The 60,948-nt window shown below is 39.9% G+C and overlaps 1 protein-coding gene across 2 annotated transcripts; it reads left to right on the forward strand.

The window, feature by feature from the left end:
* The first annotated feature begins 7,194 nt into the window (after positions 1 to 7,194).
* LOC124163214 (glutamyl aminopeptidase-like) lies at positions 7,195 to 55,023 on the forward strand. Of its 2 annotated transcripts, none has more exons than XM_046539958.1 (18): positions 7,195 to 8,602; positions 10,764 to 10,949; positions 11,797 to 11,979; positions 15,636 to 15,718; positions 16,188 to 16,424; positions 22,228 to 22,418; positions 23,953 to 24,133; positions 25,314 to 25,539; positions 26,602 to 26,756; positions 29,506 to 29,790; positions 33,996 to 34,154; positions 35,059 to 35,368; positions 38,441 to 38,708; positions 40,415 to 40,636; positions 41,111 to 41,253; positions 42,604 to 42,733; positions 45,248 to 45,593; positions 49,054 to 55,023. In XM_046539958.1, the coding sequence occupies exons 1-18, from the start codon at positions 8,503 to 8,505 to the stop codon at positions 49,219 to 49,221; spliced, it is 3,573 nt and encodes a 1,190-aa protein (XP_046395914.1). In that variant the 5' UTR covers positions 7,195 to 8,502; the 3' UTR covers positions 49,222 to 55,023. The 2 variants fall into 2 exon arrangements, with proteins under 2 accessions (XP_046395914.1, XP_046395915.1); XM_046539959.1 differs by lacking the exon at positions 7,195 to 8,602 and adding an exon at positions 8,661 to 9,798.
* The last annotated feature ends 5,925 nt before the right edge of the window (positions 55,024 to 60,948 follow it).

The following is a 60,948-nucleotide window of genomic DNA, read 5'->3' on the forward strand; positions in this document are numbered from 1 at the left end:
TAAAAAGACCAGAATTTTTCCGTTTTCGGTCTCCCGCGTTGCCTAGTCTTCGAGCAATTTGCGAAAAAAATGGACGCCCTTAATCCTTTCGTAAACACGTTGATGGCTTCATGAACGTTTCACCACGTCTTTGCAACTATTTTTTCATGCACATGTGTCTAGTGTGGTTCTTTGTCGTTCACACTCTATTTAGCAATTCCTCCCTTCAGTGAAATGTTCTTCCTGATCCAGAAATTAAACCAAAACTCTAATCACGTCACCAACTCATGAAAAGTGGGCGACGACATTTCCGATATTTTTATTTTAAACTGATGAGAAAATGAATCAATTAAGAAGATTAAATTTTCGTTTTGATTCATCCTTCCCGTCCATTTTATCAAATTTCTTTACTGAATTGCGATTTTGTGTCTGAGTGCACGACCCTATTTTTATACCCAGAAAAACATGCAAACCTGTATCGATATTACAATTGTGATTTTCGGAACGGATTGGTATCTCCCGTAAGTTTTCTTGATTATCGAAATTTTGACGCAAACAGAAAAATTGTCATCTGTCTATTTCAGGTCAGATATACCATAGATAACAATTTTGGAGTCAGGAGAGATCAACCATGTGAAATATTTGGAAAAAGATTTATTACAATGATAATACGCATGCGTGTTGCCGTAGCGGAATCTGATATAAAGTTTGAATGAAGTAATACGCCAGGAAAATTAACCCGTCGAGATGGATTGATGTGTCATCTTAAGATGGAATATGAAGCCGCCGAGGGAGCGATGCTCTGTTTTTTTTCTTCGGCGAGAGGGCTTGCACGTAAACATCCGTACGCGCAAGAGAGTGCTTGTGCACACATCGCATTAATCGATGAGACACAAGGGATGGGACCGTGGCGCTGGCCTTTTTATCTCCTCCCTTACGCCGTCCTTATTCCCTTCCCGGCAGTGGGAGGGGGGTAAACTCACTCCGCTATGCCTCTTTATCGCTGGAGAGAGAGAGAGGAAGGTCGTTGTCCCAAACGACAGAGTGAGATACGAAGAAGAGGAGATGAGAGGCTCACAGCATCCCTCCGTAAGCTCTCCTCACAAAGAGCCAGCATCGCATCGTCGCCTGGAGCGAGTCTACACTCTTCCCGCCTTTTCGAGCGACGCACATCCACGACCATGGAAACGTAAATATTTAAAATGGGCTCATTGATTCGCCAATTTTTATTTATTGTAGGTGGTGTCAGAGTTTGAACAGAAGAGGCCGATTTTTTCTATTTCTCCATCCATCACCTATTTATCGAGCTATTCGCGTTGAAAAACCGGCCCATAACCCTTTCACAGTTAAGTTGATGACGCCACGAACTCATATCGAGCGGGTTGCCCGCTCCTCAGGTACTCCTCGGCCTCGCACATTGGACTCTCTTGAATCCTTTTTGTTTACAATACTTTTTACACTGCCTCCATGAAAGGTTCTCGCTGAACGGGTATGCAACAAAACTGTAATGACGTCTCCAACTCATGAAAAGCGATCGACAATTATCTTTCTTTTAATTTAAACTAACGAGAGGACGGATAAATAGGGATTTTTCTTTCGTCGATACTTATATTTAACTTTAAGCTATCGAATTACTTTAATAATTTGAGATTTGGAGAGTGAGTTAAAGACCCCAATTGGGTTACATGTTTTAAAATATAGGAATAACCGATGAAATGCCGTACACAACGCTCTAAAATATAAGATACAGTTGGATACAGGCATAGTTGAACATTTCCGTTCTCCTTAAATCCCTGTCCGACGAAACAGGATCGATCAGCATTGCCGCAAGAGGTGATGTCAACATTTAAACAGATAAAAAGCGCGCGGTATCTCTTCCGAAGCCATCATCACAAAGAACCCGGCTTCACATCGTCGCCTGGAGCGAGTTTATACTCTTCCCGCCTTATCGAGAGATACCAGCGCCCCTATACGCACATATTCGGCCACTGAATCAGAAAATATTTATAATTTAGAGTATATATAAAATTATGCGTACTAGGTTCCCAAAAAAAATGTTGAACCGGATGAATGGTCTACAACGGAGAATATTACACGACATTGTGGTGAAATTTTCGTCCGATTTTCTATAATAATGGCAACCCTGCATAAAATAGCAAGAGTATTCCACAGGGCCGCGAAAGATGATGCTAGCATATAAACCATGTGACTTTTCAGTTTTTCCAATGCTATAATATATAACGTTGAGGAGGTTAGTCTTAGACATTGAGACCCTTAGAGATGTCTTTATTTCAAAATCTGACACTGTCTTCATTCATCATCATCACTGGTCAACAATCCTAGGATTGGTTTGACGCAGCTCTCCACTCAGTTCTCCTATCAGCTAATCTTTTCACACCTACGTATTTCTTCTCTTTCACATCTCTCTTTACTTGTTCCATATATTTTGTTCGGGATCTTCCTTTTCCATTTCCATTCCATTCCTGTCTTCATTGTGGGGTTTTAATTTAATTGAGTTAAAATATCGATACAAAATAAATAGGCTAATCAATACTAGCAAAAAAACTTTTGATATCCACAAAATCAACCAATCAGAGACTCCTGAAAGGTCGGTTGTTGGGTCTATAATAATGTCAATCCTGCATGAAACAGCAGGAGTGTTCAATAAGGGCGCGAAAGATGATGCAAGCATTTAAACGACGTGACTTTTCAGTTTTTCCAATGCTCTGATATATAAATTTGAGGATGTCAGTCTTAGACATTGAGACCCTTAGAGACATCTTTCTTTCAAAATCTGACACTGTTTCTTCTTAGTGAGGCCTTAATTTAATTGATTTAAAATATCGACACAAAATAAATAGGCTTATCACTACTAGCAAAAAAAAAAACGTTTGATATCCACAAAATCAACCAATCGGAGACTCCTGAAAGGTCGGTTGTTGGGGCAGTTCGCGTGGACTCTTAGATTCACAATGTTTGTCTCATGCATAGAAGCCTCGTATCGCTTTTTTTGAAGCATCAGACTGCGATTTTCTGGAGACGACGGAAAAAGGGGAAGGAAAGGAGAGAGAGAACTCACACAATCCCTTTACAAAACCCTTTTCACAAAGAACTAGCTTCACATCACCACCGGGGGCGATTCCACTCTTCTCCTGCCTTTTCCAGTGTTGCCAGTGACTCTACACGAAAGCGTACATTCCAACAAATGGTAGTATCTCAGATTCTCATCAGTACAGCTTGTTAATGAATTGACAGTATAAGGACTAGACTCGCCTTTCTGAAGGGTAACCTTTACTAACTTAATCATATTGCCTATAATTTTTATTCTGTCGCTCTAATTTTATCTAACTTTTATTTGTTTTTCAAGGTATGCATACCGTTAAAATATAATTGGATTTTTTTCAATTAGAAATGGAGTTATACCACCTGTCTACCTTGAAATACCAACACCCGTCCAAAAGTGGGGTTTAGCGTTTCTATTTCATTTGTAAACGGTAACTTGTGTTTACGCCTGGCCCTTTTGATGTTTTAGTCAGCGCATTTGTGCATTTAGCATTCTTTATTACATTTTCAATGGAAATAATTTAATTCATTTTTATATTTTTTATTGCTCATTTATATTTTTTCTTTGAATTTACATGCTAAAATAATTTTATTTAATTTAAAACTGCCTCTAATTCATGGTTAAATTTTACAATGAGGTTATTTTTTAAAACTGATTGCTAAATTGGAAATAGATACTTTAGGCAATCGCCTAGGAAGGATTTCTTGTTTCTGAGCAGTGGCGTAACTATGGAGGGGGGATGAGGGGGATGAATCCCCCCCAAAGCCTCAGAGAAATAAAAAATATTTAAAGTTATTGTCTAGTTTTCACTTATAATAACTTCACCTGCTTAAAGTCAATTTTTTTAGTGCAAAATGATGTTAAATGTATTTCCTGGCATGTCATTAAAAAAAATTCCGAACCCCCCCAAGGGAGTCGCCAGAACAGGCATTCTCATCCCCTCCCCCCACCCAAAGCATATTCCTAGTTACGTCACTGTTTCTGAGTGATTGTAGTTTCATGCATTGAAAAATTTACCTAAGTAAATAATCAAGGGCAAATTTTGTATTTCGTACCCTTCTATGTCTGACAATGAGGTCTATAAAATATCTTGCATTAAAAAATATTGTATCGTGAGCAATAAAATATATGCGTCAAAGGAGGGCAGGTTATATTAAAGCGATTCCAGAGTGGAAATTCAATGAGAATATGAATATATTCGAAGGCGGGAACATCCATGTCCTAATTAAAATTGGAAAAAATGAAACTGGTTTTTCGACTATTAGCTTGATGTTACATATGGGGAAGAGATTATTGATCTCTGCGTGGATGATGGCCTAGCCAATAGAAAAACCGGTTTCATTAATCTTTCTTTCCTACTTGAATTCGCACATGGATTTTCCTGTAATTGGGCATAATGCTTAAGCAATTTAGCAGTTCAACTTTATTATAATAAAGCGGATGAAACTTCAATGACCAAAATGGAATGATATATGAAGGAGGCAACCGACGCGACAGTTGAGGCCATTTGCTCCGTGAGGGAAGAGTAGGGAGTCAAGGGTGGAAAGAAACCGGCGCACAGTGGGCTAATGCCGACGCCGCGGCGTCGGCATTAGCCTTCTCTTAACGAATGGCGCCAAAGGCATCCGGTTTTACGTCCCATCCGACGGACGCAGTGCTGAATTTGAAGTGCTAGCCACTAAGCGCTCAAGCAGGTATCGGTTAATCACTGAAAAATCTCTGCCGCCGTCTGGATTTGAAGCCCAGTTCTCTTGGTGGGAAGCCAACACTCTATCAGCCATACAAATCCGATCCCTTCGAATGCTACAGCGAAATGTCTACACTTCCATAAATTTATAAAATTATGTATTAACGTATTTTTTTACATTTTATGTTTCTAAAAATTTTTATTTAGGAACACACGTTTTAAGTTTGAGCTTTTATTTCAGTTATTTAGAATTATTTTCAAATGGAACTTCTCACTCCGATCCAATCCTTGAGGTATATTACAACCATTCTTCGATCATTATTTTTTGATAGAATATTAATTTAAATTTCAAAGGCATACATGTGAGAGGTGCTCCCCACAGCTAAAAAGCATTTTCCCAGTCATGAAAGACAATTTACAGGAATCAAATTTTCGATCAATCCAATGTCATGAGAGATATTCCGTAACGTCATTAAGTCAGCTCGTACTGGCGGTATTTTTGGCATCATTTTCACATCCATGTGATGAAATTATAAAATCAAATTGAAACCTTCAATCTTCCCGTTTCACACACACAAGACTTTTTTAAGCTTGAAAAAAAACTTCAGAGGATTGATTGTTACCTTCACAGCCCAGAAAATTAAGAGTTACAGTTCTATCTATTCACAAGGGCCACTTTGATTCCATATATCACTTCAATCAATACTGCTTTAGGCGCTCTTTTTATAACATAAGGTTGCAGAGCCGATTTCGATTTTAGTAATCAGCTTTTGAAAAATGAATAACTATTACCCAGTTGGAGTTATAACTATGCCAATATTTTCCGAAGACCTATCGTACGAAAGATATGCAATTTACACTCCTCCTAAATATTATTAGGAGCTTATTCACACGACATGAAGTCGAGAAATTCTATTTGAAGAATTCAGATTTTAATAAATTCTAATCTGCGCATTACATATTTTTTTAAAGCTGGCGAAACTTCGTAAGTATCAAAAATCATTGTTGGGAGGTTAAAGTTATGTCGCAGTCTTTAGCTATGTTCTAGCACCGCAATTAAAACCATTCGCTCCCTAAAGCAATTCAGATATTAATTGAAGATCTGTGAACATTTTTTGCCTTTTCGTTTTGAATCAGTGGGTCGAATTAGGGGACTATACGTTTTTGACAGTCAACTTGCCAAATAATTTATAGTTTTACAATCCTAATATCTCCCCATCTCTTCTCATCTCAAGCAATTTTCTTGTAGTTCCTCAAAGTCCTTCCTCCTTACGTCCTTAATTTCCCCGGTCAGTGGCGTAACTATGGGGGGGGGGGGGGGAGTTAGGGGATAAACCCCCCCCCCCAAATCCTCAAGAGAAATTTAAAAAAAATATTTAAAACCATCGTTTATTTTTGACATATAATAACTGCATAAGCTTAAAGTTAAATATTTGGTGCCAAAATAATTGAAGGTGTATTTCCAGGCATATTATTTTTCAAAACATTTCCCGGACCCACCGTTGCCTGGGGGGAGGGGGTTAGCCATTCCATCCCCCCCCCCCCCCAAAACGTATTATGTACTTACTACGCCACAATTCCTGGTTATCTTCTTAGTGTCCTTTGCCTGCTCCAAGTACTTATCTCTTGGCATTCCTTGGACGAATTTCCCTTCAATTTTTCCGTCCATTACAATGCTGACATAATGACTGTGTCTTCTTCTAACGTAACCAATCCACTGCGTCCTTCTCTGGCATATGGCGCTCCCACAGTCTCCTTTCTTCTCCTATTCTTCCGTACTCCTCCCCGTGTCCCACCCTACTCTTCCATTTGATCTTCAGCACCCGCTTCCAGCACCAGGTCTCGAAGACTTGTAATTTTCTGATCACCTCTACCTTTGGTCCATGTTTTTGATCCGACCAATTTTTTTTCCGAAAACCTTTTGCAAGAGCTGCTCTCTTGACAGCCGGAATTACTCTCCTAAACAATATCAAGAACCATTCATGGAATCATCAATCCGAAAATTTAATTTAAAGAGGAATTTCATTCTCCTGCCTGCGTGTTATCGGTATCTTCTTCGGCTGACTCCTTTACCGCCCTCAAAGCGTATACATAAGCGTCGCGCACCTTTAATATACATTGCACATATATATGTAAATATATAGTATGCGTGCAAGAATCGAGTAAAAGGGGTTTGGAGATGGAGGAGGGGTAGAGTCGAGAGGAGATAGTTTGGGTGTTGGCCGCCAGATGGTGGGTCAGCGTCGCGGCGCGTCCGCGTACCATACACAAGGAACGTTCGCACTCGTTCCTAGGGGAAAATTTGGTGAGGGAAGGGAGGGGTAAGGGAGGATTGTTAGGGGTCGGAGGGGAAGGTATAGGGGAGGAAACATAGGGGTCCTTTAGGCGGAAGAGGAGGAGAGGGGAATAAGGGTAGGGGTACTTGTATGTGTGTAAGGGTTTTTTCGTTTTTCTCTCCTCCGCTCCGATATCAGTCGCTCGGGATCAACTGTTGCACCCGCCAGGGCCGGCACACCGCGGGCAGAAAACAGGGTTGTTCGTCGAAGGCGCTTCTCAGGGTTGGCTCCCTACATCACCACAGTCTGTAGAAGGTTTTTTGAACGTGCGATGATGTGGCCAGCGTCCAACGGGTCTGGCGCCGAAGAGGCTGCCTGCCAGACGCAGAGGCCCAGCCGGGGGAGCCGCGAGTACCCTGCTGAAGACACCAGGCAGAGGCCGCGACCAATCTCCCACCTCTAGTTGCCTCGAGGATTATCAGGGCGAGGATAAAAGTGGGGACACGTACTGAAGGAGTCATGGACGTGGGCAGTCCCTGACAAAAAGGGATAGTTTTGATATTCACACTCCGAACCGCGACGTCCTCTACAATGTGATCACTCACGATCCTCTCTTAGCTACTCTGTGATCCCTTCTCCAAACGGGAAGACCTCGCCTCCATTTGGTGGGAAAGAAAAAGGGTTGAAGGAGAGGACAATGTTGGGGCTAGTGTCGGCGGAACGAGAAAAGCGGTGCGTGGTGCTCGAACTTGAAATGCGCTCCAGTGCACTTTGAATATAGCTTTTCTTACTGTATGTGTCTCGACACATATGTTTATCTTGAAATGAGGCACTTCTGGTTGTTGTCACCAGTTAGAATATGATCCGGGAATGCGTATCTTGAGCCCTTGTTACCCCCTGTGTATTGCCTGAGTTTCAAAGTTTGTTATTTTTATGGCTGTCACTTGTATATTTACAAATATAGTGTAGAGTAAGTAGATGTAGTAAATTTAGTGTAAAGGTAGTTTTGAATTAGTGAACTGCCTACCATGTTGCAAGAAATAATCGATGAAGCAATTTCGGGCATGCTTAGAGAAAAGTCCCGGACTTTTTAGGATGTAGACTGTTTACATTGTACCTGGTTACTGGCCTTATCACCATGGAGATGGGTTTGTACCAATAAACGTGAGCCATTCCGATTGGCCATTCCTGCGACCTCGTCTTTAGCCGCTGAGTTACTGTTTGCTTCGCAATGATGGCTAGCTTCAATTTGCACCCATGCCTTCCACTAAAACCCCAAGCTTTCGTGAAGATGAAGCGGTGTCATGAATCACTTCGCACTACATAATTTAAGCACGAGAGAATTAAATTACGTTATAGCGTGTACAGTTGAAGCCTAGTGTTTCATACAAAATATCTACCTTCGGAACGAGTGGATACTGTGCAGCAATCACAATCCAAGAAGAGAGTCCAACGGCTGCCTTCGCCGGAAATCTTCTGGCCGCCGCGTCCCGACCATGCCACAAGGACCACGACACGGGCAGGGTGCTGGTGATGCCATACGCTTGGAGCCGCTCGGAAAGTACGCACAGAATGGAATGTCTACAGCTGGGGCAGGTACGTCCAGCAATTAACCCCCTCCCCCTTCCACCCATTAATCTTGTGACGCTGTTATACGAACGAACCAGTGATGTCAAAAGCCTTCGAAGTGTTCGTCGGTGCGCCGACTATTGTGTTTGCGGAGAAGACTCAATGAATGGATTTTAATTAACAATGGTGAATTATTTTTTCATGGTGGTTTAAAGGTTTTATTGCTAGTTGTTACCTCGGGATGGAAGATAACTGGTCTCATCAAACTGTAAAATTAGTTTCAGTGATACAATCATGAATATTCATGGATTAAATACTCGAAAAACTGGTGTGAAGTGACATCCGTACTTTCCTTCTGGTTTAGAGTGATAGGATACAATGATATAGTTGTGCCTTCCATGAAAGAGTCCCACTGCGTAGTAATGTACGAATGAAGATTGTTGTCTTACTCTTCATTTTTTGGCATGACTCGTTGATATGGACTCTTTTCAGTAGTTCCCATCTCAATTCTGGGAGGAAAATAATTTTTTTTCACAATACCACCTCTCGGATGACGATATCCTACCCTCAAATGCAATGTCTTGTTTAGTGTCAGTTAAATGATGTTTCTCATACCGCGCATATATTCGCGGGTACGCTAATCGCTCCTGTGTTGTTTTCCTCCACAATATACCGGCTGTTGGCGTTGTAATCGCGTATACAAAAATTGTTTCGTCTGTCAAAACGGCTGTGCATTACGAATTAAGGCTCACTTAAACCAGTGTACTATCGTTATTTTTGTAACAATACGGTCCATACTAGTTCTAAGAGATTTATTAAAAAGTTGGCACAACCTTCAAAGTATGTGAATACCATTGCGTCCTCTGATCCTGTGTCCTAAACGAAATTCGTCCGTACCAATATCGAAGTACCTTTTCGTTGATTTAGCTCGCATTTTCCTGTTTATCGTCCAAGTACAAACCCTTGCAGATTCGGTGACTATCATAACAATTGCTCTTTGTATTTATAAACCATTTAAGTCAGTCTAGCGTTAGTGCTGCGGGTCGTCGACTCTGCGTTGAGTTGACGATAGGCGGGAGATAGTGTGGCGTACGAACGTTGTGTGAGAGACCCCCTGGTCAAGGTGTCCGTTGTGTCCAGCGCACACGACGTCGAGGCCGTTGTCTACCGGCGGCGTGAAGTGATGAGTGACCAGGAAGTGGACGATGTTGCCTTCTTGACAGGTACCCCAAACTAGTGCATTGGCGCGTCCCCATCTATCCTTTTTTGCCTCTTCAATTATCGATGGATACTTATTTGTCTTATGTTTCTTTTGAATATTTGCTCATTCTACATTCACCTGCCCTATGTAGTCTAGTAAAATCGAGGGAGTTAACCCTTGCTGAATCATTCTGAATGCAATTTTATTATTTGTTTTGCATTATTGCCCTTGTACGTATTATTTTGCATAACTAGTTGTATTGTTTTTTAATTTATTTAGTTATTTTTATTATAATGATTTTTTATGTGTACCTGTTTTATAGTGTTGATGTGACATTGTAATTTCAGACAGAGAGGTCACGATGCTGTTTCTGCGAATCATGTTCGTGTTTGCTTTCATAAACATCTTTTTTCCGAGGAAGCATGACAGGGGGTCTCCATATAGTTGTGTATGTTATTTTTTATTATTATTATTTAGGGGCAACTGTAAGCTACTATTTACCTAAATATAAATTACACACCTTTCTATAATGTAAGTGCATGTGTAAGTACTTAATGCCTTGATAAAATGTCGCATCATGCATGAGATAAGTTTATATTTGGCTATGAGACTGATGCCTAGAGGATGGAATATGGTAGATGTATTTATTTTGAGACCTTTCATGGTAACATGGCCCTGGAGCACACAATTAAATTTACAGCAGTGGCATACTTGAGCTTTAAGCTAATAAAAATGAGGTGTAGTGATTTGTCCAGATAGCCTTAAGCTTTTGTTATCATTGTAAGGTTTGCATCTTTTTATTTTAATTTGCCATTTTATGAGCAGAGATTACATATTAAGCCAAGAAATTGGGTTATTATTGGCGATGTATTGCCTATAAATAAAATAAAGCATTGTACTAGTCTTTTGTATCACATGTTCCATTTTTTTGGCACTAATTGTGTTTGTGGCTAATGTTTTCTCATGTGTTATTAATATAAAATAAAGGCGAGAGTCAGTCTGGTGGGCTCCACAACAAGAGAGGACTGTACAGCCATGGCGACGGGAACAGTGTTGGCATTGTTGGCAGCGTTGCCGTCTGCTCGCAGAAGAGGGCCCTTGCCATTGCCACTGTCGTGTTTGCGTCACTCTTCACCATCTCACTCATCATTGCTTACGCAGGGCCCCAGAATGGTGAGTTTTTGTATTGAAAACAGTCAAGGGATATGATGAAGTACAATTCCACTGTAATTTGTTTACTATGAGAGGATGCAGTTATATAATTTCAGGAGGAAGTCATGGATATAATTTGAAATTACGGACTGCATGAGATGATGTATTGTACAGCATAATATGAGCACCTATTACATGTAATCATATATCCTTACACCAAGGTGCTTCCTGCTGACATTTGCTCACCTCAAGATAATTTCAAACATTTACTTCCCTTCTAGCATGAAAGAAGGCATCTGTCATGATTGATGCTGGTGATTGAGATGTTGCGTATTAAGAATAATTCAGACTTATCAAAATCTAAATTTGGTGCTAAAATTAAGCCATCCAAAACATATCTTATTGTAATTAAATGAAATAGTATCTAATTGAAATGACATATGGAAGATCATTTCCTCGCAAGGTAGAGTTTAGACTAAGACATGCGTCAGAGAGATGAAAACGTGATGTAAGGTATAAAACCTCTCTATCAAAGGAGTAATTTATTGAATGAATCATATGGTCCTCTTTACATGTGATTTTGGTTTATTAGCGAGAACTTATATGCACTAAAGTTTTTTGCATCATGTTTTTATAGCAGTGCCTCACCTTATAGCGTACCAGCAGGGTTGAGACAGGCTTTCAGGCCAGTTGTTCCAGTATCAATTTTTTTTGTATTGGTTGGTGACCTTAGGAATCGGTGAAAACGAGAACTGAACTAACCTATCCTTAGTTTTAACCAATTTATTTTACCATTGGAAACTTCATGTTTGATAATCTTTGTGCCATCATGCTAGTTTTCATTAACTCATGAAATCATTTCTTCCAGAGTGCCCATGCATTGCAAACGAGGGCAATGGGTCGTTGCAGGGCGCTGGACCCTCGACGACCACCCCGACAACACCTACGGGTGAGCCTTGCCCATGGTCCAATCTTAGGCTGCCTCACACTCTCCATCCCATCCGATACAACATCACCATCCACCCGAACCTCACGACGCTGCACGTCAAGGGTAAGTACCATCCCCTCTTATAAAGATCTTATCCTCTCATCCTTCTCCCTGGTTTTTGGTGGAAAAGGTACCTTTGGACTGGAAAATTGGGAATGTTACTCTGATATTCTATAAGGGAAACAGACATGACCCAGGAAATTATCAACCAATACAATATGCATAGATTATTCGCATGATAGGCCAGATCCTCAAAAAGATCATTGTCACCAATATACTGGCTTTCCTGGACATTTAAAGCGTCCTTGATTGTAGCCAATACAGTTCCAAAATAGTAGATCTAACAAAACAGAGCTCATGCTCTTCCTTACCAATGTTCTCTTAACAGATGAAGAAAAAAATGAGTGATACCTTATTTCTTGATTGCTAGAATGAATTTGACATGGTACTTCACAAAAAACTGCTATGGAAATTTCTCTCATGCAGGTAAAATGAAAAGGAAAGGATATTGTGCATGGAATTTTTGGAGTGATTGTAAGCATAATATAGTTTTTGACGGAATTTGCTTTGGGGTAGTTGAAGTGACTTCTGGTGTCCCACAAGGAAGCGTAATTGGCGTCCTCTTGGTCATTACAGTAAACTCTCAATTTTACTGAAGCAAATTGTCCTTGTTTCAGGTTATCTGTGCATGAGTTTTGCCTTTCTTTGATGTTTTCAGCGATCTTTATTTTTAAAAATCTGAGAGAATAACATTAGGATTGTTGCATTTAAATGCAAAGGGACCGTGGTGTGATCATAGGTTCCGGAAAGTGGTTGGCGTCAATGCTTCAAAACCACTGATAACATTGGACATTACACTGTCAGGAGAGCACCACCCCAAGGAGTTGCATCTTGCACAAGTTGCCTGGGAGGCAACGGCTGTAGGATGCGTATCTGTGATCACCGAGTGCAATCATACACCACGATGCTCGGAATCCGGTGAAGGCAACTGGCACATTCCTTGTCAGCAAGTAAATAAGATAACTCCATTTTGCTAAGGGTGCTCTAATGGAAATAATTTTTTTGGTTGACGAAATACATTTATTTCACCATTGGCAGTGCACACACCTGCAAGGCTAAAGTCAAGTATAAAATTTACAAACAATTGCATACATACATGAATATTGAAATTACCGGGATAAGATTCTTGGGAATTCCCAAGATAATCATTTAACTATGATATGTGCTACATTAAAACAGAGTCCAGAGGGTTAATAAATACTAACATAAGCATGGAAAAAAATAGGCAATTCTAGTTGTCATCTAGGAAATTACCTTACAATGCATCCTCCTGATATTCATTATCACTGTAGTAGCTTTTTTCAGCTAGGAGAAGTTTTAGTTTCTTTGTAAATACGGAGAGTGAGTTGCTATTTTTTATTTCTTCGGGAACTTTATTGTAGAGGATCAAGGCAGAGTGGTTGGGATCTTTAAGACAGGAGAGCTGGAATACTGGTTTGAGTGGATGTTATTTCTTGAACGGGTGAGGTGATCATGGTAGGTAGAATTGGGAAGAAAATGGGAAGGGTTTGCTTTAACAAAGCAGGCATATGTAAGGATATACAAAGAAGGGAGGGTGAGGATTTTAGATTGAGCAAAGAAGATTTTACCTGGAGTGCGAATAGGGACATGGTACATAGCTTTAATAGCTTATGAGCCCGGTGTAGCCTTGCAAGGAAAATGCATTAATGGTAGTGAGTTTGGTCTGATTTTATTTTGATAAAAATCACGAAAAACCTCGAAGGAGTGTGAAACTCATGCACGGATGATCTGCAGCACAAATAAACCACAACCGGATAATTGGGAGTCTGCTGCAGTTTTGGAATTACCAGAGACTCTGAGGTTACATTCTAGGCTTTGTTACTGCCTTAACTATTCAGAATACAGGCGGTCCACGACTTTCGCACACAATGCATTCCCGAAAACTTGTACGAAAGTCGAACCATTAACTTCCATGCTAATTAGGGGTTACGTTCCAAAAGAGCGAAATATACGTCCCAAAACATTTTTTTTTCACTGATTTTATTTAAATTCACTAAATTTTAATAATATGTTAATAAAATTCCTCAAATCATCTAATTTCTTTCGAAAATAAGCAGAAAATGTAAATAAAAATTAAAAAAAAACAAGTTGGCTCCGTTGGCTATCGAGTGAAACTTCCTCTTGGCGTTTAAGTTGACATTCCACTTATTACGTCCACTATAAATAAAAAGACATATCAAGAAGTATAACAAAATGTAATTGTTGTACCAGCACTCTGGATACCTTTTCATTTTTACTCCAAAATTCGGCAGGTGACATTCGTGATCGCGTATATTTCGCATGTTATTCAAAAAAGACAAAAGACAAATGGAATTTGGGTGATATTTCGTGCAATATGGTTGCTGAAGGTGTACATGAATTAAACGGCAATCAAACGAAAAAACACATAAAAAGAACATCTTACTAGTTTTATTGAAAGCTATTTGATGATGTCTAGTCAACTTTTTATGAAAAATCTCTCCAATGAAAGCTTTCTTCTTCTCTTGATGAAGGAGCCTATCGCAGGCAGTCTCTCTCTCAAATAAATCACCTAGATTAGAGTCAACTACCAATAATTCCCTTCATTGTATACATTGGTATTGTTCGCATATACTGCCATTTGAAACAATTGAATGTTGGGATGCGCAGTAAAAATCGCGGTAATTTTAAAAATATACAGACCAACGTCCGAAAGTCTGAATTTAGCGTACGGAAGTCAAGTGAAAGGTGTCAATTTTGAGCGTACAAAAGTGCAAATTGTACGAAATTTGAGGACCGCCTGTAGATATCTTTAGGAGTGACACAGAGAACATCATCTTAGAAGCATACTACCTGTAGGTCCAACAGAAAAGATATTTTGAGATCTTTGCTGAATGGATGGATGTAGGAATTCTTTTTTTCCCCCCCAAGCTATAGTGGGGTTTAATAAGTGCTAGGTGGGACTCGGTAGTCAAATATCTCTCACATCTGCATATTCATTTCATTTCCTGTTCTTTGTCTATGGCTGATATACACACACCTTTCAAAGCTGCTTGCAGGGTGGTACCTATGTGCAGGGATGCCGACTTACAAAAAATATTTGGGGGGCCCAAGCCGGGGATCTTGCCCTGGGAAGTTTTATAAGTTGTGAGTTTTAAGTTTTTAAGCATTTTAGAAGAATCATATGATCAACATTAGAACCCTGATAACCTCGATGTCTGGACACTCCGGGGAAAATTGACAAGCCTGACACATCTTTTCCTCACACCCGTAATGAATTTTTGAGGGGGCTTGGGCCCCCTCAAGCCCCATGGAGTTGGTGCCACTGCCTATGTAGACTGTGGGGAGGGGGGAGTTTCTGGGTTACTACCCCTCTTTACCTCCCCCCCTGTGAGCCCAGGATACCACCCCACTAGGACCTTAAGTGTTTTCCATACACCCTGGAAGTGCCCCGAAATATCCAGTAAACCCCCCTCCCCATGCCCATTTCAAAATCCTGGCTATGCCATTGTATGTAGATGTGGGTGATTGTTGTCACTGTAATAGCTCACCCTTGAAAGCTTTCACTTAGTGCTTTTGCCCAATGTTTAGTTTGGATAAGTGAGTGTTAACCAAAGATGATAGCAAAATACTGTATTATGATGATCTTAACTAGAAATTTCCACATTTTGTGTTTCCAGGCCAAGTGACGATAGAGTTTGCAGTGGATGAGGATACAAATTTTATAGTCTTCCATGCCAAGAATTTGACAATAACTGACAAGGTAAGAATACTCTTCCACTTGAATGGTGAATCAGTATGAAATACTAGGCTCTTCTTTGTATCTGTATCATTTTCCTTGCCAGTGAATACCTAGAGGATTTTTAAAAGGTGGTAATTTAACTGGTGGTATACCTGACTGGCATTCAGGAGATCTGGATTTGAATCCCACTTAAGATAAATGATCTTTTCATGGCAAAGAGTACAGAGTTCTTGGTGTATGCAGAACTATCTTTTAGTAGTAATGAAATTTTTCTATCGCTAGAGCTCCGTGATTCATGCCATTAAAAATTTCGTGACTTGATGTATTGGTTGCATTTTTTACTCAATTTTTAGTATTCATGGCTTTATTCATGAAAGAAAAACTGCTAATTATAATGAGATTTCAAAAATTTGTGATAATCTAGGAATACTAGCCACCGCCTCTGTGGTAAAATCCTGTCCCATCAGTTAATGTCCATTATATATTTCAGTCGATGCTGGATGGCCATGGGCGCCAGATGAACATCACCCGCTTCCTGGAGTGCCCGTCACTGCAGCAGGTATACGTGGAGGTGGAGGAGGCAGAGGGCGCCCACCTGACGCCCGACACTCCCGAGGATCAGCAGGGGAGCGGAGGGGATGGTAGCGGAGGGAAGAGCACCACGAATGGTGCTGAGGGCACCACCAAGAAGAAAGCCAACTCAAAAAAGCGCAAGAAAGGATCCAAGGTCAGTGTTCGGCTAGCACCAGGAGAAGGATCCAACTTGTATACCTTAGGGCAGTTTGTATGAAAAATTAGCAAAACATTAAATTGATCACTGGATGCCATCAATCATTCATCTGAAGAACTAACCAACTCCTGTCGCACACACTGTATTGAAATTTATCTGCGTGGTTTCTTAGGTGCCTCAGTGTTTTCCTTAGCTGTCTCAATGTCTTGTAGAAAATTCTTCACATCATACCTAATTATACCTATACCAGCATTCATTTACCTTTGTATTTCATTTTGAATATAGAGGGTGGAGAAAATTTTGTCTCAAAATATTTAAACCTGGATTGCTGATACCAGTAGGAACCAAAATCACCAATGATGTTTATGTCAAAAATGCATCATTTTTAAACTATATATTTATATATATATTCAATGTTTTGCAGAAATGCGATGCAACGTAGCACATAATATGAATGTTTAAAAACACAGTCACTAAAAATAGACACAAAATAAAAACAGGAAACACTCACACGAAAAATAAAACTGAGAGACTTTCGCGGTTGTAGCCGCTTCATCAGTCAAGGAGAGAATGAGGGGGAAAGGAGTGTTTTGGAAAAAGAAGTGTGTTGGCAAAAGGGGAAAAGGTGATGGGAAGAGGGGAGGGGTGTATTGGGGCGGGGCTAACTTAACAAGATACATTCAGACCAGGGTGTATATTGGCTTGTAGACGCCAGATGCACGCCAATTCGAGGGTGTGGAGATTGAGAGGCGAGTCAGTGGGTGGCAGGGAGGCAATGATGGAAACTTTGAAACATAGATTAAACATGGAATCATGCGATAAACAATGTGTGGGGACCGGGAGAGATGCATGTGGGGATGACGGACAGCAGGAGGCGCGGTGATTATTTATTCTAAGGTTGAGGGGGGTGGTGCATTGGCCTATATAAAAAGCGGGGCAGAAGTTGCATTGAAGGAGGTATATGATGTTGGTGGAGGTACAGGTGGTGGAAGGAGATATCGGGAGGAATTTAAGTTTGGAGAGGAAAGAGGCTGGGGGTGGAGAGAAAATTTTGCAGGTTTTACATCTAGGACGGTTGCACGGCGAGGGTGGGGTAGTGGGGACTGAATTCAATTTTTGAAGGGGGCGGGTGGATTTGAAGATGGTGCTGAGGTTAGGTGGTCTCTTATACGTGATCCGTGGAAGAGAGGGGAAAATTTGTGAGGTGGATTTGTGGTTGGAGAGAATGGGGTACAAGTCCTTCAGGATGTCCTGTAAGGCATGAGCACCGGGGAAGTAAGTGGTGAGAAGAGATGGAGAGCAATTCTTTTCGGCACGGGGTTTATTGGACCTGTAGGGTTTTTTTCTAATTTTGTTGATTAACAGTTTATCGGGATACCCGCGGCGTAGAAGAGAAGTGTGTAGATTGGAAAGGAACTTCTCAAGGTCTTCGGGGTTGTTGCAGATTTTGTGACCACGGACGGAGAGAGAGAAAGGGATTGAACGTTTGGTATGTGGTGGGTGGCAACTGTCATAGTGGAGGTATTGCTGTCTGTTGGTGGCTTTAATGTGGACAGATGTCTTGAATTTGTTATTTTCGGAAAGAAGAATGTCCACATCTAGGAAAGTGATGTTGGTGTTAGAGATGGAAGAAGTGAAAGAAACTGAGGCGGAAGAGTTAAGTGAAGAGACAAAGGTGTTAAGGGAATTGACGTCATGCGGCCAGAGAATAAATATGTCGTCAATGTATCTGAGCCAAAGGAGAGGTTTTAGAGGGTAATTTGATAGGAAATTTTCTTCGAACAGGCCGAGGAAGAGATTTGCATAGGAAGGGCTAAACCTACTTCCCATAGCACAGCCGGAGATTTGGAGATAGTGGTTGTTATTAAAAGAGAAGGCATTGTGGGTGAGAATGAAATGGGAAAGATCAAGAAGAAATTCAGTGCTAGGGTTTTGAGGAGTGGGTCGTAATGAAAGATAGTGGCGGAGAGCAGCGAGTCCCTGAGAATGAGGGATTGAAGTGTAAAGTGAGGTTACATCAATAGTGGCCATGATAATGGGCTGATTGGGGGGGAGGGAAATGGAATTGAGTTTAGAAAGGAAGTCATGAGAATCTTTGATGTATGAAGGAAGGGACTGAACGAAGGGCTGGAGATAGAAATCAACAAAGGCCGAGATGCGTTCCGTAGGAGAGTTTCTAGAGGAAACTATGGGACGGCCTGGATTATTAGCTTTATGAATTTTTGGAAGGATGTAGAAAGATGGCGAAGTGGGGTGAGCTGGTAAGAGAAGGGAAATGTCAGATGGGCTTAAACCTTCGGGGGGACCTTTTGTTTTTAGAAGTTCGTTCAATTCTCCGGTGAACTCAGAGTTGGGATCTGATGGGAGAGGGGAGTAGGAGGAGGAATCTCCTAATAATCTATTGCATTCTGCGGTGTAGTCGTTGGTGTCAAGTACAACGACCGTGGACCCTTTGTCAGCCGAGGTAATGACTATATTTGGGTTTTTTCGGAGTTTCTTGAGAGCAGTGGACTCCGACGGGGTGAGGTTTGGGGGTGGGTTAAGAGAGCGTAGGAAGGATTCGTTCGCGACCCTAGAGAGGAGACAATTGATGAACGTTTCAAGAGGGTGGTGGGATGGAAGAGGTTTGGGCTGGTGAGAGGAAGGGGAACGGAATTTTAGGAGAGCATTGTGAATACTTTCCGGCGCCTGATGTCTTGTGTGGGAATTCCAAAAAACCTTCCAACGGAGATTACGGCAAAATTTCAAAATGTCCGTGAGAAGAGTGGTGGGGTTGATCCTAGGCGTTGGAGAGAAAGAAAGCCCGCGGTTGAGGACAGAAATTTCGGCGGGGCTGAGATCAGAGGAAGAAAGGTTTACCACCTGCTGGTCGGTAGATTCCAATGGGTCCTGGTTGTTAGGGTCAGTAGGCTTGGGAACGGAAAGCCGGGTGGGGCGCAAGGGGGCTGCTGCTGGTCGCAGTGGAGGTGGGGGTGGAGTGGGTAGGTTGTAAAGGGTGGCCAGGTCCGGTTTAATGCCTATGAGTGGAGGGGGGGCTTTTGGGGGTGTTGAGAGACGTAGAGGAAGGGATAGGCCATTTCGGAAATGCGACAAGTAAAGAGAAGAGAGTTTGTGTAGTGACAACTCGCGAGATTCCTCCTCCTACTCCCCTCTCCCATCAGATCCCAACTCTGAGTTCACCGGAGAATTGAACGAACTTCTAAAAACAAAAGGTCCCCCCGAAGGTTTAAGCCCATCTGACATTTCCCTTCTCTTACCAGCTCACCCCACTTCGCCATCTTTCTACATCCTTCCAAAAATTCATAAAGCTAATAATCCAGGCCGTCCCATAGTTTCCTCTAGAAACTCTCCTACGGAACGCATCTCGGCCTTTGTTGATTTCTATCTCCAGCCCTTCGTTCAGTCCCTTCCTTCATACATCAAAGATTCTCATGACTTCCTTTCTAAACTCAATTCCATTTCCCTCCCCCCCAATCAGCCCATTATCATGGCCACTATTGATGTAACCTCACTTTACACTTCAATCCCTCATTCTCAGGGACTCGCTGCTCTCCGCCACTATCTTTCATTACGACCCACTCCTCAAAACCCTAGCACTGAATTTCTTCTTGATCTTTCCCATTTCATTCTCACCCACAATGCCTTCTCTTTTAATAACAACCACTATCTCCAAATCTCCGGCTGTGCTATGGGAAGTAGGTTTAGCCCTTCCTATGCAAATCTCTTCCTCGGCCTGTTCGAAGAAAATTTCCTATCAAATTACCCTCTAAAACCTCTCCTTTGGCTCAGATACATTGACGACATATTTATTCTCTGGCCGCATGACGTCAATTCCCTTAACACCTTTGTCTCTTCACTTAACTCTTCCGCCTCAGTTTCTTTCACTTCTTCCATCTCTAACACCAACATCACTTTCCTAGATGTGGACATTCTTCTTTCCGAAAATAACAAATTCAAGACATCTGTCCACATTAAAGCCACCAACAGACAGCAATACCTCCACTATGACAGTTGCCACCCACCACATACCAAACGTTCAATCCCTTTCTCTCTCTCCGTCCGTGGTCACAAAATCTGCAACAACCCCGAAGACCTTGAGAAGTTCCTTTCCAATCTACACACTTCTCTTCTACGCCGCGGGTATCCCGATAAACTGTTAATCAACAAAATTAGAAAAAAACCCTACAGGTCCAATAAACCCCGTGCCGAAAAGAATTGCTCTCCATCTCTTCTCACCACTTACTTCCCCGGTGCTCATGCCTTACAGGACATCCTGAAGGACTTGTACCCCATTCTCTCCAACCACAAATCCACCTCACAAATTTTCCCCTCTCTTCCACGGATCACGTATAAGAGACCACCTAACCTCAGCACCATCTTCAAATCCACCCGCCCCCTTCAAAAATTGAATTCAGTCCCCACTACCCCACCCTCGCCGTGCAACCGTCCTAGATGTAAAACCTGCAAAATTTTCTCTCCACCCCCAGCCTCTTTCCTCTCCAAACTTAAATTCCTCCCGATATCTCCTTCCACCACCTGTACCTCCACCAACATCATATACCTCCTTCAATGCAACTTCTGCCCCGCTTTTTATATAGGCCAATGCACCACCCCCCTCAACCTTAGAATAAATAATCACCGCGCCTCCTGCTGTCCGTCATCCCCACATGCATCTCTCCCGGTCCCCACACATTGTTTATCGCATGATTCCATGTTTAATCTATGTTTCAAAGTTTCCATCATTGCCTCCCTGCCACCCACTGACTCGCCTCTCAATCTCCACACCCTCGAATTGGCATGCATCTGGCGTCTACAAGCCAATATACACCCTGGTCTGAATGTATCTTGTTAAGTTAGCCCCGCCCCAATTCACCCCTCCCCTCTTCCCATCACCTTTTCCCCTTTTGCCAACACACTTCTTTTTCCAAAACACTCCTTTCCCCCTCATTCTCTCCTTGACTGATGAAGCGGCTACAACCGCGAAAGTCTCTCAGTTTTATTTTTCGTGTGAGTGTTTCCTGTTTTTATTTTGTGTCTATTTTTAGTGACTGTGTTTTTAAACATTCATATTTATATATATATATTTATATACATCTGATTATAGTCTGCCTTTTTTTCCAAAAATGCCTGTGGTAAAAGTAAAGGGGGGGAATATATTCCTATGCATTTTTTCAATTTTATCCCAAAACTGAAGCCTCAAAATTAGGGGGGGGGACTATATTCAGAGAAATGCGGTACTTAAACTTTTAGCCAAGCACTCTGATTGGATGCGTGTTGGTCCTGCTGCTGGATGCCCTGAACAACTCATGACTTTTAGTGCTTTGCCTGCCAGAGATTGCCATGTATCCAGGGAAAACTCATGGCAAGTCAGAGAGCTTGGCTAAAAGTTTAAGTGGTTTAAAAATATTATCAACCCAGCCTTATGATTGTTGACACATGATGATGATAAAAACTGGTGAACTATTTTCAATAAGTTCATAATGTCACTTTATATCCGAGTCATTTACTCATTCAGACAACCTTTCATTTTGGATTGTAATTGAGGATTTCAACTTGTACACGACATGCGGCCCCAAGCATGAGGCTGAGGAGTAGCTGAGAAGTGGCAGCACGATTGGCATGAGCTTGAGAAATCATTAGCATGCTTGCAAAAAGAGTTAAGATCATCAATTCTTATTGCAAGTAGCTCAAAAAGTAGAAAATGGAAAAAAATATGGGTCTGTTTATGTTTTCAACTTTATCAAAATTGACTATTAAAGAAAACCGTTGGATGAGCCTGTATTTACTGTTATCATTTCAGAATCATACGGATGAAAGTTCAAAGAAGGTTACTTCTACCCCACCTCCTTCAACAACTGGAGATAAGAAGCGTCAGCCATTGAGAAGGACTGGAGGAGTGTACGTTCTGGCTCTGAGGTATTCATATCGGCTGTCCAGGGAACTGGAAGGATTTTACCTGAGCAGCTACGTGGATGGCAGTGGGGAAAAAAGGTTGGTTACTTTCCTTATGTTTTCGCTCAATGCTACCATGACTTTTTCATTCAGGGTAAAACGTAGACCTATTTCACCTCTTTGTTTCCTAAACACCTTGATGTAGGAAGGAATACAACATCCCCACCATGCTCAGTGTATTATAGTGGGAAAAAACTCTACTTACAATCTATGCACCTGATGTTTGCAGGTGGGCTTTCATGGGAGCTTGGACACTAATGGGGTGGGGGTAATACCGAGAGAGACTTGACTTGACTTTAGTTTATTTAACCTGGGTTGGGTGAGGCCAGGTGGCCCCATCTTCCCCCAACCCAGGGCTCCCTGTACAGAGTTTCATGTGATGGCAAAGGGGTGGCTCGCTGGCCAGTAAAATGTCTGGCTTTCAACAATAATTTAGATTTCAGTTCATCTCTGGATCATCCAGCAATAAGCAGTCAAGCCTTTCAGGCAACATGGTGTTGCCGTCGCCAAAAAGCCCCAGTTTTGGCCAAGAGTGAATAGAAGGCATTAGTGAATAAATAAATAAATGAATATAAATACACAAATAAATTAATAATTTGTTAAATAAAAATAAAAGAGAGAGAGGAGGAGCATACTTAACGTTGCCAAATGTACATAGCCACCCTATTTTGTCACTGAAATTGTCCGCACCGAGACAGTACTCCTAATTATTTGGAAGCCATTGAGGATAATCCTTTCCCAGAAGGCCATGACATTGTCAGATACCATGCTGAATGAGGCACCGTTGGTGAAAGGCATACTTAAAAATGTACTTTGGTGAAAGGCATACTTAAAAATGTACTTTGGTGAAAGGCGTACTTAAAAATGTACTTTACAGAGAGAGGTTTGGCTACACTGCTCCACAAGCAGATTCACGGCGTTAACTTGAGAGAGGTATTAGAGTGACTGACTGAGGCCACGCCTACTGTCTGCTGATTGGCTGAGGGAAAGTCACGTGTCGAGAAACTTCCCCTCCCCTCACCCCCACCTGCTAAGGCCACACCCACTCACCCGCAAAGATAAAATGAATCGAGTATAGCTCCTTTTTCATAAGTAATCCTTCATGCGTGGAATGGGTAACCCGAACCCATGAAATTTTATTATGTACCTCACTTATTCAAAGTATGTATCCCTCTGTTTTCGCAGCTGTTACAAAACTTGCAGCCTAGAACGTGAGTTGTTTGATTTTTGCAGAGCAAATACGTGAGTTCAGGGTGTGAGCTTTGGCTAAATCTATCCAGATTTGCTGCGACACTGGGAAAGGTAGAGTTGAGATAGGATTCCCATATTTCTTTTGACCATATTTATAGTTCTACATCTTGAATATTTAGGTTTATTATGTATGATAATTTTGGTACTAAGTATTTTTTTCATTGTTAGGATCATTATACAGTATAAGCCCATTACTGTGACTTCAGTATTTGGCAAGAAACATGTTATAACGAGTGCTTAGCAATTTATCATTAAAAGCCTGTATGTATTCTTCTTAGTGTATAGTGATGTATTGATTTTTATATTTCATTTTTTAATTTAGGTTCTTGGCTACCACGCACTTTGAACCAACATACGCAAGGTCAGCCTTTCCATGTTTGGATGAGCCACACCTCAAGGCAAAGTTCAAACTCTCTGTGTTTCGAGACAGATTCCATATTGCCTTGGCCAATATGCCTGTGGAAGCCACTGAAGATGCTGGATTTTACATGGGAACAGGATTGGTAAGTTCATTGCATGAGTATTTTATAGCCTGTCCCTCTTCAATTTTTAATGGAGACTGTAAGTAGTATAGCGATGGCTAAGTTCTAACAACACATATCTGAAATTCGACCGGTCTGAGATGTGTGTCTTCTTAAACAAAGTGTAATAACATTAAAAAATAAAATGCAAGCAAAGAACAACTCATTATTTGCAAATGAATGCTTCTTTTTCAGTTTTATGAACTTTTGGTTTTTAATTTCAGTGTGCAAGTAAAAGAAATTTTAATCTTTTTTGCTCTCCTGAAAAGTTGCTATTTTTGAGATTCGTGTTGTCAGAAATTGGCCATCGATATGTAAGTAATGGTATAAGAAATGCTAGTGGGCATGAATCTGTGGAAATCCATTATAATAGGAGCTAAAGAAATAACAATTGGCTATTCTCACATGAGATTCTCTCACGTGGTTTTGTTACATAGGAGAGTAATCAAGGTCCGTAGCAAAACCATTGTTGGTGTCAATAAACGTCATGTGGAAACAGCCAAGTTGAAATTTTTTCGGCTCTTATTAGAAATAGGTTGAATCCACTGTTTCCTCAAATCCAAATTGAGTCAGGCTGAGATTTGAATCTAATGAAAAGAAAGTTCCCTACCATAATTCTTACTCATTTTTGTAATGTGTAAAAGTTTGAATCGTTTTAACTGAATCTAAATTGAACTTTTAGCTCCACTTACAGCTATTTTGAGCTCCTTGGACTAACTTCCCATCTTGGACTTAAGTATTTGTCATCATTATGCAATATTGATTGTAATACTATTTTCCAATATAATTATTTTATGGCACTACATTTCATTTTCAAAGTAGATCATTACTTGAGTGAATAAGCTTAATTAGGGTTTTTCTACTTAAAACACCAACTTAACTTATCCTTTTTCCTTCATCAAATGCATAACTATGCAAATGTATGGAGGAGTGAGTGTACATACTTATTGAAAAAGATCACATTCCTTCATACAATAAAAGCATTACTAAAATTGGGAATTTTTTAAAACTATTTTAAAGTGAAAAATTTTTAAAAGCATTAAAAAAACTATTTAGATTCTGGAATTCAATATTTTGGCTCTTGTGTAAATCCAGTGTGTGGAAAAAATTTTCTAATTTAAGGGTGAATTTCTCTCTTCCCCCCCCCCCCCCCTCCTCAAAGTTGAGGGATGATTTTCAGGAGAGCGTCAAGATGTCCACTTATTTGGTGGCCTGGGTGGTGTGCGACTACAAGTCTGTTTCCAAGCAAACAGCAAGAGGGATCTCAGTCTCAGTGTACGCTCCCCAGCACCATCTTCACAGAGCTGACTTTGCCCTCTCCCTTGCCGCCAATCTCACAGCTTATTTTGAAGAGTTCTTTGGGTTGCCATATCCCCTTCCGAAGCAAGGTTAGTGAAACTGTCTGAAACTGGCTTCTTTAGAGAATTTAGTGTGCATAGTTAAGTTTCACTTCTTGTGATTCATCTGTTAGGACATCAGAAATCAGAGAATTTTGAAGTTCGTATTTATTTTTAATAATAATGTTTTAGTAATAATAATGGCAAAAGTTTTTATTTTTACAATGATCTTACAAACATAGTACAAAATAAACAAAAGCTGAAACATTATTATAGATTTAATTAAAATTGAAATCAGAACAAGTAATTGGTTACCTTGTTGAAAATAAAAACAAGAAAGTACTACCTTGTTTTTAATTTTGAGTAAAATAAAAAATTCAGAGGGAAGGGGAAATGAAACGCTAAGTTAGCAATTAATCTATTGTCTAAAAACACACTATTCCTCTGTAATTTAATTGATAAATATAATTGAGCATGCAAATAGTGCCGGAGGATATTTGTTGTGCTATTAATGGAAATTGGTAACATCCTTAATTGCATACTTCCGTAAAATGAATCATAGAAAAATAAGAAAGGAATAGATACATGTTTCCATAACTTAAATTTTTTGATGATAACTACATCATTTGGACAGCAACATTAGTTGATGTGTTATCCCAGAAGGGTCTACTGTACAATGTGTACTGCACAGTACAATGTATTCACAAAAATTGAACTAAGCAGTTTTAATGAGTTAGAGAAATCAGGGAATCTCTTTCATAGCATCAGGAAAAGTTTATGCTATGATGTGCAAATTAATAGAACCACCACAATGTTTGCTGGTTGAGGGGCTTGCATTTTTGTGATTTTGGACCGAAGTTGAGTTTACTAGTTTCTGGTCTTATGTGTTCATTGTTAGCAAATAAGTTTTAAAAAGAATTCTAACTTAATGATATAAGAATTTTGTGTTTTATTCCCTTATTTTCAAAATTTTATACACCAATCGAAGTAAGGTGAGAAAAAGACAAATGTGAAGCAAAATTTAATCAAGAAGTCCCACGAGCTTTAAAAGGAAACCTTGCAGAAAAATCTTTTGCGGTTTGTTTGGATTCTTAAATTATTTCTTGTTTTCAGATCTGATTGCAATCCCAGACTTCAGTGCTGGAGCAATGGAGAACTGGGGTTTAATCACATATCGTGAAACGTCAATCCTGTATGACCCTAATGAGACGTCTTCAGCTGCTCACCAGTGGGTCGCCATTGTAGTGGCACATGAACTTGCGCACCAGGTGAGTGGTATCATTTGGTATCCATCTTCATTTTGGCAGAAGCATGGTTTAAAGGATAAATCAGTCATATTTGAACACTTGTATTTTCTTTTGTGACCTGGTTTTGTATAGCAATACAAGGAAGGGATGTGAGGCTCAAGATAAAAGTAGGTAACTTACAAGATAAAAGTAGTAACAAACTTGAGCGGATGGAGTAGTTCAACTTTTTGGGCAGCACACAAGAGTAAAACATGCAGCAGGAAGGACATCAGGAAGAGAGGGAAATCTTACAATGGAAGTCCCACGGGTTTCACCACCAGATCTCATTGAAATTTTGCCAGGTGATAGGTGATGGATACCCATGAGTTGTAGTTTTTGTTTCAGCCACCAATGCTCAATACTTTTTGAGGTATTAGCAATAGAAAGTGTCAGGAAAATGCCAAAATTAATGCAACGCACTGCACAATGATGATTCTCTGTTATTATGATGAAGAGCACCTACGGTGTACTGAAGTGCTGTGGGTTGCATTGATTTAGGCGTTTTCCTGGTACTTTCCATCGCTAATATTTCATAAAGTATTGGACATTGGCATCAGAAACAAAAACTATACCTCTTGGGTATCCATTTCCCATCACCTAGCAAAATTTCAATGAGATCTAGAGGTGACACTTGATGGAATTTCTTTGTTAGCATAGGTGGCGTTCATGTATACGAAAGAGCTGATAAGGATCGTTTTCTAATTGTTTAATGAATAGGCTAGTGAAGAAGTTGATCTGAAGTGTAAATGGTAGCCTTATTCATAATGTCACACCCAAAGTATTTGATTTGGGCTCTCTGTTGAATGTTTTGTTTAGATGGCTACTCCTTCATTCCACAAGTATTCTTTTAAAATCGAATGTTAAGTAATGTTTGATTTTTAATGTGGTTGAAACCTAGATTTCTATTTTCAAGTTGTGGAAAAGTTTTACCAAAGTGAGTTCAAAGTTTACACGTGTTGTTGAAATGGTGTTAAACTCTTTATTTAGGCTAATTATTCTGTTGCTCCTCTACTTATAATGATCATACTGATACGAAAATATACCAAAATTAAGTAACCTGAGTGGTCGAAATATAAAGGATATGGAATTAAAGTATGTTAGCTAGGTCAAAAGAAATATGGGGGTACTTTTCCATCCCACCTAGAGGTCCCATCCCACCTAAATCCTTCCACGAATAATCAGAAAACATGGATAATCTAAACTTTCACTTTTATTTCTTACAATATACTTGAATCGAACATTATATTATTATTATTTATACTCATAGTCTGTCAGATTGCTTCCAAGTCTCTTTATTAGCTTTTTTTACCCAGCTGCAATCATTTTAGTGGTGATAAGGTCATTGTACTTGTATTCCTACTGCCCCATGCACTCCAGTACACTATCCACTTGGCTGTGACTCATGCAATCTCTGCTCCCTTTTTCCCTGCTTCCACTTCTATCACTTCCACCACTCCCTTCCTCTCCAGTTTGCCTTACCTGGCCGTGGTGTAAACATGCCTGAGTGAGACGAAATCTCCAGTTTCTTTTTTATGCATTGAAGAAATCTTCCTAAATGAATCAATTGGTCTTCCTGCCATTCATCATCTTCTGCAGTACTACAGCAGACTTCCAAGTAAACGTGAAACATTACCGTATATGTCTGAATATAGTCGCCCCTTTTTATTCAAAAATGCCCATGGTAAAAGTAAAGGGGGGACTATATTCAAACGCATTTTTTTAACTTTCCCCGAAACTGAAGCCTCAAAATTAGGGGGGGACTGTGTTAAGAGAAATACGGTACTTGTCAGCGAGTGAAGCAAGTAATTACATTTTGCATAAGTAATTCTAATCAGAATAATTAGCCTAGTGTATTATTGCATTAAAATGCATCATTCCTGGTGCTGTTGCGCCTCATTTTATTTTTTATAAAGATCACGGAAAACATTGTAGGAGGATGAAACTCACGCATGGATAACTCACAACACAGATGATCCGCGAACAGATAATCGGGAGTTTACTATAGTAAGGGTTACAAATAAAGGAGGCTCTAACAATAAGTAAGATGTTGTTCCTGTCATCACAGTTTGTGGTTGGTACACCTCCATAATTTCTTAATGAAGATGTTTATGAAACGAAGTGATTCAACCGATCAAAGTTTTACTACAGTTGAGGATCTCAAATCCGGAATCCAGAAACCCGGAAAACCCGGAATGTTTGAAAATTCCTCTGCGTAGTGTTTGGACTTGCCACCTTGCGGCACCACTCTCCAAGCCTTGTTCTGGGACGAGTTGGAAAATAGTACACACTATGAACATAGGCTAACAACCTAGGCTGGGACACATAGGGATCTCAAATATCAAGCAGAAGAGCCTGAACACATTAATTAATTAATTAATTGACAAAATATAGAAGCATTTTCCCAGATTTACTGTCCGACTTTGGAAGGTATCGATAGATATTGCTACGTGTGCTAGCAAATGTTATCAACGAAAGCTATTGAGCATGAAGAAAATTATTTATTTATTGCTCGTTCTCACCCAGTATTAAGCACATATAGGTTATGCTGCGGAAGCTATGGTCGTGATTTGACGACATTAAAATTCTCCAAAAAAAGAGTGTATCACTTTTTCGGCGTGCTGGAGATCAGAAATCCAGAAACCCTTTGGTCCCAAGCTTTCCGTATTTGAGGTCCTCAACTGTATTTACATGATGAAATACTGTAATCCTTATTCTGCCACCTGCTTCACAGTGGTTTGGCAACCTGGTGACCATGCGCTGGTGGAACGACCTGTGGCTCAACGAGGGATTTGCCAGCTTTGCCGAGAGTGTGGGAGTATCGTGGGCATGCCCTGACTGGGGTGTGGCTGACCAGTTTGTGGTTGACAAGACGCAGCCTGCCCTGAGGCTGGATGCACTGCCGTCGTCACACCCGATATCTGTCGGTGGCCGTGAGGATGGGAACGGCGATGGAGATGATGGTGTCAAAGACCCCTCTCAGATTGAAGCCATCTTCGACACCATTTCGTACAGCAAGGTGAGTTGTTGCTTGCAGTAAAAACTCATTTATAGGGTGAAACCCCCCACAATTGTGCCACCTCTGGCTGAATTTTGTTGATACATTTACAGGGGCATGATACAGGATCCAGGATTCCCACTCAGCCGTGAATAACCTTAAAACCGTGAATAAGCCGTGAATTTAGTCTCATCATCATCATCGTCACTGGTCAACAATCCTAGGATTGGTTTGACGCAGTCTCCACTCAGTTCTCCTATCAGCTAATCTCTTCATACCTACGTATTTCTTCTCTTTCACATCTCTCTTTACTTGTTCCATATATTTTGTTCGGGGTCTTCCTTTTCCATTCTTGCCTTCCACTCGTCCTTCGACGATTGTCTTCATCAGGCCATCATGCCTCAAGATGTGGCCTATAAGGTTGTTCCGTCTTCTTATCAAGGTTTTCATGAGGCTTCTCTTCTCTCCTACTCTTCTTAGGACTTCCTCGTTACTAACTCGGATTTTAGTCTACCGTGAAAAAACCTGGAAAAAGCTGTGAATTTCGTCATATAGCCTTAAAAATCTCTCAAACTTGATTTTAGAACTACGATTGACAGATCAAAAGAAAAATCGATACATCAGTCATGTTTCAAGGCCAAGTCATGCGCAGACAGTGTCCACGAATTTAACTCCACACGTGTATTCAAAGCGAATTATGTATTGGTCCGTGTTCCATGATAGCACATTAACCTTGAGCCTGTGATTGGAAGACGTTAACCCTGACAAAAGATTAGGCACTTCTTCACCTCCCTGCCATCCTGCTCTATCCATTTTCCCACTCACACCCTCTAGCCGGACCTGAATTTTACAATTTTGATAACTGTGGGGGTCATCATGAGAGGTAGCACTGTCATTGCTGCGTTTGCATTCAAGGCCTCTGTCACGTTTGTTATATTTTTAGTTAACGTTCGGCCGATGATTGTTACGTGATCAATATTTCTGCCTAAAATGCCTTATCTACAAACCGTGAATTTGATGACATTTAGACCGTGAAAACCTGGAAAAAACCGTGAAATTTATATTTTAGTTAGAGTGGGAACCCTGAGGATCACACTCAACCATCTCTTTCGACATGAAATTTTCTCAATGAAACATTCTCAGGCTTCCAGCCAGGTTGAGTATGCCGACTTTTTGACAGCTGACTTAGCTGTCATCCGAAGGGACTGAGTGCCTTGACTTATTTTGGTGGGGCATATATTGCAAATCCTATAGTGCCAGGACTATCATCGGCAAAGAGGTGACCGGTTGCAAATAGCCATATGTACAGTAGATTCAGGTTAATTGGGACATATCGGGACTTATGCACCTTGCCCCAATTAAGCGGCTGCCCCAATTAGGTGAACTATCCTGTGCATGGGCATAAACAAACGTTGAAATGATGGAAAGAAGACTAAAGAATGTTTATAATGCAACATAATTATATGAAACTATTAATTTGATTAATAAATCAGCGAGTTTAGTTAATTTTATTATAATTTTTAAGAATTATAACAATTCAGTGAAAAATATATTTTTCACAGCGTCAGGCGATGCTGAATGAATGTCTTTTACTAAGTCCTATTAAAGAAAAGTCCTATCCTTTTGCGGATATTATAACAACGAGAGCTTTCAAAATAGGGCAAGAATAGGAACATTTGTGAAAAATAAGAGTAAATAAAGGGAAGGAAATATAAAAAAATTGTATTCTGAAAACAAAAAAATTTTAATTTAGTCGCGAGTACAGAGTCTATGTCGCCGACTCATGGCCCAATAAAGCGGCATGCTGTCCCAATTAAGCGGAGAATACTCTATTGGGTTCTGTTCTTCAAGATCTGCCCCAATTAAGCGGTCGCCCCAAGTAACCGGTGGACCCATTAAACGGAATCTACTGTATTTTGTATAAACCACTTACTTTATTAAAAATTAAAGAAGGCCTTGGAGGCACGAAATTCATTATCTCAGTCAAGTTTAATTTATGAGAGTATATTTCTTGGAAGCCATCCATAAAATGTTGATGACATTAATCTCAGTCTTCAAAGATACCATCACAAAGCAACATGTGCCATTTACGCTCAAGTATCATCACATCATTCACTCTATCTCCTTTTCAAAGCTTTGATTTTTGGTCGCTGGGTGTCAGACTCATAATTTGGACTCACGGTAAGTTCAGGTTGGTGGAGGAGGTGCCACCCCATTGGTTGATTTCTCCCACGTCCTTTTCATGGGTTTTTCCGTAGGTGTTCATGCATCGCCAAGTTGATAACCAGTGTCATGGTTCATTCTATTCTCCTCCAACTTGATAGCAATAGCTTCCTTCAATATGTAGTCCCAGTAACTTGTGCACTGCCAAAGAAGTTTAATTCTCTCTAAGTTGACTTGTGGCAGTGAAGATGGCTGTACTCAGCAATACTTGTCAGGTTGTCTTAGATGAGTAGAGCACTCATATTCTTTGACCAAATTAGTCGAGGCTCTCAGTCCCTGAGAAAAACAGCAAAGTCAGCTGTTGAAACATAGGTATGGAGACAAGTCCAAATGAACACTGCATGGCCATGGAACACACAGTACGGCTGCTGATGAGCCAACAATCACCCCTACTGTTAAGCATTTTGCCACTAATTCTGGATCCCAAAGTGGCTGTCCCTTCGGTGGGAAGTAAATGGTGAATAACGTGAATAAAGGAATCAGTTTACTTTTGAAATTGGTGAAAAGAAGGAAACAGGAGGATGCTCATGAGATCTGGAGAGTCAACTTGGAAGTATTATCGACTCTCACATGTCTGTGCATCAAGTTATGGGGAATGATGAATTTTTATTCCTAAGTTGCAATAGGGTAGTTTCCATCATCAAAGAAAATGAAAGGCATTGATTGCGATTCGTTACCCACCATTAGTGTATTCATAATATACAAATTATTTGGTTTTAGAAATACCGGTTTAGACGAATGGCAAGGGTCAATTTTATCCTCATTTGAAAAAGGCCAGATTGGCACCCATGCGATGCCACTCCACGTGATGTCACAGGGACCTAGTTTCTATACGAGTAGATAGGAGTTTTACATCGTCTGAGGTTACCAATGCATGCATGAGGCACAGAGCTCACGGAAACATGTCTTAATAATCACCTATTAAAACTGGCTAAGGTCGGAAAGTTTCCTCGTTTGATAAGGTATTAATAATCCTTATTTAAGCCAAGTGCTACCAGATAGCATGGTACTCTGCCACCTGCTAGCATCCTGCGTTGTATCAGCGCTCAGAGCCTCGCCCCAAGGTCACCTCACTTGCGGCAGCGGGAACCAGAACGACATCACGGGGAGTTTTCCCGGCATTCATACTTACCCGTCGTGTTTTCGCACGCTTGAAAATTTTCACTTTTCATTTAATCACAAAAAATAGATATCATCATTTAAAAATCTAAAAGCGTGAAAGACGTACTCCAGGAGTAATAATCTTTCGATTTAGGCAATAAAAAAATAATGGGATACCACCCTATTGAGCATTAAGTGCATTGGTTAGTCTTGAATTGTGTTGTAAACATGCTAAACTAACTTAGTTACACAGTCAGCACATATAATTCTTCTATCATAGCAACGGTTTCTGGGATTGTGTGGTGGAAGAAGCCGTTCAAATTTGTTGATGCTCAAGCAGATGCTCAAACTGATATCAGAACAAGCCACAACTGCAAACTGAGAATAGCTCTTTCTCCAAAAAATTGTCAGCATAGATCATCTGACCCAGCTTATCACCCTGACAGAAGCCCAAGAATAATTCTCCATTGTGATAAACCAGGAAAAAGTCTCATCATCCTTAAGAAGTTGGTACTGGTTACATGCATATATTATCATCTGATTAGTTTCAGGAAAATTTTTCAAATATTTAACCTTTACCATTAAAAATTCATCAGAAATCAGTTTTTCTGATAGCTTTCTAATGATTAATTTCTTGTATAGCAAGTAAAAGTTATAAAAATATGGAATTCAGTAGATTGTAAGCAATTATTTATATGATTAGGAGTGGCACGTTTGCCCTGCTAGAGCTACTGCTTGTGTTTCGCTAGGGGTTACAACTGCTTGAAGGTTGAAGACCTCAGCATCAACTCTGAAAGAACGATGTCTCATAATTATTGCACAGATGCATGATTCTGTATCTGGTGTTTTCTTAATATCCACCAACCAAACGTCTGGAATGATATGTTTCTCATCTTTTAAAGGGTGCAGCCATATTGCGCATGATGGAGGATTTTGTTGGAGAGGAAACCCTGCGTGCTGGCCTCAGTCACTACCTGCACACGTATGCATTTGGAAATGCTGACACGGATGACCTTTGGACCTCTCTGTCTCTCAGTGCCAACCACACCATCAATGTGAAGGTGACTTTCTTAGCATATGCCATTTGCTTTCAGTATGTTCTCAAGAGCAGAGTGCCTCTGTGAAAATGTCTATTTCTACTGCAGTTCTATATTAGTGAATAATTTTGTATTGGCATGATTCTATAGTTCAGCTTACTTACTCATACTAATTTTAAATTTGAAATAAATCCTCATATAAAAATTTTTCACCTAAAAATCGCTCTCAATTAATGTCTGAATCAAATTGATGGCTTTTCTACATTGAGTATGTCATAGTAGTGGATTCGCTCATTTGCTCCATTTATGAAACACATCATAATAAGCAATTGGGAAGGGATAAGTGGTTTTATTCTTCCAGGTATTGTTTCTTTATGTAAATATATCTGCAATATGTAAAATTCATGGTAACTTTTGCATTTTTCAAACATCTGGCGTAAATGGCTTAGCACAACAGATGTGTTCCAAAAAAGTATTGTTTTTAGCAAAATTCATGTCAAGTAAGATGTGTGTTTCATTTGTGCCTCATTGACAGACCTTTCTGGTTCTACTTCAATATTGCCTATTACTGCCTGAATCGATTCATTCATGAACATATATTTAGACAAATGATGTGTTATCTTTCTCTTGTGGTTTTCCCTCATTTATTAGGTGAGGTGAGAGTTTTGACTGGTTGTGTACTTGATAAAACTGTTGGAAGTAAACCTGTAAAAGCAGGAAGATCGCTTAAGCGACTTAGTAGTGAGAGCAATCTTTGAGACCTAGTCGTGTTGTAGCAAAAGCAGTGTTAAACAAATACATTTTAAGTATATTGATGTCACTCTGTACTTTGTCACATTTCTGCCATGATTAATGTCACACTTATCTTGAGATTTTATTTCTAATAATTATAAGATGAATAAATAAAGTGTGTCCTATTTGTCTCCAGGCCATCATGGACACATGGACCAGGCAGATGGGCTATCCACTCGTCACGATCACCCGTGAAGGCCGTCGTAAGTTCCGTGCCACCCAGAAACGCTTCCTGCTATCCCCCAATTCCCCCAACACCCCCTCGTACCCCTTCACCTCGTCCTCCGCCAACTTTTCCACCATCACCATGACAATCGCACACACCACACCCACCCCCCACGAGGTCATCAACTCTCCCTTTGGCTATAAGTGGTACATCCCACTCACGTTCCACACGGACCTTGACCCTGGAGCACCCAACCTCGTCTGGATGAATATGACTGGTGGTGAGTATGGAGATGCTGCAATATACTAGTTAAAATATTAATTGAAAGTAGCTAAGTATTTATAATAGTACAGTGTTGTTAATTTTAAGTGTTAGAGCCCATTTTTCTAAAACAAATAACAATTTATAATTATGTATTTATGTATGGTAGTGGTATGTGACAATGTGATACTGATGTGATGCATGTGAATAAATGCAATAAATGCAATATGCTCAGTGACTGGACTTATATGATATTTGAACTGCAAATTTGCCTTTTCGATGGCAAAATTCGTAAATTTAGTGCCGAGTTCTGTTGAAATGCTCCGCCGACACTTACCCCTTACTGGCTGGGACACAAACGACAAAAGGTCGTGGAGACGTGGGCACGGGCAAGCTACACTGCCGCCACCAGCTCATATTTGCAAGCTTCCATCACGAACTTGTGAAAGGGTCACCAATGTTGATGTTCAGCTGGTGTAAATGATATTCAGGCTACTAAGCTCATATTTAATTATTTACTGTAAATTTAATTCCTTAAATCATTATTATTTTATCCCATTCAATTATTTGAACTATTCTGTGTTTGTCAAATAACTATGTTTCACCACACTTTGTCTTCATCTACTTATGATACATTATGAAAATAAAGATAAAAATAGATGTTACAAAATGCTATAAACTGTTATTGAAAATGCTATAAAATTAAAGTGCTTTAAATAAAATTTATTTCTAATGGGAGATACATACTGGGTCAGGTATTAACAGGAGTTTATTTTTAATTTATGTTTTACGTACAGCCGAGACACTATTGTACTTCAAGATATTCTATTGCACTTTTGGGTGTGAAAAAAGAAGGGTGCTCAGGGATCTTGTGAAAACTTGAAACATGTTCTTCGAAAATTGTATGAATGAGCTCTCATCACTTGTAATTCTACGAGGGTCATCCAGAAAATAAGTTCCGTTTTTCTTTTTTAAATCGAGTTTTTATTGAAAAAAAATCAAACTTGCAGGAAATGTTTTTGACAATATGTATTCTTTTTCCACATAATCTCCAGAGACCTCAATACACTTCGTATACCGAGAAATCAGCTTTGAAATCCCTTCCTCATAGAAGCTTCCCGCCACCACCTTGGTCCAGTTGGTGATTGCTTCTTTCACTTCCTCGTCACTTGTGAAACGTTCTCCAGCTAATCCCTCCTTCATTTTGGTGAACAGATGAAAGTCTGAAGGGGCCAAGTCGGGACTGTAAGGTGGATGGGTCAGAACATCCCAACGGAACTGATCCAAAGTTCTGTAGTGGATCGAGCGACGTGAGGCCTTGCGTTGTCGTGGAGAAGGCACACACCAGAGGTCAGCATTCCTCTTCTCTTGTTTTGGATTGCCCGACGAAGCTTCTTCAGAGTCTCACAATACCGGGAGGCGTTAATTGTTTCTCCTTGAGGCAAGAAATCAATCAGGAGGATCCCTGTTTGGTCCCAGAAAACAGAGGCCATGATCTTCCTGGTGGACTTGACAACTTTGAATTTTTTCGCACTTGGGGAGGTGGTGTGTTTCCACTGCATGGATTGTCTTTTGTTCTCTGGGGTATAGTGCGACACCCAGGTTTCATCTCCAGTGACTATGGACTTGAGAAAAGGATCCCCTTCCATTCTGTAGCGGCCCAAAAATTCACGAGCTGTAGCCACTCATTGTGACTTCTGTTCGGGCGTCAGCTCTCTCGGAACCCGTCGGGTGCAAACTTTTCGAAAATAGAGTTTTTCTGAGACAATCTCATGAATGATGGATCGTGAGATCCCAGGGAAACACTCATGGAGTTCGTCCACAGTGGAACGGCGATCTTCGCGTACAGCACTGTCGACTTTTGCCACAAGTTCGTCCGTGACTACTGAGGGTCTGCCTCTTCCACTTTCGGCCTCAAGTGAATGTCTTCCCGCCTTAAATTCACGAACCCATCTCCTCACCATTGATTCACTCATTACACCCTCTCCATACACAGAAACAAGCTGTTGATGAATTTCAACCAATTTGAAACCACGGGCATGAAGAAATTGAATCACTCCGCGCACAACAACTCGAGACGGAACAGGCACCGAGGTGGTGGGACGCGACGTCGAGGACTCCATTTCAACGAGTTACTGTGACTCTGTTTTCAAGGCTACTGAGCCTATCTCCCTCTCATTCTATTCAGAAGATTCCCCTCTTTTGTACAATGTAGCCACATTTGTCAAAAAGTGCCTCTAGCGATCTACACACCAAAACGGAACTTATTTTCTGGATGACCCTCGTACCTTGAAAATGGTGTAATTTGTTGAAACCTGGGTCGGTAAATGAAAATCAATGGACCATGCATGCATTTCTTTGTCATTACAGTAAAACCTCTTTACATCGTAATGGAAGACACCAAAATTAGGGCAATTTGATGTATGGAGGTTCACTATAGAGAGGTTTTAGTGATAGGCACCATTTTTTCATATCCTTTGGAAATGAAAGGCACTACTGTCTTTTAAACCATTATATTTATGTGTTTAAACACAGATGCGTGCATTAGAGAACATATATTTATTATTTAATAATTACAGAAAGCGAACGCTATCCCATGACTTTATGACTTTTACTATGATTCGTGAGAAAACAATGTATCTCTCTAAAATCAACAGTCACTTAAAATGATTGGGATAGTTGGATACCTTTTTTTCTTATTTACTGTAAGGTATGCTCTCATATTGAACAAAATGGCCACTACCAATGATTAACGTGAAAATTACAGCATAATAAGGTATATAAGAAAAAAAAGAGTGAAAAGTTTGTTGCTGAAAATGTCATTCCATGTACGTAATCATGGCTGCATTAATGGTCTTTTGTTGTCTCGGTACGATTTGCGGAAGTAGTTAGGCTGTCTCGGGGGTATCTCCTTGGTGTGATAAGTGGAGGTTTTACGATATAAAGAGGTTCACTACAAAGAGGTTTGCCTATAAATTTACATGGAAATCAGACGGGACCGTAGAGATGGAGGTTTGTGATTTAAAGAGATTCACTGCATAGAGGTTTTACTGTATTTGTTAACCTTTATCCTTTTTCGTTGCATTTCCAGTGTCCATAAAAGTGCCGGTGCCAGGAATGCCGGAAGAGGAGGAAGAGGTGGTGACAGAGGGGGCGACAACCACGGTTCCCTCCGAGGAAGAGGACAAGCATGAGGTTAAGTGGCTCAAAGCGAACGTTGACCAGCAGGGCTTCTACCGAGTCATGTACGAGCCACAGGAGCTGTGGGACTCCCTCGTCAACGCCATCCTCAAAGACCACACATCCTTTGCACCTGCAGATCGTGCATCCGTTCTCGATGATGCCTTCACGCTCTGCAGGTAGTTATTTCCTGGAAGGTTATGGTTGGGAATAAAATCCAAGGTCAAAGTTTCTTGAAGTGGAAGTTTGTTGTAATGTTTATATAAGAATAAACTTAGTCACTTCCACTACGTTTTATTCAAAAACAACCAGCCTTGGCAGTTATGCCATTGTCAACTGACAATGATGCTCAAGTATAGCTCTTGCAAAAGATCGTGTCACTGAGCAGTGGGCAATCCTGGGGCTCGGGCCATGAGACTCTCAAAATGCTCGTGAAGCGCAGAGGAAGGTTGTTTTTTGCGCAGCATTAATGGCAAACCCTTAGTAATTGCTAACAATACTCCTGCTATGAATAAGTGGTGACTCGCCTATCTTATCGTGCGGCAACCGCACATGGCCTGATATTCTTAGCCTAGGTTAAAGGGTATGTATTGCCAACGGATGATATCCTCACTTGCCAGCTAACCTTGTGTATGTGTGCTTCTTGCCTCTGTCTTTTGCATTTTGGTGTGTCCTTGGGTCCATTTGTCTTTCGTTCACAACAGCCATTACAGAATTGCAACTTTTTCCTTAAGTAGTTTGGCCTGCTCTTCCCTCTCCCTCTGCCTCGCTTTCTTCCCCTCTGTGTTTTTCATTCACCCCTTCCAGTGCTACCAATATTCCCTCTTGTGCAGGACTGTGCCAGGTTCTTTTGCAGGAGTTATACTCTGTGCTTATAGTAAATGTGGAGGGAGGGATGTTGGGGGAAGACTTACAGGGAGGTAAGATGACAAGCAGCATAAGAGGTGGGTTTGGGAAGATGATATCATTAAGGAGGCAGTTGGTATTCCTCAGCAGTTCGATTGCTCATGCTCACAGACACCCGTTTTTCTTCTATTTGCCACATAGTGTATGACCTGTAGGTTCAAATATTTTATTTCATCTTATTTTATAAGTAGCACTTATTCTGATCAAAAGACTTCACAAACTTTTACAATCTCACAATCAACAATTTCAGACAATTAACAAAAACGTTACCTCACTACAAAGAACAATAATAAAATTGCAAATAATGGAAACAACTGGAAAACAAAAAAAGAAAGTGTGACCAAAACATTTTCTCATACATTACAAAATGTTTTACCCAAAGAGATAAACTAAAGTACAACATGACCTCAGGGTGGAAGCCACTATGGTTTCCCATTTAACATTCAATTCATGTAAAAACTGAAGAAGATTCAAATCTGATCGGACAGGAGCAGATCCAGGATCGGAAAATTCGAATCTTCATGACTTATTTTAATAAAATCCACAGTTGTTTGAATTTAAGGCTTGATAGAATATCTATTCAAAAGAAGTGTTTCTTAATCTTTATGAGCATGGTAGTACAGAAGGAATTATGATCACATTGATGCATTCTAAACCAATTTGAGTTTGAAGCATGCAAAACTTACTTTAAATTTAAAATATACCATGGTAATTATCTAGAGTAAATTGCCAACTTGATTACTTAAAGCTATATTTGTATTTTCAGGTGTTATGTTTTTTCACTAGTAAATATTACAAAACATAAATTGTGAAAATAGAGCTAAAATGTAGAGTATATAGCTTGTAATACAATGGTGTTATATTATTGGGAGGGCATACAATCAATGTAGGTAGTTCCTTTTCTTCAATGATAGTACATTTTTACTTTTTCTTCTTCTCATTCATAATTGTTTGTCACACTCTGCTCATCATGCTACAGGGCTGGCCTTGTTAACGCAACGCTGCCATTGCGGCTCTCCATGTACCTGATGAAGGAGCGTGACCTTGTTCCATGGTCTACTGCTCTGGAGCACCTGCAGTCCTGGAGTCGGAGGCTCTCTGCCGCAGCGCCGTACCGACTCTTCTGCCGATTTGTGCGCACTCTCCTAGCACCCACAGCGCAGGCCCTTGGATGGGAAGACAAAGGTCTCCACATTACCAGGTAAACAGGAGCAGATCCAGGATTTCTTTCTGGGGGGGAGGGGGGGAGGTGGCACAAGATTACCTCGTAATACAAAACGAATATAGTGAAAATGGGACCGTATTTAAAATCTTGCATATTTTTCAAGGGTCTGGGGGGTGCACAACCCCCCATGCCCCTCCTACATCCGCCTATGCAAGTTAAAAATTTATTGGCCTCGTATGTTACTAGGTCTATTCTAGGACCTATTTATGTCCTAAATTGTACTTAGAATCTCAATGAATCTGACAGAATCCATTAGCTCGCCATGCTTTCTTTTTGATACACTGAAAAATATTATTAAAAATTGTAATGGTATCAGTTGTTAATGATGAACACATGCTATACTACTCTAAGAAAATTTCTCGCTATGTGCCTCAGTGGAGGAGGTTTTTTTTACCTTGGTTTGGAGGATCACTCTCACATTTGCATATCTCATTTCCCCCCTAACCCAAGGTTGGTCCGCTCAGAAGTTCTGACGTCAGCTGTGCTAGCTGGTGTGGAGACAGCTGTAGAGGAAGCCAAGCAGAGGTTCAAGGCGTGGATGGATCGAGGCCAGAGGGTGCCACCAAACCTGAGGGAGGCAGTCTATGCTGCTGGTAAGATTGTTTTATGCATAATTTATTTATATATATAACATATTTATACTCATTCACATAGTTGGTGGAAACCCTTGCTGAGCTCAAGTTTACTAATACAGTAGAACTTCTTTAGTATGTTTTTGAAGGGACCACAAAAAATGAATTTGCTATACAGGAAAATGTGCTAACCAGGGAAGTAAATAATAGAAATTGGGATTATTGCAATCCGTTGAAAAGTTGTCATAATTACAATTACTGTTTGAAGTTCTTGTAGGAAGTTCTCTTTTCACATTTAAAATTATTGTTTTATTTATTTCACACACCACCGAAAACAGCACTGTTCGGCCTTTACATCGGGGTTGATAACGCTTTAACAATCAAGCATTCACAAACATCCATGCTCTGGATAAGGGTAACTTACCCAGGCGGGACTCGAACCCACGACCTCCTGTTTGGCAGGCAAGGACTTTACCCTGTCACCACTGAGGCTGGCAAGATTAAGATAATTAGTGCTAAACTGCCAAAAAAAATACCATGTGAACAAAAATCACAATGTTTTCATAGATTGCCCTGAGACAGTTACATAAAAACGTCATAATTCTCCATTGATTTGTCGTAAATTTTTTAACAGAACAAGTTTAACTCGGTCATTTCTTCTTTCTCAGGGATTACTCGTAGAAAATGGCGATAATCCTGAGTATATCAATTGGTTGTTTTAAAAAATCATTGAAATTATCGGACATTTTCTTTACAATTAATCCCGGCAACACTTTCGTGCTTAGAATGAACCCATATCAATGAGTATAGCGATTGATATATCGATGTTGGTATGACAATTAATAAGACATTAAAAGATTATTATAAGCAGAGATGTATGTAAGACACGGTCTCAGGCGTTATTCTGTGGAATTGTTTCATTGTTGAATGAAATAAAATAACTGTTTTATTCCACACTTTATTTTAAATAGTACGACCCGGGTTTCAACATCTAGTGTTATCATCAGGTCAATGATAACACTTGATGATAACACTAGATGTTGAAACCCGGGTCGTACTATTTAAAATAAAGTGTGGAATAAAACAGTTATTTTATTTCATTCAACAGATTTGTATATTCTACAGTTGAAATTCTCTAAAAAAAATTGTTCAATGTAGTCTGCTTTCTATTTCTTGTACCGAGATCTAGTACTTTTGCGTTAAGTTTTGCACAGGGGAGAATGATGCCTCGGTAGCATAACTGGCTAAAGCAATCGCCCTGAAATCGAGGGATCCAGGTTCAAATCCTGGTCAAGGCGAATGATTTTTTTCTCTGTGGACCTTTCGCACAATTAATAAATCATACCTGCTATCCCTTTTTCTCCATCGTAGGAATCAAGTACGGAGGCTATAAGGAGTGGTTGTACTGCTGGAATCGCTACAATACTACGACTGTTCCTTCTGAGCAGAAGCTGTTGTTGAGGGCAATGGGGATGGCCTCCGACCCTTGGATCCTCCAGAGGTAAGATTTGCATTGCCAACTCCATCTGGCTTAGACGATTCATGCTCTCAAATATACCCAATCAGCCCTTTAATTTAGCCGTTACTCACATGCTGTTGGTAGTCACTCATTGAACTTTCAAATAATGCCCATATTTGGCCTAATCTGTGATGTAATCCAAATTTGTAAGTACAGAATAATATGTGACTTTACCAGCTTCAGATCTGGATGTACGTGAATACTGGTGGGAAATTTTTGATTGGGTAAAGTGTACTTTTGTGCTTGAACATCAGGATGATTCTTGAGGTGTTTTACATTGTGTATATTATGGTTTTATGAAATCAGTTCGAAGCCACTGGAGACTTGGGGGCTAGGTACTAGGTTTAGATTGCTGGAGCATTTACGAACAGATATCTTTCAAAGTTACACAGCATCGTCATAGAATCACTCATTATATTTCCAGGCTGCAGATATAAACAGTAAAATGAGAAAGATACTCTGCTGAATGGATTGGTATGGGATTTAATTTTAGTGGAATGTTGGCCACCTAACTCCTAATGTTGACCACTTAGTTATGATAGACAAAAAGGTGAGCTCTATGGCCTCAAGGTCAACTGGGGAAAGAAACACTCCAATGGCTGTAACAAGGGACCTCGTCACAGGTATAAACAAAACACTGTGTGGTATGCTGGAATGGGAAAATTCGCAGCAGTGACCAACCCCAGCCTCTCAACCGGAAACCCTTCACTAACACACGTTCAACAGTATAGAAACCTTCGCAAGGGTTTTGGGGGGCCTCGCTAAGGTTGCTTAAGTTAAGGAAACACACACACACACACAATCACACACACAATACTTACTCTGTGGGTTATACTCCGGGAGAATATGCTCAAAACTGAGCGATGGAACTGCCACCTGGACGGGAGAAGCGTACCGGTTTCGGAATCCAAGATTCCCTTCTCAATGCAACTGAGGTTAAAGCTTCACTTCAACAAGGTTGAGTGATGAAAAAACAATAGACACCGCAGAAATATATAGATAGAGAGTGAAGGGGGGAAATGGTTGTGGTGTGGAGGGTGGTAGAGGAGAGGGGGAAATTGTGGTTGGACGTAAGGCATGGGGGGGCGGAAAAGGAGGGGAAGAGTTAACGGACGGATGTAAAGAAAGGGGAGGAAGGGGAAAGAAAAAGGTTTTAACTTTGGACGGAGGGTGGGGGAAACGTGACGTAAGGATGACCATTACGGAGTGGAAAATAACTGTGGGCGTAATGTTCTTAGCGCAAAAAAGAAAATAGAGAAGAATTTGGGATGGGTCCTTCATCACTATTAAGGAGTTTCCCTTTGTTTTTATAAATGTAAATGCGTCAAGTAGGTGATTTGATGTTTGTTTCAATAGAGTTAGGTTGTCTAGGGTAATTTTGTGGTCTGTGTCTGTAAGGTGTTGTGCAATGCTGGATTTCTCAGGTTTATTGTTTTTGTAATATGAGAGGTGTTCTTTGTATCTGGTGAGAATGTTGCATCTTGTTTGACCTATGTAGGAAGCTTGGCAGGAATTGCAATTAATCTGATATATGCCGGATTTTTCTTGAAGAGGTATCTTATCTTTACTGGTGCGTAAAAGTTGTTTTAGTTTGTAATCGTTGGTGTACGTGATTTAAGTGTTAACTGAGTTGAAGACTTTATCTAGACCTTTTGTTATGGTGGGGTAAAACTGGAGTTTGATGAATCTTTTTGATAGGTCTTTTTTGTGAGTGGTTGAGTTGTTGATTAAGCGTTTGAATTTATGTTTTTTCAAGATATGGTCAATAAAAGAAGTAGAGATTCCGTTCTATTTGGCAATATCTTGAATGAAGAGTAATTCTTAATTGAAAGCGGGTTTACTATGGGGTGCGTTTAAAAGTCTATTAATAAGGGAATGGAAGGCAGCAAATTCCCCAGTTTACTTAGTTATGGTTGCTATTGATGGGTTATTTATGAGTTAGATGTTGTATCTACAGATGTATAGAAAGTTGTTTCTTGCTGAACAAGACGAAGAATTATTTGAGGAAAGGAGAGCTTTCCACATTTTCCTTCAACAATAAATGACTTAAATAACAATAAATGACTCTGATAAATTATATGACCATTAATGAATATAGTCTGAGGTTTCAGGCGAGATGGAGTGGAAACATGACATAATGAAAAATGAAAAAGCATGAGCAATTTCCACAATTTTTAAATTTATTAATACTACCGGTTTCGCTTTTCAGCATCATCAGGTACGATGATGCTGAAAAGGGGAAAGGAAAAGGGATTCAGGGTACCTGATGATGCTGAAAAGTGAAACCGGTAGTATTAATAAATTTAAAAATTGTGGAAATTGCTCCTGCTTTTTCATTATTGACAATTAATGACTTTATTCTAATCAACTTACCTACACACACCTTTTTTTAACATCTAACCAGGCCATGTCAAAGTAACTCCCACCACTACATACTTGTGGAACGGTATTATTTAGATGTAAATGTCCTTCTCACTTAGCTTTCCATTATCATAGGTATTTGCTGGCCACGCTGGACCGTGACCGTGTGAAGCCGCAGGACGTGAAGGGTGCGCTTGGCGTGGTTGCGGCCGCCAGTCCCGAGGGCCAGTTCCTTGCGTGGCGCCACCTTCGGGCGCACTGGAACCAGCTGCGCGACCTGTTTGGGGGCGAGGAAGAGGGAGTGGACGTGTTCGAGGAGGGGACCTCGGCCGACGGGGTGCCCCTCGCAGGCACGCCCATGCCTCGACAGCAGACCCTGCTCCCCACGTCCCCGCACCCGCCACCCGCTGCGCCCTTTGCACTCGGAGGGCTTGTCTCCACTGTCGTGTCCAACTTTGCCACCGAGTACGACTACCGAGAGGTGAGTGTTAAGCCTGAATCACAAGATCATTTTTTTCGTCATTTGAGTGCTCACTCCAGTGATCACTCTAGGGATCACTTGGAAATGATCACCGCACACGATTGTTTTTCCCGATGGCTCTAGTGATGAGGGTCCCCATCACTTTTTTCATCACCCACCCCATCGCTGAAACCGCGTGTCAGCCAATCAGAAGGCATGGCCGTATAGAGCATTGCAACACAATGTTTGACAATTGAGGGAACGACATAGGTAAACATAAACCACTAGCTGTGAAAATGCCAAAAAGTGATGGTAGGAGTGATTATATTTGCCTTTTCCTTGTCTTGACCTCTATTTTATAATGATCATACGTATCCTGGAGTTAAGGTCAAAATGATGCAAAAATTTTATGCAGACGTTTTGGTTTGTTAAACCCTGAAAATAAGCCCTGAAGATGGTTTACAAATAAACCAAAATGTCGGCATAAAATATTTTTAATTATTTCGACCTAAACTCCAGGATACTTATGATCATTATGGTAGGAGTGATGAAAATAATGACCTTGTGATTCACAAATAAGTGATGTCGCAAGCGATCACTTTTATGGCCCCAAAAAGCGATCACTCAAGTGAGCTCTAAGAGGGACAAAACAAATGATCGTGACATTCAGGCTTAAGTGTAGTCATAAGATCCTTCAGCTGTCAACTTTGTATGCTGAAGCCCTGCAACAGCATCACAGAACTCGCTCACCCCTTTTAGCGAACTGAATAAGGCATAGTTTAAAGTATACCGGGACTAGCCGCGGTGATAACTTTTACGGGAGTCACCCGCAATGCACAATCGTGCGAAAGATCCACAGAGAAAAAATCATTCGCCTTGACCGGGATTCGAACCCGGATCCCCCGATTTCCACAGGAAATATCCACAGGGAAGAATGACGCCTCGGTAGCTTAACTGGCTAAAGCACTCGACCGGAAATCGGGGGATCCGGGTTCGAATCCCGGTCAGGGCGAATGGTTTCTTCTCTGTGGATCTTTCGCACGATTGTGAATAAGGCATGTTAAATAAAAAACTTTGTAAATTTCACATATGAATTAAGTAACAACCAACGAATTATCACTGTACGGCATTTTTTTTGCATCGTTTTCTTCCCATTTTATATTATTGTGTGCCTCCCATTTGTCAACTTTGTATCACTTAAGGAATTTGTTTAACACATTCAGCCAATCGACGTGCTCTGCCGGTCGGGCTGGGAGTTCTTTCTCCACCTCTGTACGTGACTAAAATCCACTTCTGAGTGTTCCGTTCGTGTGTATGGCCTTCAGCAAACTTCCCTCTTTGGAACTGTGTGCACAGTTTGTAAAAAGCAGTATTTGAACGGAAGTTATGGCACGGATACCTCCCTCTATTTTTCTTTCTTATTGTAACGGCCGATTTTGACGACCTTAATAAAAAATCAGGCCTTTCATTGAATGTGTTAAAGACCTTATAGCATCCTTCCTAGCTGCCCCACCTTGACCAGCCTTCCACCGCTACAGTCTCAATGAATATAAGGTCATACTCTGCCCCTGTATCCTGTATTTGAACGTGACAATGTTACACAGTGACGAAACTGGTTGTTACAAAAATCATCTGTGAAATTTTAGAATTGTTTTTTAACGTGAAGCAATTTCACCAAGTCACACCTCAAACCATCAGTTTTATTCAATAAAGCATCGTGCCCATGCCACACGCTGCAAAATATGCCCGGATGCCTCTGCCATCAAATTTTTACTGTCGGCACACACGTCAAATTGTAATCCAATGATTGCCGGAATTGCACTTTTACTGAATTTTCTAGCTCTTGAAATTATGATACTTGGTTGAATGTAGGAAGGAAAAGAAAAAAGATGCAACATTGACAATTGAAATGAAAACTCCATTGTGTTTTGCTTCCTTCATACTTTAGAGTTTATATAAATTGGAAATAGGATTTGAATTGTAGATCAGGATTCGGGACTCAATGTTCTGAGATCAGTTTTGATGTCCTAGAGTGGGATATGTAAATTTGATCAAAGTTTGTATTTTTCCCATAGTCTCCAGACTTTACATCTGTGGTGTGGGTTAAGGGTTTTAAAAAAGGATGAACAACCTCTACCCTCCGAGACTAGGGTAATGAAAAGAGGAGGCCCCAGTCTATTTCTTCTTTTGTAATTTGATAACATTATTTGCACTCAAGAGGACTTTGATTGCAAATAAATTCAACGTATGAAGTTTTCTCGGTTATAAATTTTTTAACAGCCCCAATAATAGTTTATTTCCCTTTGAAATTTGGATTCCTCTACTGTTAGCATCGCAAGATTCGACTTTTGTAAACCCATTGGTAAATTTATAGTTACTGACAATTTTTGACAGTACTTCAGTTTCACTTCACGTTTGGTTTCAGTGCATTTCATATCATCTACAGTACTAATTACAAGAATGTATCGCAAAATGTATTGGAACCAGTCATGAAGTGCAATTAAAATGTTTGTGGAAAATTACCAGTGACTTTTAATTGACTCATATGTAAGAATTAAAAGTGAAAAAACTCTCTACATTCTTGTAAAACCATTTCATACTACAGTAAAACCTCTATGTAGTGAACCTCTTTACATCATAAACCTCCATACTTCATACCACTCTTACAGTCCCGTCAGATTTACATGTAAATTTATAGGCAAACCTCTTTGTAGTGAACCTCTTTATCTCATAAAACCTCCACTTATCATACCAAGGAGACACCCCCGAGATGGCCTAACTACCTCTGCAAATTGTAGCGAGACAGCTAGAGATCATTAATGCAGTCGCGATAGCATACATATGTACATGGAATGACATTTCAGCAATAAATGTTTCACCCTTATTTTTTTTTATTTTACACCTTTAATATGCTGTAATTTTCAGGTTAACCATTAGTTATGGCCATTTTGCTCCATATGAGAGCATACCTAACAGTAAATAAGAAAAAAGATATCCAACTATCCTAATCATTTTAAGAGGCTGTTGAATTACGAGAGATCACATAGTTTTCTCTTGAATCATGGTAAAAATCACACAATAAGACTGGCTCTCTGTTATCATTAAATAAAAAATATATGTTCACTAATGCATGCATGTTTATTTAAACACATAAATATGTATATTGGTTAAAAGACAGTAGTACTTACATTTCCAAAGGATATGAAAAAATGGTGCATATCACTAAAACCTCTCTATAGTGAACCTCCGTACATCAAATTGTCCAAATTTTGGTCCCTTCCATTATGATGTAAAGAGGTTTTACTGTATTTTGCTGCGAGTCCTTTTCTCATTTTCCCACTTTTATTGAGTCCTGCTGTCACTATATCAGCTGAAGTCTGCTTGAGGGCTAAAATGAGACTCGATGTGCTTAAGTGGTGCTGATAAATACATTCCAGGTGTTTATAATCAGTTGTTGACTGTTGCACTCTATTCATTCCAGGTGAGCCTCTTCTTTGAGGGGATGGACTTAGGAGGGGGTCGACGTTCGGTCGAGCAGTCGCTGGAGACGATACGCCTCAACGCGCAATGGGTGGCACGCAGCGAGGAAGATATCCTTAATTGGCTCGAGGAACACTTTGACAGCTCGGACCGATCTAGGGGAAGGTAATCTGCTCTGGGCCTTCCTCATTACACCCCCTCCTCCAACCTTCATGCCAGCTCGGTAAGGTTTCCCTAGAATGAGCAACTAATGTGCGTAAAAAAATCTCTTGTACATGTATACAAGGCGGGCTAGGAGAAAACTCCATGCAACGGATGAGGGGGAGGGGTGTTTTCGGAAAGGAGGATTTTTATCCTATCATTTTATGTATCCCTTTGGACCATGTGATGTGTGCGTGTTGTGGGTGTAATGTTTCTCTCTGTTTGTTCGAGGGTTCAAAACGTGGCGGTGACTGCTGGTATCTTGTGAGCCATTTTTCTGCTCGCTCCACCAAGTCCCCTTGCCACCCCTTAAACCTACAGAGAACTGACTTTGTATGCATGCATGTTTGTTTTTCCACCTGTTTTTTGAGGTGGTTTAAAACAATTTGGAATTATACTAAAAATGAAAAAAAAATGTGATGGCAAAGGGTCATTTTCTTTTTAAAACGTTTGGCAAACACTGAAAGAGTACGTTTTGGAGGAGGATTTTCCAAGCACTTATTTAGACTGCATTTCCTAGTCTCCCTGAGCTTGATTTGTCTCCAGATTTGAAGAACTTAGTCTGCCAAATTGCTTTCCTTTTCCTGCTAATTCTTATTTGGTTTTAGCATTGTTATCATGCGTTGAGTTGATTTTTAGAGTATTTGCAACCTCTATCTTAACTCCCCAGGTGCACATTTTTCCAGCTTATCCAACCAAAATGATGCTTTTGGTTTCAAGGAGAATATTTGCCATCCTCCCTGAAGAAGTGAATTTATGTACCATTTATCATAAGAAAATGGTAAGATACTTTAAGCATGGTTCAATGCTCCTCTTTTGTCAGTTCCGACTGTGGTTTTTCCTGGAATCAGTTCTTGGCCGTGTTTCTCGGTTTCAGTTCTCAATCAAGTTCATTTTCAACCTATGAATGGTTTTTAGTTGGTTATTTTGGAAACTGCCTGAAATAACCAACAAGAAATCTCATGACTGATATGTTCCACGAGACAAACTCTTGCGTGTGCAAAAATCTTATGATATGCAGAAAGTAGAGGGTTTCTAAACCCACAGAAACTGTAGGAAATGCACCTGGAGAGTCAACATTCCTCTTCTCTCTTTGACTTCATACTGGTTTTCCGTTTCCCTGAGTGATTGAATCACGCTATCACTCCATCAGCTGAAGTCTTCTTCCTTGAAGGCTTGAAAGAAGCTCGATTTGCTTGAATATCCATACACTCCGCATGTAACCGCTTTCTCCCGCTTCTCCCAATCAGGACCGAAACTCGAGGACTTGTTGATTCTCAGCATTGGCCGAATGCCCTGTGCAATGGATGAATCACGGGGCAGTGCATCATCACATTTAACCCAGGGTGGCCTGCCATCGTCCAGATTGTTCCTTGAAGTTTGGCCAGAGGAAATAGATTCAATGTTTTGACCACTTCCAACTAGGGATAAAATATGTACAACAGAGCTTTGAATCTCTGTCATAGTGTAGTGTCAATATATATGATTGCAATTTTTTTTATCGCAATCATATAAAATTGCAATTGATGCTTGTGCTAAATGCAAATTAATTATTATGAAAATTATAGTTTGCGGAAGAGCAACATTTTATCTGATGCAGATATTTGCTTGTAAAGCAAGCATTCATTTTGGTCATTCTGAAAAAAATTGTCTTCAGCACTGCTTTGGAGTAATAACCTCAATATTGCGTTTAAATGGCCTAACCTAAAAATTTACATTTTACTTGCTCTAAGCATGAAGAAATATAACTTCCCATTTTAAGTTTGAGGAGGAATAGACAAAATGAAATGAACCATGACTGGCCACCTTGGTTTAGATTGGCGATGCCATTCCGCAGTCTGCACTGCCCTATTTCATATTTGAATTATGCCTTTGAGTTGTATGACTAATCAAGTACATTATGTATTCTACCATGTGACCTCCTCATGTTAACCTATACAATAATAGCCATGTAAAAACGGTGATGATTGTGACTATCTTGAAGTTACCTGGGTATGTGTTCTACTTTTATTGCTTCTCAAATGCTATTTAAATTTCAAATTCTTTCTGAATAACAAAATGCATGTTTTGGTAACCTATTTATATTTGATGTTTTTTGGGAATGCTGACAATTTCCATTGAGAAGACTCATTCCTTCCTTTCTACCACTCATATGTTGGCTTTTTTGGTGATTTATTACCCCTTAAAGCCTGTGACATCATCTGGAAATTTTCCGAGTATAGTGCCTAGAACTTTGTGAACATATCCCTGCTTCTCAAATGTAAGAAAAGTTGCATCTGAGGAAATATGGAGGTAAAATTTTCAAATTTGAGATACAGGAAAATTTCGACAATTATTTGTCCTATATACCCTGAAAGTTTTCAGATGATAGCAGAAATTTTTAGTAAGACTGGTCAAGCAGAACGAATGAATCCTTGTAGCCTTATAAACGTTTTGATGCACACACAGTCAGAGATTTGTCAGTTGGATGGTTGCCTTGGCCAAGCATGTATGTCATTTTTTTCATAGATGCATCGGAAAGCCTGAGTACACTGGATTGTGCTGGTGTTAGATTCTAAGTGGAATGAAAAATATCGTATTTCCATGCCTAATCAGTCTCTCTGCTATTTATTGCATGTTTTTGCTACCTTCCTCTCCTTGTTGGCTATTATCTCTTTTGACAATTTTATTTTATTGCTGATTGCGACAGAGTTTGAAAAGTTAAAAGACCTGTAATCTTCCATTTTTCAACCCCTTGCCGACTTCTTGAGTTGTGAACAATGAAAAATCACTGCCCTTAACCCTTACGTTCATGTGTTCATGAGGTCACAGACTCATGCTGAGCAGTTCTCTGCTTCTCAGCTACTTATCCCCCTTGTTTTATTGTTCTTTTACGCTCTTGTAAACAATCCCTTCTCTTAATGAAAGGTTCTTCCCGAGAATGAGCAGATGAACTATAACTCAAATGACATCACCAACTCACAAAAAATGAGTGGTAGTAATTTGGTGTTCTTATTTTTAAACTTGAGTCAATTTCTGGCTTTGGCACATTTCTCGACATTGCGAGTGCTATCCTTTCTGATTCCCCCTGTATCAGGTCACTCAGAAATTTGGTCAATCATATCAGGAATACTCTTCTTACAAGACTGTTACTCTTTGAGTGTTAGACTTTTGATCTTTTTTTTTTCTCTTTGAAACATTATGACCTTTTGTAATCATTGTGCAATGCATGATGGAAATAAGAAACCCGATTTGTGGTTTAAATTGCGGCTGAAATGACACAATATTCCTCAGCCGGGAGGCACACAGTCAGTGAATTTATGGCCCCAATTATCCATGGCACTAATTCAAGACCAACAAACTTATTATGTATCTTTGGTAAATACTGGAGGGGTGAGAACTAATATTGATCCTCAAAGTACATCTCATTTTGTAAGGAGTTGTCAGTGACGTGTGCATTCCTATCGATTGTGGAAACAAATTTGCCTTTGTGATGGGACGCTACCGAGTGTAGTAAGGAATGAGCAAGTATGTATTACTCGTGTGTAATGTGATTGAGTTATCGTTTGTGATTGTGCACCACGAAAGTAACATTGTGCTGTATGTTGCGTGTGTGTCTCTGTATGTGTGCGTCTTGTGTGCATTCTTGTGAGCCAAGTTTTGAAGTCATGTGTGAGGTGTGTTCTGTGCTTGAGAAGTTTGTTCTGTGCTCGTTTGTACCCTGTGCCAATAGATGATTTGCGTGGTTTGGCAATCAAGCCACACCGCAATGTTCAGTCTTGCATTTTCGGTGTCATTCTTTCCTTTTTTTGGTGCTTTGGTGTGCAGTTGCACTCCTATTCCGTGCGAGAACTGAAGTGTGTCGTTGTCCTAGTTGTTTTCGGTGCCCCCTCCCTTAAAAATAATGCAATTTGCTGATGTTGTTATTTTCCTATATGCCTTCTTACTATATCCATTTGTTGTCGATTGGTGTCAGTAACTGTTTGTAGCATTGGCTGTAGTTCCGACTGTTGATCTCATGTTTTAGTTTAATTGTTGCAGGGAAACGGGTCTGCCAAGTTAGACCCAGGTGTAATCCCTGCAGTAATGATAATATTTACGTATACATTGCACCGGTTAATACTTTGGAAGAATGACAAGGTGGTAACATGTTTCTTAGTTGAATGCCCCTGGATTATATCTTCGTCAAAGACAGAAACTGCATGGTTGTTTACATTTGTAGAACATTGTGATTTAAAGATGATAATGTATTATTTTCTATGGGTGAAATTTTATTTTTACTAATTTACTGTCTTTGTTTGTAGCCATATTGACTACCGTATTTATTTTTCTAATGAAATATATATATGGACATATAAATATATATTCTTAAAACTGTTAAATACTCATAAATGTCATCATAATCATCATACTACATATTTGTGTCTCTTAGAGAAGAACTTGAATTTTTTTTTTAAATATTTCAACACTGATGATGTTTTTGTTCATTGCACTTGTTCATGAAAGCAACAACTTGTAAGTATCTGTATAAAGTGTGATCCTTACTAGGAAGGTTATGCTGCCATTATAAGTAGGGACCCAGAAATTTTGCTAATATTTTCTTTTGCAAATTTTTTTGTAGGAGCGTAAAAGTTATTTTGATGCTGTGATAAATTGAAATTTGTCATTTCACTCTTATCAAAATTCAATGATTTTTTTTTAGCTTTTTATGTGAAATTTTGAATGAAAAATACAGAAATATCTTTTTCACCGCCAGAGCGTGAAATTTGCGTTTTTGCACCACTGAGGCTAAGATTTTTGCGCTGCTTTCCCTCGAGTTTATTCACCTCTTTTCGGGGTCCCTATTTATGAGCGTCAAAATTGATGGGCTTAGGCGTGTTTGACCCATGAGAATGTTTCCTTCTTTGCCTCCATGCATATCTGTGGGCCACTTCAGAAACGTAAGGTTGGACCACTGTTTCATTCAAACTAGGCAAGTTAGCTTACTTGGAACCTTTTAGATGAAGTCGATGCATTATCCTGGAATTTGTATAAATATATATTTATTGCACTGTTATTCATTTTAGTCTGCTGAATATATTTTCACTAGTTCAATACTGTGAAATTGCATATACATAGTCCATAATTGATTGTTACACTCAGCCTAATGAGATGCTCTAGTATTTATTATCATTTATTGACAGTTTTTCAGTCAGATTCTGGGTGTGTTAGCTTTTGTCAGTCAGTGACTCTGCAAATATTCACGCTTGATAAAATGATTATTTTAATAAGGTTCCAATCAGTGGTTTTAATATTCTCCTTCTGATTACGCATTGCTTTAAAATTAATGGGTTATTTTGATTTTGTAAGCTTCCGTCAGAATATGTGTCTAAAGAGCTTTGGGTGCAATTCCTCGATTCTTCTCGACCATACGAGTTTCGAAAGGTTTAATTATGCTGTTTGTCATCTTTTTTTCGTATGTGTGTTTTTTTCTCATTGCTCACAATTTTTCATGTGCACGAAAGTGCATATCTTCAATTTACACGTATTGATTGCTATGGATGCTAATTATCTTCTAGAAGCATGATGTGAATTCATTTTAAATGTTATGTTTTAGTGGTGCAATTAATGCAGAAAGGTTGTGCAGTTGTAATGACAAAATGGGTCTCATTTTTTTTTTTTAATGATCTCGTGATCCATTGTACTTGTGTGAAATTCTGTATGGACTAAACTGTTTGTGAAAGCCTCACCAGTTGTCTCACTTCAAAAGTTATTTATTTGAAACTGTAATAAAATTACATTTCGAATGTGAGGATGTCTTTTTCTTATTATCTTTAGCCTGAAAGTGTTAAAATATGGTCACCAAGTATGATGGGAGACTGTTTAACATGTAATATTGTTAAACAAACAATGTGAGAGCCTGAAAGCAAGGAATAATATAGGGAACCAAATATGATGAGGTGTAAGATAATGTATCCAATAACATTTTGCAGTGGCACTTCATGAAAATGCTTCACAAAATGAAAAACTTTTTATTATATAACCTACTGTATAAGCCTTCTAATTTCCTGTTTTATCATCTGAAAATGTTGATCACAAGTTAGTATTCAAGATACCTCTTGGTAGCTTTAGGGTGATAGTGATTGCATCTTAAGTTGCTTGGAACATTTGAACAGGGTTCTAGGACATTTCTCTCTAGCTCCAAAAACCACTTCATACCCTCTTCAAAATCTTTAGGAATAGTATTTAAAGCCACTTTGTGATGCAATTTGTTCTTCATATAGGTTTTTTATATTGATATTCGCAAGAGTTCTTTGATCTCAAAGTCGAAACTTCCAGAAACCTAGTACGTATCCACTCGTTTTCATAAGGATTGTTGAGATTACTTGTGTATGGATGAATATGATCAGTAATAAATCATTTTGACACTCCCCGGGTTTAAGTTTCTTTTTTGTTTAGTTATGCGTGTTTCTTCCACTACCTTTCTCGACCGATTGGTAACAGCTGTAATCAATACTTAGCAAATTTGTTGAATCTAGCTGCTACCTACCTTCCCTTGTTACCTGGATGAGGGGTATCAAAAGGGAGCCCACGACTTTAAAAATAGATTTTCTATAACACCGAAATTACAGAGTTTTAAAACTAATTTTAGCAAAAAATAAAACCACTTTCATGGACCTCTCCTAATTACACTTCCCCATCTTACAAACTGTTGCATACATGTATGTATTACAAAATACTTTGGGGTCTTTTTTTTAATTAAATGAAGACATTCTGACAAATTTGATCAAAAGCGGTGATCAACCACCTTATCAACTGGTTTAAGGGGATCAGGTTGGTGTGGTGGCTAGTGTTGGCTTCCCTCCCCGTGGGCTCGGGATCAAATCCCGGCAGTGGCAGAGAATTTTCAGAGACTGCCCGATCCCTGCTTGAATGTTGTGTGGAGGACATCTCAAGTCCAAAACTCCGTCCGTCATATGGGATGTTAAGCTGTGCCCCCCTAGGTGCCATTAAGAGCAGGCCAATGCCGATACCAGGTTTCTCTCCACCCTTCCTTCCATACCCTTCCCGTATGGCGCAAATGACCTGACCTAAGCTGTCGGTAGCCTCCCCCAAATACCGTACCATACCTGGTCTAATTTGAGGGGAATAGCCAATATTTAAATTTCCTGCATTCCATAACCCTTCTTTTTTGCCTTTCAGCCTCTAGCTTCTATAATAATCATCTGTGATGATAAAGAATTTTCTCACAATAAACCTTAAGTATTTTTTCACACACATTGTGAGAAATATCCTTCAGGAAATGCTTGAGTGGTATGCAGGTAATTTTTTGTCAATTTCCATATATTGGGAAACTCTAAATGTCGTTTTCATAAAGCTGAAATTTTATAGTTATTCTTTGTTTCTGAGACGTAAAAAACTGGATTCATCTCCGGTGCCGTTTCTTTCCAGAATTCACTTCGGTTTTTTAAACATTTTTGGACCTGGAGGTAAAGGTAAACTTTTTCTGGTTTTGAGACAATATAGGATCTCAAATCCTAATATGGGCAGAGGGGGGAAGGAGGGGGCAGCTGCCCCCTCCCCAAAATTATAAAATATCGCAAAAGTCTTTAAGGGAAATCAGGACTGGATAGAAACAAAATTTTTCAACAAATTATCTTTGAATCCACGAAAGATGATATTAGTAAGAGACATGTAACTAAAAAAAAACATTTTTTAAGCAAATAATTTTAAAAACTAAGGAAGCACTTTTATAATTGTCTTAAAATGTTGGTTTCATTTACCTTTTCCATGCTAAAATGATAAAACTTGAACGACCATGGCTTGCCCCCCCTCCCAGTTTTGATACTTGAACCCTGATATCAGGGTTTACAATATTGTGGTGTATCGGCTTAATTCGGCAGCATCATCATAATTCAACATATTTATTCTCTTTTATGGCCTTAAATATCTCTCCTGTAACTCATTATGCCCTGATCTCAGTCCATATCTTTTAATACTTTAAAGAAAATCAAAGAAGCCTCCCTTGGCTAGCTGTCTCCTGAGGGGATGTATGGGGGGAATTAGTCACCACAAGGGAAAAATTTCGGGGAGGAGCTCTGAAGCCCCCCAAGTCTCTTCCTCTCTCTTTCCGGCTGCGTCCCTGTATTTGTTTTGAATGGCGTAATAGCGAACTTCAAAGTCTGAGGTTCCTAAGGAGGCATCCAAGGAAATCATCGCCATAACAACAGCGGTCAGTTGCTTTGCAAGATGAAGGGAAGATTGCGGAAAAACCGGATTCCCCCTCTCCTCTCCCTTCTCCTTCCCCCTCATATCCCCTCCCCTCCTGCGATTTTCCTTCTGTGCGTTCAAATTGAAGAGGGAAGGGAAAATTCCGTGGAGTTCAAGGTCGCCTTAGAGGAGGAGAGGGAATTGGAGGGGAAGTTGCTCATTAGGAGAAGGGAATATCAAATCCCAGGGACAGGCAACGACCGGTATTCGAACCCCGCACGGGACCTCCAAGCACATTTCACGCATTCACAATTAAAAAACATACGCTCACGCTACGCGATTCCAAACAAATACTTTTCGCGTATGTTATAAAAAAATATTTCGCTATCATAAGCGACTGCCATCGTGGTTAAATGATAATTAAGAATGCGGAATATGTAGCTTTGTTCACCAATTATTCTAACCATTTATTGTGATAGAGGTTCAAACTGTGAAGAGACCTGCATTTTTACGTTTCTCAATCCCTCGCTTTATTTTCGTGGCGAAAAATCCACGGTCTCGAGCCTTCTAGAGATACGTTGATGACGTCACGAACTCATTCCGAGTGGGTCACCACTTCTCAGACACTCCTCGGCCTTATGCATGGGTCTAGCGTGGTTCGTGAATTCTTGCTAGTTATTTATCTCTTGCTAGCTATTTCTTCTGTCATTGTCTTTGAAATGTATTTCCTGATCGAGTATTGAGCCAAAACTCTTAATGCCGGCGCCTACTCTTGAAAAGGGGGTGGCAATTGTTGCGTTTTTTTCTTTTTAACTAATGGGAGAATGAGAAATATTATTTTCGCCGTAACTTTTCTTTCCCGTCCATTTATCGAAAAATGAATTGTAATATGGGATCTGTGTGAACGGCCCCATTCGATCCAAATATTTTAGCGCATCATTTATTCCTGCTATTTGAGGCGACTGTAGCGCCATTTTCATGCAACGTGATTCTTCGTCTTAAACAGTGTAATGAAAAGAGTATGGTTTAACTGGCATTTTTTTATTTCCTCCTGTCATGCGTTATATTTGGCATTTTCTAGAGGTGATGGAAATACAAAAATGAGGTTTCAGGAAGAAAACAGGAGAAAGTCGATTTTGTGCTTTAATCAGCTACCATCATTTACTTCAAGGAGTTTATGTTCATTTAGTCAATTAGAGATGAAAAGTGTTTAAGATGATATCTCCATCAAGCCGTTTGGACTCTTGGGAAAGTGCTGGGTACGAAGAAAATGTTTGCTTTTCTCCGAGAAAATAAATAATATAATTGTCCTAGATTTGATTTAGCCAACAATTAGGCAGCAGCCATAGAGATCTCGAACGGAGAGAAACAATTTAAGGGGTATTTATAAAAAAAAACAAGCAAATAACTTCAATAAGATCTTTCAATGAGTTCATCGGAAAAAAATGGTCTCGCCTTCATTCGTATATCATTCGGCTTTTTATTTACGAGCATTTATTTTTCATCTTCTTTTCTCCGCCTGAAATAGTTCCGGGCGGACCGAGTGACTAAAATTTTCCACGAGCGTTATCAGCCGATTCAGTTGCATGGGCACCGAAATACAAAATGAGATAAAGCCGTATTACCCTTTGGCCCGCGTCCAATAACAGAATGGACGTCAAGCCTGGTCACCGGACTACGATACAAGGAAGCCAAGCGCACAATAAATTGATTATGCAATTAGAAGATGTAATGTTTGGCAAAATTAGGCTATCTAGGACAAATATTTTTCCCCAAAGAGGATATATATGGAAGAGCGCGCGATCTGAGCTGTAGCCAAGAGCAGATGTCAACATCGGAAAGACATTTCCGTATTACTTTGGGAAATGGATTCTTTAAGCCATGTCATGGGAAAGGGCTCCTTCGGCGAAATCACAAATAGTATGAGGTTAATGGTCCGAGTAGGACCTAAGATTGTTTCTCCCTGATATTTAGTCGGTGTCTGTACTCCAAAGACCCCGCCCCGCTCGCTGAGGCCTGGAAGGATGTGGCCGGAACAGTTCACTTTATCATTGATTTTATTTGTTGTTCTCGGATGAATCAGTCAGTAAAGCAGTAAAACATTTTCCTTTTTTAGGTTGAATGAAGGTTTTAGGTGTTCCTGAATTTCGCTTAAATTTCTGGATGATGAATTTGAAAATCCATCTTTTTTAATGATTGCGATCAGGGTGATAATTGTCTAAATGAAGAGAAAATGTTAATTTATGTTAGTATTATACTCATTTCATCTCGAAGAAAATAATTTTTCATTCAATGTACCGCATGGATCGTGATAAAATGAAAAGTATGCAGATGAGAGTATTAATTTTTGAGATATTAGCGAATTTATGCTGTAATTGAGGTCAAATTTTTATTTATCAAACGCTTTAATCGCATAAAATTAAGCTGCAATCGACTCAAATTCATAGAGATAGTATTTTCTATGATGGTTGGATCATCCTCATTACACAACCCCTTGTTTTTTTTAACATCGACGGTTGGAGTCTATGATGGTATGACATGTTCTAAATAGGCAATTCGAAAATCATTTCACGGATAAGTAAATATATTAATAAATTCGAATATTCTGCTTCACCTTAAATATGCAGGAGAGTGTGGGATCTGGCGAATAAAGATTTAATCCCTTAAATACATACAATGCGATGACAAGCTGCGCGATTCATCTCAAATTGCGAACTAAAAAAGACACATATTTTAAAGGAATTAGGCTGGGAGCCGCTAGAGGTCCAGAGACTGCGCGTTAGAGCCTTTCTTGAGCAATCGAGACAGGATATCTTTCAGAAAAACACGGAGAACGTCAGTATTTCCAGGTCCGACAGATTCGATAAATTGAGAGAGATATTTTACCGAACGAATAGGTTTAAGAATTAGTTATTCCCCCGAGCGATAAAGGATTTAAATGAATGCTTGGTGGAACCTCATATGCGGATTTCCATTCTTTTATGAGCGGGTGGTATTCTAACACCCCCCGCCACTTACCATTGTGGTAGTTATTCTTCTCTTTCAATTCTGTCTTCCATCAATTTTTCATTTTCATGCAGCACCTCAATGTGCTCATCCTTTCCAACTTACAGTGATTTCGTCCTCCTTAAATAAATTGCCTTTGTTTCTCATTATGTCCTACCTCCTTTTGCATATCCGAATATAGGGGATTGGGTTGGTGTGGTGGCAAGAGTGTTGGCTTCTCACCCAGTGGGCTCGGGTTCAAATCCCGGTGGTGGCAGAGACTTTTCAGAGACTGCCCGATCCCTGCTTGAATGCTATGTGGAGGAAATTTCAAGCGCAACACTCCGTCCGTCGGATGGGACGTTAAGCCGTGGTCCCCTTGGTGCTTTTCGTCAAGAGCTGGCTAATGCCGACGCCGGGTTTCTCTCCACCCTTCCTTACCTATCCTTCCCTCATGGCGCAAATGACCTAAGCTGTCGGCCGCCTCCTCCAAATACCATACCAAATCCTAATATAAAATATGTCTTTATTAGTTTGTAGC

The sequence above is a fragment of the Ischnura elegans genome, chromosome 8 (genome assembly GCF_921293095.1).
Source record: "Ischnura elegans chromosome 8, ioIscEleg1.1, whole genome shotgun sequence".
NCBI classification, from domain to species: Eukaryota; Metazoa; Arthropoda; class Insecta; order Odonata; family Coenagrionidae; genus Ischnura; species Ischnura elegans.

Bases quoted from the DNA above. Each gene is read 5' to 3' on its own strand.
- LOC124163214 (XM_046539958.1), top strand. From the start codon at position 8,503: ATGCCACAAGGACCACGACACGGGCAGGGTGCTGGTGATGCCATACGC. The intron at 26,757-29,505 runs GTGAGTGGTATC...CCTGCTTCACAG, and splicing joins CACATGAACTTGCGCACCAG to TGGTTTGGCAACCTGGTGAC. The intron at 35,369-38,440 runs GTGAGTATGGAG...TTGCATTTCCAG, and splicing joins CTGGATGAATATGACTGGTG to TGTCCATAAAAGTGCCGGTG.